This window comes from Juglans regia, chromosome 13 (assembly GCF_001411555.2).
Source record: "Juglans regia cultivar Chandler chromosome 13, Walnut 2.0, whole genome shotgun sequence".
NCBI classification, from domain to species: Eukaryota; Viridiplantae; Streptophyta; class Magnoliopsida; order Fagales; family Juglandaceae; genus Juglans; species Juglans regia.
In genome coordinates this window covers 34,421,223-34,485,952 of record NC_049913.1, presented here as the reverse complement: position 1 = coordinate 34,485,952, position 64,730 = coordinate 34,421,223, and the positions used below count along the sequence as shown (strand labels likewise).

At 37.6% G+C, this 64,730-nt stretch overlaps 5 protein-coding genes across 9 annotated transcripts; 2 read left to right on the top strand and 3 right to left on the bottom strand.

The window, feature by feature from the left end:
* Positions 1–12,122: 12,122 nt before the first annotated feature.
* On the bottom strand, positions 12,123–19,347 carry LOC108988357 (transcription factor-like protein DPB). 2 transcript variants are annotated; one of them, XM_018961600.2, is made up of 10 exons: positions 19,087–19,347; positions 18,642–18,902; positions 18,027–18,106; positions 17,029–17,072; positions 14,241–14,303; positions 13,980–14,126; positions 13,830–13,898; positions 13,308–13,406; positions 12,840–12,910; positions 12,123–12,744 (listed from the first exon to the last, which is right to left on the bottom strand). In XM_018961600.2, the coding sequence occupies exons 2-10, from the start codon at positions 18,866–18,868 to the stop codon at positions 12,507–12,509; spliced, it is 1,038 nt and encodes a 345-aa protein (XP_018817145.1). In that variant the 5' UTR covers positions 18,869–18,902; positions 19,087–19,347; the 3' UTR covers positions 12,123–12,506. The 2 variants fall into 2 exon arrangements, with proteins under 2 accessions (XP_018817145.1, XP_018817148.1); XM_018961603.2 differs by having other exon boundaries at positions 18,027–18,103.
* Positions 19,348–23,459: 4,112 nt separating this feature from the next.
* LOC108979810 (pentatricopeptide repeat-containing protein At5g27270) lies at positions 23,460–29,804 on the top strand. 3 transcript variants are annotated; one of them, XM_035684671.1, is made up of 8 exons: positions 23,460–24,118; positions 24,567–25,971; positions 26,108–26,419; positions 27,360–27,464; positions 27,546–27,633; positions 27,741–27,862; positions 28,154–28,218; positions 28,787–29,804. In XM_035684671.1, the coding sequence occupies exons 1-8, from the start codon at positions 23,588–23,590 to the stop codon at positions 29,342–29,344; spliced, it is 3,186 nt and encodes a 1,061-aa protein (XP_035540564.1). In that variant the 5' UTR covers positions 23,460–23,587; the 3' UTR covers positions 29,345–29,804. The 3 variants fall into 3 exon arrangements, with proteins under 3 accessions (XP_035540564.1, XP_035540565.1, XP_035540566.1); XM_035684672.1 differs by having other exon boundaries at positions 24,026–24,118; positions 24,551–25,971; XM_035684673.1 differs by having other exon boundaries at positions 24,074–24,118; positions 24,523–25,971.
* Positions 29,805–31,499: 1,695 nt separating this feature from the next.
* LOC108988351 (NADH dehydrogenase [ubiquinone] iron-sulfur protein 6, mitochondrial-like) lies at positions 31,500–38,798 on the top strand. Its single transcript, XM_035684398.1, has 3 exons — positions 31,500–31,613; positions 38,345–38,429; positions 38,581–38,798. Exons 1-3 carry the CDS (start codon positions 31,500–31,502, stop codon positions 38,796–38,798), a joined length of 417 nt encoding a protein of 138 aa, XP_035540291.1.
* A 1,769-nt stretch (positions 38,799–40,567) lies between these two features.
* Positions 40,568–44,132, bottom strand: LOC108988349. 2 transcript variants are annotated; one of them, XM_018961589.2, is made up of 5 exons: positions 43,841–44,132; positions 43,080–43,431; positions 42,858–42,886; positions 41,810–42,658; positions 40,595–41,662 (listed from the first exon to the last, which is right to left on the bottom strand). In XM_018961589.2, the coding sequence occupies exons 2-5, from the start codon at positions 43,171–43,173 to the stop codon at positions 40,730–40,732; spliced, it is 1,905 nt and encodes a 634-aa protein (XP_018817134.2). In that variant the 5' UTR covers positions 43,174–43,431; positions 43,841–44,132; the 3' UTR covers positions 40,595–40,729. The 2 variants fall into 2 exon arrangements, with proteins under 2 accessions (XP_035540563.1, XP_018817134.2); XM_035684670.1 differs by lacking the exon at positions 42,858–42,886 and having other exon boundaries at positions 40,568–41,662.
* A 13,011-nt stretch (positions 44,133–57,143) lies between these two features.
* Positions 57,144–60,435, bottom strand: LOC108988348. Its single transcript, XM_018961588.2, has 5 exons — positions 60,223–60,435; positions 59,586–59,934; positions 59,404–59,441; positions 58,331–59,179; positions 57,144–58,182 (listed from the first exon to the last, which is right to left on the bottom strand). The coding sequence occupies exons 1-5, from the start codon at positions 60,337–60,339 to the stop codon at positions 57,271–57,273; spliced, it is 2,265 nt and encodes a 754-aa protein (XP_018817133.1). The 5' UTR covers positions 60,340–60,435; the 3' UTR covers positions 57,144–57,270.
* Positions 60,436–64,730: the final 4,295 nt, after the last annotated feature.

Genomic DNA, 64,730 nt, shown 5'->3' with positions numbered 1-64,730 from the left:
GAAATACCACAATAACATAGATATAATTTGCTCAAAGAACAAACAATTTTACAAACCAATTGGTGCAATGTCTCAGATTCAGCCATGGCATATACATTAGAGCACAAGTCCAAAGATACACAAAGAGACTAATGATTCAAATCATGAAAGAATATTCAGAATTATATGAAAATCGGTTGAAGGAAAGAACAGTTCAAAATGAACTCAGTCGATGTTTTTTTGACAAGTTAATCAAAATCCTTTAAACTCAATCTGTTCCATTAACTTATTTATTTCCATTTTCTGAACAAGATGAGTAAACCAAAGTAATAACTGAAGCTAAACAAAACCAACACATTCAAAGCCAATTAAAGTGAGGTATAAGAAGAAGAAAAAAAACCAACTATCCAAATCCAAATTAGAGCTGCAAAATTTTTAATCCAAAGCTTCCATTTTGAGTGCCCAAATACATACAACCAATAAGTCCAAACTAGCAATTCTATAACATTCAACCATGGCAAATTTGGATTTCAGTGTGTCCTGTATTAAATTAATAACAAAATCGGGTGAAGGAAAGAACAGGAAAAAATGAACTCATTCCCAGTTTTTTTGACAAGTTAATCAAAATTCTTTAAACTCAAGAAGTTCCATTAACTTATATATCTCCATTTTCTGAACAAGATAACTAGTTGGATGATAACTGAAGCTAAAGAAAGCCAACCCAAACAAAGCCAATCAAAGTGAGGTGTAAGAAGAAGAACAAAAACCAATTATCCAAAACCAAACATAGATGCCCAAATTTACGTAGACAACAATAGTATTAAGTGCCCAAATACAATAAGTCCAAACTGAGCAAAAGTCTAACATTCAACCTTGGCATATTCAGATTTCAGTGTGACACGAATCATACAAAAAGCCAATAGGCAAAAAATACTCGAAATTGCTCAAATTTACTCAATGATCAAACAATTTCCTCAAACATATAAGAGCAATGTCTCAAATTCACCCATGGCAGATAAATGCATTGAGTGCACCTTGAATGATACACAGATCCATTATCCATTCAAACCCTAGAGCACAAATAAAATGCATGGTTCTTGAATTTCGGTGGCCAAGCAGATCGAGATACATACAACCAAGAAGTCGAAAAGGTAACACATATGAAAACCATGGCAGATACATGCATGAAAGTTGCCGTGAATATGTGTCACAGATCCATGAATATTCAAATCCTATAGCACTAATTTAAATCTAGGGTTCTCTAATTTCAGTGGCTAAAGTGACAAATATAATAATATTTAAACTCGAAAATATACTAGATTCAGCCATGGGAGAGAGGCTACGTGTGTTCGATTTGTGCAAGAGAGGATCCAGAGTCCAGTCATGGAGAGAAGAAGAGAGAATATGTGAGAGAGAAGAGATAACTTACATATATTCGTCGATGAAGAGAAGCCACCGGCAATGGTGGCAAACGGTGCGAGAGAGGGCCTCCACGAAAGAGGGCAATCGAGAGTGGAGAGAGAGGAACACATAGGACCAATAACATGAAATGAAGGGGATAGGCAATTGGGAATGTACAGTGGTTCCCCATATTAGCTCCCCTAAATGAAATCTCTAATTTAGAGAATGGGATGGGAGGGAGTTTTTCAGCTTCTCCCAAAATTTTTCTCCAAATTTTAGAGATAACAGAAATTTAGGGCACTGAATAGCTCTAATAGACAAATGTATATCTCTGAAATTTAACTATCCTTTTTTTTTACTAATATTTTTAATGGTCATATTTTATGGAAGGAAAATGTCGATGTAGCAGTACTACAAAAGTTACCGATTGATGTTTTATTTAGTTTTTATTTAATTGTTAAGGAAGTATTTTTAAATAAATTTATAAATATTTTAATTTTTTAAAAAAAGTTTAAGAGTATAAAAAAATGTATGAAAAATAAAAAGGCTATATTTTAGCCTTATCGGTGACCATCCTCGTGCCCTTGGTGGTTGTGGCATGACTGCTTTCAATTGCTCTATAAACGTTGAGACACTGGAATGAGTTTACTTTTTGTTAATATTGGACCTGTTAGAGGATTAGCTTTGGTTGAGACAATCTTTTACTAAAAATACCACTATTTGCATATTAGCTAATCTATTCAAAATAAACACCATTTCTTCTCTCAATGATAATAAAATATTATTTATTATTTATTTCTTTAATCTTCTTTTCTAATCAATATATTAAATCCATCGAATCAGCTTCATTTTTATTTATTTAAAAAAAAAACCTTTACCTTAAAATACATTAAAAAAAAAAAAAAAACACAAAGCATCAAAATACATCAAATTAAATAAAATTGATATCCTCCTCAAATTCCACGAAGAATATGGAAATCACCTGAAACAAAAGGACGAACAACGTGGGATAATAACGCATTTCAACAAGGATCTGTCTCATGATAGAGCAATTTAAGGGAAACTTAAATGCTAACAGCTTCACATCAAGGAAAGGCCAAACTGAAGGGGAATCACAAAGCGTGGACAGACCGAACTTTGACGACAAAGAGAAGAGAAAATGCACCACGACGTACGCAAGCAAGCATGCGAATAAGCCTGCGTCGGACCTACGTATAGTTGCATCCGGTGTGTGTTCCGGCTGCACGAATCTTGCGCAAAGCTGCCGCGAAAACACGAGGATTACTCTCTTCACCCACACCCTCTTACTCTACAGACAGATAAGCTATTTCGATGTAATGTTTGTGCAAATTACAAAACTGGCTTCCGCTTTCACTGCGACGAGTGCAATGTTAGCCTTGATGTTAATTGCGCTTTTATGAGGCCAGCCATTGAAGAAAGGGACGAGCAACTTGGTGCACATTTTCGCCACCACCATTCATTGGTATGCTTTGAAAATATTCCTAAAAATCACGTTACATGCTGCGTTTGTGGAAAATACTGCTCAGATCCAAGGTCCTATGGTTGCTTAAAATGTAAATGTTTTACCCATCCATCGTGTTTTGCACTGAAGTTGCAGCGAAAGATCCAACACTTCTTTCACCCATGTCCTCTCACTCTTTACACTAACCCAAATGACCCTTTTACATGCAGAGCTTGTAAAAAATTCTGGGTTAGTGGGCCCTTCTACTATGGCTGTAAGCGTTGCGATTTCCGAATGGATATCGATTGCGCTCTGTTGCCCACTACGGAATCTGATCAAAATGGTGAAGAACAGATTTGTAATGTCCACCACGGACATCCATTGTCACTCTTTAAGATCACGGAAGGTCGCCAAGTCTATTGCAATGTATGTGGGGAAGCCTGCACAGATCCTACCTATGCTTGTGACAGATCTTTCTGTAAGAAAGCTTTCATCCACAAATCCTGCCTTCAGGTTCCATTGGAGATGTACCATCCATTTCACCCATACCATCGTCTCACACTCAAACAGAGTCTCCGTTTTGAAGATTGTAATGCGTGTCGCAAGCATTTAAATCTTGACTATGGAAGCATATACGAGTGTGATGACTGCGCTTTTGTTTGCACGTAGAATGCAGTTTCGCAAGGAATGCCGTAATATACGACGGCCATAGTCATATCCTACAATTCAAGGACAATATCGATGATGATCAGTTCATGAAGTGCACTGCTTGCAAGTCTAGCTGTGAATCATACGGGTTCAGTTGCTTGTATTGCGAGTTTGACTTTGATCTCAGATGCGGTCCATTACCATATAAAATTAAACATGAATGCAATATAGATCCCCTCGTCCTTACGCATGGTCTTGCTGAATATGAAGATGTGAACGACGATGAATTTTATTGTGATGCTTGTGAAGAAATAAGAGATCAACCACTATCACTCAATTATCAATGCACAGAATGCCAATTTGTTGCAGATTTAGAATGCGTCAAGCCGGAGGTATGCCGATCGATAAAGAATATTCTTATTTTTTCAGTATCATTAACTGAGATGAAAATTTTATTTTTAAAAGAAATAAATGTTAGAATTATAAATTACTAGAGAATTATAAATTACTAGCTAGGATTCTTTTTTTTCAAGTTACATTAATTTTTTGACTAAGACCAAAAGTATTAACGAAAGTCAACATTAAGGGCAAAATGAATATTGTAGTACATTTCCAAGATGATTTTGTAGTAGGGATGGGCAGCGGAGCTCACCCCCGCTACCTCACTATCGTCGACCCCACCCCTACATGAGTGGGCTATCCCACACCGTCCATGCCCTCAAGGGCCCCCGCCTCGAAGGAGAATACCCAGCAAGGCCCCGGGGGAGTGGAGGTGACCCCAGCGGGGCCTCGTCCCGTCCTGTCCCGCCCCCTCTCCGCCTCCCCTATATATAAAAAATTAAATTTTAAATATTTATATAAATATTTATTAAATAAATATATTGTATATAGATGTATACAATTTATTGAAAACTTAAAATTGTATTCAAGTTACTAAATTGTATTGTCTACCTAGGCCAACTTTTATATAGGAGGTCAAAGTAGTACAATAGTCATATTTAAGCAATATTAAGTCTCACATTGTTTAAGTACGACTATTATATTGCCTTGACCTCCAATATAAAGGCTAGTCTAGGAGGCCAAGGCAATACAAAATACAATTCTAATGAATTTAAATTCTTTTTATATTTATATATAATGGATCGTGTGGCTTGGGTGCGGTGTGGTTTCAGTCCCACCCCCTGGCACCAAGGCGGGAGGCCTCGCCCCCACCACCCAGAAGCAGGGGGTGAGGTTGAAAACCCTTACCCAGTATGGTGCAGGGCGGGGAAGGGTCCATCCCGACCCACACCATGTGAGTATCATCCCTATTTGTAGTCTTGATATATAACATTTTTCATTCTGTAGTGAAGGAAGTTAATTCTCTAGTCCTTTTGGTATTCCAATCTCCAAATTAAAAAAAGGAGCACTGAAAGGACATAATTTAATAAGGGTGGTACTGCTATACTGTCCAACATGTACCATTGAGCTTAGTGCATTTGTACTTTTTTATTTTTTTTCCTTTTTCTTTCAAATGTTTTTAACCATCTTTAAATATTTTTTAAAAAATACATCAATTCACTACCAATCACTTTCTTAACCATTAAAAAAAATACATATATGATGAACGGTCAAAGTGAGGGAGGAGACTTAGGCGGCGGCATATATCGTATCATTTCCCATTTTATAATTGGTTCATAATCTTGACTTGATCTGATCTATTTGGTTTCTAGGTAATAGCATCACTAAATGGAGAGTATGGAGACGTAGAGTTGAGGGATCGTTTTGGAAGGTTTGGTAAGGTTATCAGGACCGTTGACACAGTAAAAGAGATGGCACAAAAGAAAAATGTACAAGCTATAACCTTGTGTGACATTTTAAAATCTTTTAGTGAAGAAGAGAGAAATGAGTTGTACAATGTTTTGAAGGTTGGAGCAATGGTAACACCTAGTGCTGATGATCAAAACATATTATGTTATGACTATGATGAAGTTTTAAATGATGAAGTTTTAGAGTCTTCTGATAAGGGTTATGCAAAATTCATAAGGTTTCTTGATCAATGTGGCAAAAGGCTTCTTGTAGATTATCCAGACAAAAGATTAAGGATAGTATTTCAGATGACAAGTTTCCCTATTTGTTGGCTTTTAAAGAAGAGGTTGTCAATGTTGGAGATTATATGGTTACTCGGAAGTTGGCCCCTATATTGAAGGATTTGCTGTCCAAACACAAGGATATTTGTGTCGACTCTACCTTAAGTCCAAGGGTGAAACTTTACTTGTTTAATATGTTATGTGAGAGCATACATAGCATGAGAAACCACCATGTAGTACAGATCACCGATTACTTGCTTCTCAACTGGTGGGGAAGCTTGGAAATCTTGAGATTTGCTGGATTCAGAGTTGAATTTGCCTTCAATCGCTTGCGGAGGGTCGCACATGCTCACTTTGGTAGTAAAGTTACAAAGAAAAGTGGTTGATGCAACTGTCAAACTCAATGGAGAAATCTTAGAGCTTTACAAAAAGATCAAGATGCTTGAAGAGAAACGTAATCGTATAGAATCTAGGAAATCTGGCAGTCTTGAGAAATGCATGAAAGAAGCTTTAGTACTTAAGCTAGACAAAGTTTCAAGTAATGGACTGTTATAGATGGCTTTCTCGGTTGCCATTGGCACAGGCACTAATAACTATGCTGAACCGATGGGTTTGTTACATGGTCTTCGAATTGTTAAAAATATGGGTGTTGCATCTTGATGTGGAGTTAGATTCTTTGTTGGTGGTCAAGTGGGTAAAGGAACAGAGATGTGAAAACTGGTATCTAAAGGACTATTGGGATGAAGTCATGGATATTATCAAGGGGGTCCCGATCCGAGTATTTCATATTTTAAGAGTGGGGAATGCTTCAGCAAATTTCCTGTCAAGGATGGGAGCGGAGGGAAGCAACAGCCTATGGTGGTCTTCTATGGATATTCCGTCTCGTCGTAGGGGCTCTTTGAGTATATAAAGACTAGGTCTTCCTATTATTCGATCCGCTTAGGTTTTATTTAGTTTGTTAAAGGGCCTGGCTTTGTTTGCCTTACATGTTTTAATGTTTATCTGGTTTTCTTGGTTGACTTATTCTAGTTTTTGGGTATATTGTATAGTGTTTGGTTTGTTTATGGTGTTTTTTTATACCTGGTTTTGAGTCTTTTTGAATATTTGTAACCCCAAGGTATTTGACTTGTTTTTGGTTTGGTGTCTAGGTATTTTTTAGGCCTGGGTTTTGGTCTTTCCTTAATATTTGTAAACTCCAGACTTCTGGTTGTAACCACGATTTTTCTCTGTCATAAGTGAGGGTTATCAATAAAATTGAAGTACAGTCCTCTTTGAAAAAAAAAAAAAACAACACACACACCCAGTAACCTGGCAGAGGACGAGCGGGCCGGTGAAAAGTTCTGGGTGGCGTCATGACATATATAGTTAGGTATAGTGCATCATTATCAGTCATGACTTTCAATCACAGTATTGCAATCCCTGTGTTGTAGTTCACTATAACATCCTTTTGGCAGTCCTCTATTCTTAATGAGATCTTAAAAAAAATATGTTCATTTTCCATTTAACACAACTCTAATATTTTCCCTTGGAACTACTCAGTTCTTAAGATTTTCTCTAAGTTAGTTACATTTAATTTGTTGAATATTAATGGAGGTTTAAACTATATAAACGGATTTGTTTGCAAAATATTGCCCTGAAAAAATATAATCAACAATGCTTATACATCATGTTAGTATTTTAACTCATTAATTTTTAGAGACATTTAATTTAATAGACATGATGACATTTCTTATTTTCTTAATTTTTTTCTCTTATGTTTGGGTAAGGGGAAATGGTTATACAAATTATAGTAATAGGTATATTAGAGAAGTACTGCACGATTCAATATTGATGAGAATTATATCAATTTTCTTTTTTCCTATATATCTATCTGCAAGATTGAAATTACCTGAATATCTATCTATATGGAGTACTTGAGATCAGAGGCAGCTTTTAGGAATATCTATCTATATATCATAAATGTCAAAATATATAGTGTGCTAATTAAATATCTATGGGCACGGATATGTATACATATTCAATTTCTTTTATATTAATTTTCATCATTTTGCATTTTCAGGAAGTTTGTTTGTGCACAGCTCTCGTGCGAGTACGTTCGTTATAGTCTATATTGAGGAATTTTTGGTCATAGTCTCTCATTTCAACTCGACTTGCATGGTACGTAGCTCGCTTGATAGCTAGCTGAGAAAAACCGGACATGCATCAAGGAAACTTTGTCCGAAAAGGTGAAAAAGTTCACATAAAATCAGAGCTTCTGATCATTGCATGATCCTGTAGTAGAAAGAAAAGATGTTTCTCTTGCATTTTACCCCGAGGGATAATTAAGATCAATTGTTCTCTATTTACAACTTAAGTTCCCAAATATACATTGTTTTTTGAGTTTTTCTTCATGTAGATTTTCTATACATGCATCAGCTCTAAACGAAATTTAAAATTGGAAAACCCAACTATTGAAAATCATTCTTTTGCCATTTTAATGACGTTTTAGGTTACAAGAACATGAAACCGACCGTGTCTTTTCCTTAAGATCTCTTTTCTCTCACACATTCTGTCAAACACCTTGTCAGCGATACATATCCTCTACGATCGCTATCATTTCATCAGCTACTGTAGAACCCATTTTATCCTAAAAAACATGGCCTCCAGAAGCTCTTCATTTTCTACCCTTCAAACGGAGAGCTTCAAGTCTACTTCTCTATCTATGATCAATGCATGTTCATCAGTTAAGCATGTTGCTTTTTCCTTTTCTTTTATCGATGTGGTGTTTTGGCAGCACTAAATGCTAAATGGGCCCTTTTTAAGCGTTCTTTTTCTTTCAATCTAATTCTTTTTTTTTTAAAAAAAAAAAAAAGATTACTTATAATCCATAACTCAATCATAGAAGGTTGTGAATACAATGAGGATATTCCTCTACAAGAATGCTCTCCTCAGAGAGATCAAATGCATTTGTTGCCAGGCAGTGAGCCACTACATTAGCCTCCTAGGAACATGAACAATAGACCAGCATTGAAATTGTGCTAATAGCTTTTTAGTGTCACAAATGAGCAAGCCAACTGAGCTCCAACTATCTTCACTGCTTCTGATAGCCTGAACTACCTGCATAGAGTCTCCCTATAGGATGATATTGGAGGACATTCCTAGCTCGAGACAGAAGGTAACAACTCTCAAGGCTGTTGCTGCTTCACCCAGCAATGGATCGGGAAACAAGGCACGGGTGGCCCTCAAAGTGGCCATGACACATCCCTGCCAATCTCTAATTACCACGCCGATACCTATCCTGTAGTGGACTTTGTCGATGGCTGCATCCCAATTAACTTTATAGCTGTTGGGGGGAGGTTTGCACCACTAAGGTGGGATGGAAGTAGCAGGGGTCTTCTTTTGCTGGGTCCCCTTGAACAAGTGAAGGTCTGCGATACTCGAGACAACTGAATTGGTGACTTGTTGGGGAGGAATGAATTGAGACTCAAACACCCACTTATTCCTCCTCCGCCATATATGTTTTAATTGCTGCATAAGCTACATCAGATAAGTCCTCCACTAACAGAGTTGAGAAAAGGTGATCGAGGATCACATTGAAATGGGCCTCAGCAATGGAACACTTGTGAAGCCTTCTTGAGCTGCAGCTCCACACAGCTTGGGCAGCCTTACAAGACTAGAGTGCATGAGAGACTATCTCAGGGTATAAAAGACAGATTGGACACTCAAAGGATTCGAGCACCTTTCTCTTGTATAAATTGACCTTAGTGGGGAGGATGTCTTTTACTGCTCACCACATGAACGTCTTGGCTGAATGAGGGAGCTTTAACTTCCAAATATTGTCCCACAGTACAGGAGAACTCTTTGGCATTGAGGCTTGCCCCAAATTGTCTGCATTAAAGGTCCCTAGGAGATGGTATGCAGACTTCACTGAGAATTTACCATTGGCAGTACATCTCCATGCCAGCTGGTTAGGACTTTTGTAAGGACTAATGGGGAGTTTGGTAATTTATGCAGCCTCAAAATCATTGAATATAGCATGGATCAGGTTGGCATTCCATTGGAGAGTATCTTGATCAATAAGAGAAGAGATTGTGGCATCAGGAGCAAGTATTTTAGGGAGGGATTGCACTCTGAATGAGAAAGGGGTGGGGATCCATTTGTCATACCAGATCCTCACCCTGTCTCCATTCCATACTTTGCAGAGAAGCCCCTCGAGCAAATAGGTCTAGCAACTGTTATACTTTGTCAAACAAATGAGTCACCACTTTTGACTTTTGCATTAGGGAAATCAGTGCAAGGGTAGTACTTGGCTTGGAAGACTCAAGCAGCCAAGGTAGAAGGGTTTTGAAGAAGTCTCCACCCTTGCTTTGCAAGTAAGGCTAAATCGAAGTCCTCAAAGTCCCTAAATCTGAGGGCCCCTTTCTGTTTGACCTGCCTAGGCCCTTCCAGCTCATCCAATGCAGTTTAGATTTCTGTTGTCTTTGCCCCCACCAAAAAGATTGCATGAGTTTGTTGATATTTCTGAGAATACCCTTAGGAATCTTGAATATCCCCATACTATAAGTGGGAAAAGCTTGTATGACAGACTTTAGAAGGATTTTTTTGCCTGCTTGTGAAAGCAAGTTAGTTTTCCAGCTCCCCATCTGAGATTTGATTCTGTCCAGGATAGGGTTAAAGACCCTTCATCTATGCCTACCAACAAAGGAGGGTAAACCAAGGTATTTATCAAAGAGATCTGAAGCTCAAATACCTGTTGTGGCCAAGATAGAGTGCTGAATTTCCTGCTTGGTATTCTTTCTAAAGAAGATGGAAGTCTTCTCTAGGTTGAGTCTCTGACTAGAGGCTAATTCGTAGGCACTTAGGATGCTATGTAGCCTGCTCCACTTAGTGGGTTGTGCCTTGCAAAAAACAAGACTATTATCTGCAAAGAATAGATGATTAACAGTCGAAGTGCCTCGAGCTATAAGAAAATTAGAAATGACCCCCTGTTACTCAGCTTGGTTTAAAGAGTGGCTTAGCATTTCTGAACAAAGGATAGAGAGACAAGGAGAGAGGGGATCTCCTTGTCTTATACCCCTTGAGAGTTTAAAGGTATCTTGAGTTGTGCCATTCAACAGTAGGGAATAAGAAACAGTGCCAATACATTGCATATTGAGGTCAATCCATTCACTGTCAAAGTCCATTTTTTGCATCACAACCTGTAGGAAACTCTATTTAACCCTATCATATGCCTTACTCATGTCGAGTTTAAGGGCCATGAAACCTTCCTTTTGTTTTCTCAGCCTATTTTGCATGGAAAGAAGTAATTCATAGACCACTATGATATTATCAGAAATCGTTCTTCCCAAGACAAATGCACTTTGAGTGGGTGAGATCAGTTGAGGTAGGATGGATTTAAGTTTGTTTGCTATGACCTTTGCAATGATTTTATAGAGTACATTGCAAAGGCTGATTGTTCTGTAATCAGCGACTAACAAATGGGTTCTTTTCTTGGGAATGAGGGGTATGAATGTCTTATTTATGGCATGGAATCTAATTCTTGAATTAAGTAGTTCAATAACAACAGCTACCACATTCCCCACAATTGACCAGTGATTTTGATAGAAGAATGCTGGAAACCATCAGGGCTAGGGGATCCAAGAGGATTAATTTCAATTCGTTGATAGTCATAGCTACATGTAGGAGTTTCTTAATTTTATCATGTTCATGCGCCATGCAATATTTAAGATAACTCTCATAGTAGTATTCCCTGAAAGAATGCAACTAGTGATCCCTATCATTTTTCCGATCCTTTATTTTTTTTAGTTTCTTTTTTTTTTTTTTTGACTTAGTAAATATTTTGATTTTTTTTTAATATTTAAAAGTGTTAAAAAAATGATGTGGAAAAAAAAAGTTTTAAATATTTTTTGTTTTTTTTTTTCTCATAATTTTTTTAGCACTTTTAAATATTTAAAAAAAATCACAATATTATTAAACAATATTTTCTTAATCATTAAGTAAAGAAAAAAAAAACTAAAATACAAAAACACAAAGGCAATCAGGAAAATGAACGGGATCCCCCAACGGGATGCCTAGCATTGCCCATGGGAAAAGGGCTGAGCTTGCATTTGCGAATCCATCACATTTGAAAGGATAAAATGCACATTTATAGCTAGCCCTTTTGTTTTTACAGCAAGATAATCTTCTTCACGATAGATATTTTAGATAGCTTCATTGCTATTGTTCCATTGAAACCCTAATATGCATAAGGTTCAAGAATAAGGTAAAGATCAGGCAACAAACCATTAATCAGTATGATTTGATTGCAATGGCCACGTAACGGCCGGATCTAAAATCTTATAGCCCCTCTAATTTCAACCTGGCCATGAACAAGAAGTTGCAACTTTCACCGTTGAGAGTCTCTTGGTTTCAAGAATCAACCATCCTGAACATGCATGTTTAATTTATGCAACTTATATATAAATATATATATATATATTATATATATATACATATATATATTTATGTGGTTATCTATGGAGGCTATAGCTGAAATGGTGGCTTTCTATAGATCATCGTCTCTCTTCAGCTTTCCCCGTTGACAATTGAAAATAAAGGTATTGCAATAGCATCATTGAAGATAAGACATAAATACAATACGAAATACAGGAACTCTAATTGTTGAACTGATATTATGACTTCTATGGAGCTGGATAATCCTCTACAGTCTAACACTCCCATTTCTACTACATTGGAGGCTAAAAAGCACCGAAAGAATAGGATAAACAATTACAATAACAGATTATATAAGCAAAGGATTTGACCAGAGGTTGACCCATCTGCTTGCAATAGATATTTCCAGAACATTGGCAATCTAATGAGATGAGCATATTCATTAGGGGCCTATGCACTTCTGGCGAACTTCTTTGCAAAATATAGACATGCAAAGTGCATTTTTCACGATAGGATGTTCAACTTGATCTTACCGACTAATGCTCATGCTTCACCCGTGCTTTTAGTATTCCAGGAAGAGGTGGCGAAGCGGGAGGCCTAACCGTAGTGTTTGACACTGAAGGAAGAGGAATCTGTGTTTGATGCACACCCGACATGCTAGAACCTTCGCCTCCATCTGCAGAGAAATTGTGCACCATATCATCAACCTGTGGTCTTTCACAAAATTTCATTGCCTTTAGAACGTAGTTGTCATCGTGGAGCTCAAATGGGGTGCTGTAAGACCAAACAAAATGAAATAGTTAGTAACCATTAATTGTCAGTGGGAGCTGAAATTGCAAGAAATATTGCATGCTCAGATGGCTCATTACCTGTTGAAGTCAAAATGCACCAGCTGCATATCCTCTGATATTTCAACCTCGACGGTTGCATGAGGTCGTGTCTACAGTTCTCAAATATCAGGAAAATAAATAAATAAGGCATGAGAAAGTAACTGGAATATCTAAGACAAGAAAGATAAATGTCAACAATTTTACAATACACTGCAACTCATGATACATGCAACGAATCTATTTGTTCAAGAATAACAACTAAATCCTTAAAAAGCATGGAGAAGGTGTCTGTGTGAAGGTAATTGGTTTGAGCAAGAAGTAATTGGCCCAACTACTCCTAAACCTTTAGTAGGATTTCTTATACAGATTTGGGGAAGGCATTCATAGCAAAATTTAAAAAAATAAATAAAAAATAAATAAATAAATAAATAAAACAGTAGCAACTTTCTAATCACTTCACAGAATGGAGATAATTATGTACAAGGTAAATGGTGAGAAGAAGTATACCTGAACAAGAATAAAAGGTAAAGCCACACCTCCACTTGGAGCATTCCCAGAACTGTACAATTGCTCATTTCGCTGTATCAGGTTCTGAAGACCTATGAACTTGATGGAAGGAGATAAGAACCAGCGAGCAGACATAATAAGTAGCTGTTATCATGTTCTTACCCTTTTTTTTGGTTACTTTACTGAACTAAACAAAGTTAACTAAAGAGGATAGAAGAAAAAAAACTTATTTTTTTTTATAGCCAATCAAGAAATTTTATTCATAGAAATAGGAAAAGCCCAGATACACAGGTAGTATACATGAGAAGCACTTAGCTAGAGGTTACAATCGAAACTAGAAGGTCATGGACACTTGGTCCGTACAAACTATGGCCCCCGCCCATAAGAACAATGACTTAAAGAAGAAAATTTTTAGCCCCCGCCCATAAGAAAAAAAACTTTTCACTGAAGCATGTGGTAAGAACAAATTCAAGCCCAAGTAATGATATGCATAACTGATAGAGAATAAACAGATAGTCATACTTGTTCCTCCAGTTCTTGCAAATATGCGGCTTTCTTTTCAATTCTGTTCCTGAGTCCCAGACGCTCTGTCTGCATCCATTAAATTTAAGGAGTTGTAAGCTCATATTGAATCTAGGATAGTGATTAGGAAAAAAAAAACTGCAGTCAGACCTTCAATTCTTCAATGTCGTTCAGGCTAGTACGAGGCAGACCTTTCCATTGTATCTCTTTTTTATCCTTAGAAATTATATCCATCGCCATGAGAACATTCAGGGCATCATACACCCTTCTTCGAATGTTTTTCTCATCATATTGTTGCTGTCAAATATAAGTTCAAATTACAAAAAAAAAAAGTTGCATCCTTAAGTTGTACTTTTACCCTTGTACAATTGGACAGATGGAAAACATATGCATGGATAAAAAATAGCAAACCTGATCTGGGGATGTGACACTATTGCCAGGATCAGCAAACTCTGCCACAAGTTCATCTGCTACCTGGGTATTACTTTACAATCTTAGAATGATTTATGGATTCTTATAAAAAAAAAAAAACTGATTTATGGATTCCATGATTAGTGGTCGATAAATGGTAAAGAGAATTACAACCATTGCATATATGTGAAGGTAATAATGAAAATTCACTAAATGTGGACTGGAGAACTGGCTTTCTAGATGGGGAGTATAAAAACTTCGAATGAATGCTCTTCATGGGTATTTCAAGAAAATTCCAATGATCTAAAAATTTGGATCATCCACAATTTTGCTTGGCAATGAAATACAGCTTTCTTTTTTTCGATCAGTAAATAAAAATTTTATTGATGATAATAGGCATAGTCCAAGTACATGGGACATATAGAAGAGTGACACCTTCTGGAGAGGTGAAAAGAAAGATGCCATGGTGCACATTAATATGCTCAACCCCAAGATAAAAACCTGGTAGTTAATAACTCATCCAAACAATTAATTTTCAAATTCACATATTCTCACTTATAAAAATGAAAAATTGAAGACTTTTAGAAAATCAATGATTACTCAACTTAGAATGTTTCTTAATAACAACCACAGACACCTGCCAATTAAAAGGCTAAACTGAAAAATAATTGTGACAGTTTGTGAAGGTGAGAAAAAGAAAGCAATCTGGCTTCATTAAGCATTGTTTCCCAAACTTGAATGCCATTAACTCAGGATCTATTGTAAGCATTATGCAGAAGGTTAAGTGACAATTGCATTACATTAATGTAAATGAAAGGAGTAAAAACAAAATCCTCATTATTGAATTGCCAAATGCATTTCCAATGTGTATGCTTCAAAGATCTAATTTCACAAACCAAAGGTCCAAAACAAAAGAGCGAGAAGATTTGAAGGCAGCGGAGTGTTCACCCCAGTTGCTGGGTGTACGCATACGATAGTCTATAGAGATAGATTGAGAGAGAGAGAGAGAGCAAGAGAATCTTATTTTAATTTCAGAAAGTTCACATAAATTAAATGCACGATTTTAAGGCTTGCAAGCACTCAAAATTCTTATACAGGTACAATCAGAATTTAGTAGTCATTGTGAGATTTCATTGATGCTATAGAAGTTAAATGCGCGAAAATGAAATGTGAAATACACTACTCCTCAAGAAGACGATGTCCATATGCATTATTAATATTGGGACAGTATAGTTATCAAAGTATATGGAATTACAAAGTCTATGCGCATTATCACGGGGAAAAAGAAAGTTGCAAGGATGTACTGAAGGCTTCAACATTCAACTAGCCCATCACGTCTTTGTGAATAAGGAAAATTTTTCACGCACTCAAACACCCAAACTCCCTCATCTATTCACCCTTGGAAGTGGAATTTGAATCATTTCCATGCACAGCCAAAAAAGAAAGTGACTTTCAGCCATAAATAACCTGGCTGGTGCAATTTTGGGTACAACAGCAACAACATTTCTAAACTTGTTATAGATGGCTTCCCTTCCTATATTGTGGGCTATTTACTGACAGTGAATAAAGTACCATGTAATAGTATGCAGTCATTATTTTTCAGAACAATGCTTCTTATGATTATCGGAGTTTAAATCAGAGAGCTTTAAAACACCCCTCAAAATGGTACTTTTACCACTACAACTGACAGGTTAAGGAATGAAGACTGCCTTAAAAAGTAAACATACAACATAGCAGGAAAGAACTAACAAGTGAGTCACCGACAAAAACCAGAGTTCCCAGCTCCACACAACAAATAGAACAGTAGGACCAAATACAACAGTAGAACAGTAGGACTATTTCAATTCATAATTCCAAGCTTAAATTAGCCTCCATCAGGAACCGGGACAATCAGAACTTGATGAAGTCTTCTGACACAGGATAGTTATTTCCTTATTTTTCCGATGTGACATAAAAGGATTGCCAATTACCAAAGAATTCCATCTTTAGCAGGTGTGCATCAACATGAACAGGCTCTGTAACGCTCCAATGGAACATCATAAAGTGCAAAAACTTCTCATTCCCAAGCAATGTGGTATCACAATCTCCTCACTTATATTCTCGACGTCCTCGTAGGGCCAACCTTTTGTAGGTGACACTGCTCAAGTCTCACATTTCTAGTTGGAATAGGCTCCAATACCATTTATAACACCCCAATTGAAGGCCCAAGTCATATGGTTTGTATTTCAAAATGACTAATCAATGATACAATTGGAGCCACAATGGAAACTTTATAAAGAGCAAGAACTTCTCATTTCCGAGCAAAGTTTTTTTAATCTCAGCATTGGGTGTCCGGGAATAGTGTTCCAACTAATCCCAAGAGTGCACAGGCCCTCGGCAAAAAATTTCCCGCAGGTGCAACTCGGATAATTCAAGGGTAAAATCCCCGAGTCTGATGGCCCCTAGAGATTGTATGCACCAAAGGGGGTTTGAAACTTAGACTTGGGAGGAGCATATCCCCAAGCCCAAGGCCTTTACCACTTGAGCCAACTCCTAGGGGTTAACCATTTCCAAGCAATGTGAGATCCCATACACTACCTACCCTTACCACTTATCTAAATACCTATCACTTATCAGAATGGGGTATCACCGGCTCAATCATTTAATTGCTTCCAAGCATAGTAGCATTCGGATAAAATACATAAATAGTTTGTTAATACAAATAAGCACTCATACAATGAAGATTATAACTTCCACCAAACACGATAAGAAAAAAAAATAATAGAACGACTAAAACAAATCACCTAACCTCATTGTAAGTAGTCCTTCCCTTGCTTTCCACTTTCTCACACACTGAATAATACCAATGAAAATTACACACAACATCAGTCAGATTTTGTCATCAATGACTCTTTCTTTAAATCAAGAGAACTAAAAAAATAATCTTGCCCCTAACTCATCTTAAACAAAGCCCATCCAAGGGATAGCAAGCAAATGAGAATACTTTCACACGATAAACTTAACAGCTTGTCGGATTGGCATATTTGGAGGGAACAAAGAGGATGCAGGAAAGGAACCCATCCTACTCATTCTCTGCATTTTCTAGAGTGGAAAACTCCACACCACCTAAGGCATTATTTTACCCATCTTGCTCTTCACTTAAAAGTGGGCGGATTTGGGCCAAAAGGACAAGTTCCAACTGTTATTTTTCCACAAACACCAAAATACCAACAGCAGAAGAAGGGGAAAAAGGTAAAAGAAAGAAAAGAACAGAATCGAATATATATATATATATATATGTATATATATCCTTTATTTACCATTGTCTACAATATAAGATAACTATTTAGATCACCTTTCCCTTCTAAACATCCAGACAACAGGAGAAGAAGTCCCCATCTTTTCCGCCTTGTTAGGTTACACACATGAGATGATATGAGAGTTAAAAGTTGGATAAAATATTGTTAGAATATAATTTTTTAATATTATTTGTGCTTTGAAATTTGAAAAAATAGAATTGTTTATTGTATTTTGTGTGAGAGTTTGGAAAAGTTGTAATTATTAGATGAGATGAGATGGTTTGTGTAACCAAACGAGGCCGATCTCCCTAAGAACAGATCCTATCCTCCGCTCTTTCTCCCTCCCAGAATACCAAGCATTAGTGTGCAATTTAGCCTCTTAAGATTAAGTATTTGACTGTGTTATGCAATTCTTACCTAACTACAATCCACAACTTGAGAAGATTATAACAATTTATCGAGGACAAAAAGATCAATGAAAATGGAAATATGAAGATGAATCTGATACCTTTCATGCTAAATTGGCGGAGTCCTCTTCCGCTCTTATCACCTCCAACAGCGCGTTGCCCTCTCTTTTTCTTCTTGCTACTGTTTAGAAACTGATACTCAGTAAGAAAGTTGAAAAAAGATGCTGCATTTTTTTCATTATTTAAAAAATTAAAAGTAAGCTTTTACTCATCAAAAGAAGTATTAAAAATTTAAACAAAATCTTTGAAGAAACATCAAGCAACTAATCATCGATTATAACTACAGATTGAAAAAATTCACATCCACATTTTTGGCTTTATCAAGCTCACTTTAATGGGGCTCTCATGTACACCTCCCAAGTACTTGGATTATGCTTTCTAAAAGATTATCAAGCTCGTTCAAGTCTAAATGATGTCAAATAGATGATCCATCTTAATAATGTACACAATTGTGGTTAAAGAAAAACATGATTTTTGTGGACGTTCTCAATAAGAATGCTAAACAAGTTAAGAATTTTAAAAATTACACATTTGGGATCCAAACATATCAAAAACATAAAACCTTAGACCCTCAAGCATAAAGAACCCCAACACACATTAAAATTCAGAAGAACTAAAAAGGTCATTAAATTTGAAGTCAAATAATTTAGACTCACGCAACAGCGCCTTGCGATCCTGCGTCATCGCCTTGGATGTCGAGATGGTTTAGTCTAAACAAAGTGCTGTCACTGGCAGGTGTAGCCATCGTCTGCTCGCTCCGGCTCGATGGCGACCCTATGCTCCGACTGGTGGACACCGATTGACCCGAAATTGAGACAGCGCCACGACCTGGTGGATCCTCCTCCTCATCCTCTCGACTCAAATGCTGGTTCCTCGTCCCCATGGCGGCTCTTTCCAGTAATTATAGTTCCTACTCCCTAAAATTAAACAAAAAAAACTAATTTAGCCAGAAAAAGCAGAAATAATTGGTTTGGAGGAAAACCCAGATGAGAAACTGGCCACATAACCCAACATTTAAGAAATATAGTGATTAAATGAGAAAAAAACAGCGAAATTGTGAAGTGTGGTTGGGTTCAGAGTGAAACCCAAAAAAGAGCCAACCTCGAGGGGAAGTGGGTCTGGAAGAAGTAAGAGGGATGGACACCAGGAAAAGACAGAAAGGGGGCTCTCTGCCCTTGTGTTTGTGTGGACAGAAAGTGAAGGTTTGTTGAGTGGGTTTGCGTCGAAGGATTCAGCAAAGGATGGAGGTAGTGGGTATTGGGAGCAGGTAAATGTGGCTATCAAAGAACAAAGGTCAAAGGTTGAAGGAGATGAAGCCAACTCGGAAGAAGAGGTAGAGAAAACACCAGGGTTCAACTTCAAGCGCACGGGAAAGAGGGAAAATAAATATAGCTTGAGGGTTTCGTTTTGATATATCATATAGTTACAAATTTTTCACAATAGTAAGGAGCCGTTTGGATTCGTAATTCATCTCAGTTCATCTCAACTCATCTCACTATTATTTATTATTATTCAATAACTTTAACTCATAAATCTCACTACTATTCACAACTCATCTCATTATTAATAACAATTCATCTCAATTCATTTCAAGTCATCTTCAAATCCAAACATCTCCTAAATTAAGACTTTGATCAAAAAATGGTTCAATAAAAAAACTTTGTGGCAACTAAATCCAAAAATATCACATAATTAATACAACAAAATCTATGATTTTCCGGTCTAGGATATTAATATAGATTACATATTCTAAATCGATATAAAGATTTCTCTCGCATAAATGAAAATCCACACATGAATATTTTGGTTTAGGGAAATGCTATATATAGTCATGTTATATGCAAATCTTTCAGTCATTTTGAAAAATAGTAAGATTTATTATTAAAAAAATATTATTTTTTCATATACGTCCTGTATTTATTTATTTTTAAGTAATTGTATAACGTTTGCATACTCACGATTGTAACTTTCAATTTTTTTTTTATATATATGCCCCTTTGATCTTTAATATTGTAATAAACGAGTATAACATTGAGAGAGAGTATACTTCAGGTAATGAAAATACTTCACGTATTCTCAAATATTGAGTATAAGGGTGAGTTTGGTTACCAAACTCATCTCAACTCATCATTATAATTTTTTCAAATTTCAATACAAAATATAATAAATAATTCAATTTTTTCAAATCTCAAAATAATAATAATATTAAAAAATAATATTCTAACAATATTTTATCATCTCAACTCAACTTAATTCAACTCACTTCAACATCTAAACACAACCTAAATGAACCCTTCTCACTTTTCCTTTGATGGGTCAAGTTTTTTTTTATTTTTTTGGCAGAATACTTTATGGGTCAAGTTATAAGATGCCTATATACTTGCCTTTATCTCTCTTTCTCTTTATCTTTTGGGAGAGATTCATAAAATAGTGACTATAAAGTAGAATAGTTAACAAATTGGGTTTTTAACGTTAATTTATTGAGACAAACCACGAAACAGTGTAGTTATTTCCTATGTTTTGTCCGAAAGTGTATGGTTACCAAAAGGATGCCAGGTTTTGCTATGCCAATGATGGAGACATGAGATGAGGCACATCTGTACTGGGTTCTTGATGTCTTTGACAACCCGGATTTACAAAAGCATGGAAGATAGAATTTAGATGAGGAAGCTTCCCCCAGCAACAAGAAACCTTAAAGGAAAAAGAGGGTTTATGGTACCAAAAGTTTGTACTTCAACCGAAGGACAACCCTCACCATAATGCAAAGTTTCACATGAGGGTTAGATTTCAATTATGTCCACAAGAAAAACTGCCCCAACCTTTTGGCACATTAATGTTAGAGGTGGGATTCATCTGACCATTATCAATTACAAATTATGGGTATAAACCAAACTTGCATTTTACCCATCCTAGGGAAATTGAAAACTTTAACCTCAATTGACTTTTTTATAGAGATTTTATTTTTGACGGAGTAAACACATACAATTTTATTCAAATTTTTTTTTAGACAACTATGTTTTAAATTGAAAGTATTTTTGTATAATGATATTAGTTTTATAAGTTATTTTATAAAAATACTCTTCATTTAAAATAAGGTTGTATAAAAAGTTGTAAAACTTATTGTGAAAATGGTTGTATGAGTATTATTTTCCTTCTTCCTATAATTTCTTTAATCAACATAATTTTATTTCAAATTAAAAGAGGAGTACGATAAGAGAGAATGGAGTACAGTAATTTTGTTCTTTTTGTACAATTCTACAATCTCAACACTTGTTGTTAATGTCGTGTTTCGTACGTTTCGATTCGTTTGATTCCACCTTTTTGAGTCTCTGCTTGTCTCGGATTTTGCCTTCTGCTGGGGCACAAACGAGCGGCGATGGTAAGGTACAATCATCCACCATAAGGCATACCGCGTTCACCCCACCACTTGGAGACACTCCTTCCAAGGTATGTTCTCGCCTCTCTTCCGCGACATCTCCTTCTCCATTTCTGGGAGCTTTGCTTCTTTGTTGGTGAGCTTCCATGTTCGTCAACACTATTGTTCTTTTAATACTCGAGTTGTCTAGATCGGGTTGTCTCAAGGGCTTACAAGGTACATCCAATATCTATAAAGATCCCACAGACGGTGTCACTACTAATGTCGTATTTTGTATGTCATTAAACCAAGTTCTAGCATCTCGGGTCTTCAAAGTTGAGCCTGTGAAAACAAAGAAGAAAGAAGCTGGGAGATGGCGGCCTTGAGGTTGGAGAGTCTCCGATGCTAAAGTCAATAGAGTATTTTAAAAGTTTGTAAATAATGAGAGAGTCTAGAGAGTTTTTCTCGTACCTAAAGATTACTATTTATACCGGGAGTTTTGGGAGAGGGGTAGATCGTGCCTGCCCTAGTGGGACCTACATCCTCACTACCGTTCTATTTGTCAGAGTCTTTTAATACGGCGTGGCTTCTTGATCGCTTTATTTTGCAAACCATGTTGGTCGTCTGTTGATGTTCCATTGTCAAAATATTAAAGGTTCTCCGTCTTTCTCATTCTGCCCTATATGAATCTCCATGAGCGAGATGCGGCCGAACAACGTTAGGCATGTCCATCCCATCAGCCAACATTGCTTACTTTTCCTTATAGGCAAGTTGTTTCGTAGTTTGGGCCCTAAGGCTAGGTATCAAGGCAAAACCTATTACTCTCGGCCAAGAGCCTAGTGAGCTCATGAGTGAGGGGGAAATCCCCTTAGATGTATGAGTAAAAGATAAAATATGAATGATCTTGCTCTTAAAAGAAAAATAAAGATATTTCAAGAATAAAATGCCCAAAAAGAATACTAATAATATTTTTTATTTTTATCTTTATTTTATTTTTTCAATCGAATCAATGCTACAGTGGTTTAAATTAAAAATTATTGAGAATATTAATAAATAAAATTCAAGATCAAAGTGATCAACTATAACGTTTGTAACAAATAAGAAAAAATTTATTCATTATCTATTTTTCATCATCTCATAATGTGATATTATATTATAGATTTACAAGTAAAATATAATAAATAATATCTAATTATATAAGGAAAACACTATAGACACAAACGGATCCCACACACTGACGTGGCACACTGTGAGTGTGCCATGTTTCTCTTTTTTTTTTTCCTTGTTTTTTTTTTCTCCTCCTGCGCAAACCCCCTCCCCCTTTCCCTCTCTGTCTCGGCCCATCTCCACCGTTTGAGTCGCCACCATGGTGGTCGGGGATCACCTCAGGGTCAGCGAACGTGAACGGTGGAGACGGGCCAAGACAGAGAGGGAAAGGGGGAGGAGGGGAGGGGCTCGCATGCTGCCGTGAGTGGGAGACGCTACTGCTTTGACCACCGGTGGCTTCTGCCGGCTTTGAGGTGATCCCCGACTACCATGGTGGCGACGTGAATGGTGGAGACGAGCTGAGACCGAGAGGGAAAGAGGGAGAAGGGGAGGGGCTCGCGCGCTGCCGTAGGTGGGAGACGTTGTCGCTTGGACCGCCGGAGGCTTCTGCCGGCCTAAGGTAGTCCCTGACCACCATGGCGACGACGCGAATGGTGGAGACGGGCCGAGACAGAGAGGGAAATGGGAGGAGGGGAGGGGCTCGCGTGCTACCGTGATGGGAGATGCTGCTGCTTGGACCGCCGACGGCTTCTGTCGGCCCTCCGACGGCTTCTGTCGGCCCTGAGGTGGTCCCCGACCACTATGACGGCGACGTGAATGGTGGAGATGGGCAAAGAGAGGAGGGGAGGGGAGAAGCGGAAGGGAGGAAAAAAAAAGTGGGGAGACGTGGCATACTGCGAGTGTGCCACATCAGTTTGTGAGATCATTTTGTGTCTATAGCAGCCATCATTATTTAATGTCACATTATAAAATAACGAGATAATTGATATGATGTGTAATATTATTAAAAAATTAATATGGCAATATATACATATTTATTATCCACTCCATCTGCAGGCCAATGGTAGTCGCCGATCGCTGAAAACTGAGCAGTGTAAATTCTTTGGTTCTTCACCATCTCCGCTAAACCCTTTCGAAGCAAGACAATTTTCTTTCCCGCGGAGCAAATATACGACCAGACTCGGCACCAACGAAGAAGAAATGGACTCTCTGAAGTCCTCCTTCCTCCTCTCTATCACCCCACTCCTTCCTTCTCCACAACCACCCTCAACAAAACCCAAAATCACTATCCACTCTTCTGTCACCCCGGACCCCTGGTCCCTCAGCGATGGAAACGACCCCAGCAAGCCCAAACCCAGGTCCAAGAATCCCAAGAATCCACTCTCAGACGACAACGCCCGCCGCATCATCAAGGCCAAGGCCAAGTACCTCAGCCAGTTGCGCAAGAATCAGGGCCCCCGCGTCCAGACGCCCAGATGGATCAAGCGGAGCCCGGAGCAGATGGTGCGGTACCTCCAGGACGACAGGAACGGCCGCCTCTACGGAAGTCACGTCGTGGCGGCGATAAGGCACGTGAGGACATTGGCGGAGAAGGGTGAGGGTGGGTACGATATGAGGCAGGTCATGGCCTCGTTCGTGGGGAAGCTGAGTTATAGGGAAATGTGTGCAGTGTTGAAGGAACAGAAGGGGTGGAGGCAGGCCAGAGACTTTTTTGCTTGGATGAAACTTCAGGTTGGTACTTGGTTGCTTGGCGTCTTTTCGGAAGTTTTAATTTTGGTGAATTTCATATAGGTTTTTGGAAATTGTAAATATCTGTTTTTTTTTTTAATTAATTTACGATTTTTTTCTTGGAGAAAGTCTAGATGGGTGGGTTTATTATGGGTTTCTTGTTAGTGGGTCTTTCGTATGTTGTACTGGAAAATTATTATTGATATACTTCGTTTTGGTCCTCATATTCTGTATTGGTGTTAATATCGTTTGCTGAACTTATATACGAGTTTTATTGGTGTTAATAATTTCATCAATCGAGTTTGTATTTGTTCCAAAGCAATGATGTTTATATTCTTAACGAGTGCTTTGCTATCATCATGAATATCTGATAGTCGAAGTTTCATTATTTTTTTTTCTTCCAAAAGCGTGGAGATTGATTTAGTGTAATGATAGATTTCCGCTCGAACAGTTAAGCTATCGCCCCAGCGTTATTGTCTACACAATTGTCCTGCGCATATATGGGCAAGTTGGAAAGATCAAGCTGGCTGAAGAGACCTTCTTGGAGATGCTTGAAGCAGGATGTGAACCGGATGAAGTTGCTTGTGGTACCATGCTCTGTACGTATGCCAGATGGGGACGTCATAAGGCTATGTTGTCATTTTTTTCTGCTGTACAAGAAAGGGGAATTACACTCTCCGTTTCTGTTTTCAATTTTATGATGTCCTCCTTGCAGAAGAAATCACTACATGGAAAGGTCGTAGAAATTTGGAGGCAAATGGTGGATAAAAGGGTTGCACCCAATAGTTTTACTTATACAGTAGTCATAAGCTCACTTGTTAAAGAAGGTCTTCATGAGGAGGCTTTTAGGACTTTTACTAAGATGAAGGATGTTGGGTTTGTACCGGAGGAGGTTACTTATAGCCTACTTATTAGCTTGAGTGCCAAAAGTGGTAGCCGAGATAAAGCACTGAGATTGTATGAGGATATGAGATTTCAGAGAATAGTTCCAAGTAACTATACTTGTGCTTCACTTCTTACTTTGTATTACAAAAATCAGGATTATTCTAAAGCACTTTCTCTCTTTCTGGAAATGGAAAGAAGAAAAATTGTAGCTGATGAAGTAATCTATGGTTTGCTCATAAGAATATATGGAAAACTTGGTCTTTATGAAGATGCCCAAAAGACGTTTGAAGAGACTGGGCGGCTGGGCTTACTAAGTGATGAGAAAACATATTTAACAATGGCACAAGTCCATCTCAATTCAGGACATGTTGAGAAAGCCCTGAAAGTTATTGAGCTAATGAAGTCAAAAAACATTTGGTTCTCAAGGTTTGCTTATATTGTCTTGTTGCAATGTTATGCTATGAAGGAAGATTTGAACTCTGCTGAAGTCACTTTTGAGGCTCTATCCAAAACTGGACTTCCTGATACTGGCTCTTGTAATGATATGCTCAAGTTGTACGTAAGACTAGGCATGATGGAAAAGGCCAAGCATTTTGTTGCTCAGATAAGGAAAGATAAAGTAGATTTTGATGAAGAACTTTACAAGACAGTTATGAGAGTATATTGCAAAGAGGGAATGCTAAGAGAGGCTGAACAGCTGTTAGAGAAGTTGGGCACTGAGAAATCGTTCAAGGATAATCAGTTTTTCCAAACATGTTTTAGGACTGTGTGTGACAACAGGGTAGATGAGCAACTTGATGAAAAAGATTTGGCCTTTGACCATCCTGACACCATGGCCCTTGTGCTGATACTGAATTTGTACATGGCAGATGTCAATTCCAAGAAAACAGAAGAAATACTGAAGTTGTTACTTGCAACTGCTGGTGGCTTGTCAATTGTGAACCAGCTTATTAACAACTTCATTAGAGAAGGCAAGTAAGGTTGATTAATGTTTCTTTTAATGATAAAATTGTAATTGTTTTGTGCAAGTCCGTAGGAGTGAGAGCTTGTTGACTTTTAATCTATATCTGCTGAAATGAATCAAGGTTGAGATTGATTTCTACACAGGTGATGCTCTTAAAGCAGAAACTCTTACAGGTCAATTGATCAAGCTAGGCTGTAGACTGGAGGCTGCCACAATTGCTTCTTTGATTAGTTTATATGCAAAGCAACACAAGTTGAAAAAAGCTCAGGAAGTCTTTGCAGCCGTTCTAGATTCCCCTACTTATGAGAAAATAATATACAAGTCAATGATCGGTGCATATGCCAAATGTGGCAAACCAGAGGAAGCGTACTCACTTTACAAACAAGTAGCTGAGAAAGGGCATGATCTGGATGCTGTTGCCATAAGCATTGTTGTGAACGCTTTGACGAGTAGTGGTATGAGCTGAAAACTTAGCAGACTAACAAAATTTTTCCATTTCTCAATTTACAGTGGTAATCAGATGGTAATAGCGTCAAGCAATGTGCAAAGCGCTTGTCTGTTTTATGAATGATGTGGTTCGAAACTACTGTGCATGTTATTTGAGTTCAAAGTCATAAAATAGGTTTTGAATTTTTTTTAATTCTAAAAAATGTATATTAATATAGAGAAATGATTTGTACATACCCCAAATAGACAAGCCCCATACAAGCCCTTGTAAAAAAGTAGACCCCACCTAAAAAAAGTGTAAAAAAAAAACTATTCTTTTTAAGTTTTTTACAAAGAGCTTGTATGGGGATTGTCTATTTGAGGCTTGTATCTAGCATTACTCATTAATAAATATGCTTTTACCTATCAGGTGCAAGTTGTAAATACCTGTTTTTGCAAAACCTGTGCTTGCAGATGTAGATATACAAGAAATATACTTCAAGCAGAACTTCGCATATATCAGGCTCTTAGAAATTGCACCTTGAGTTGAAGAGCCATTTTTCCAGTGAAAAAAAAAAAAAAAATCCTCAAAATTTTAGTTGTCTACAGAAATTTATAATGTTATGCATCAAAATCCTCAGAAATTAGCTTATATCACGTTATGCATCTGAATGCCCATCTGGATATGATTTCATGACATATATTTTTCTCAAACTGCCCATTTTTATTTGGAATTAAATCCCCACCATCATAACCTTTGTCATTTGGCAGTAAGTTACCTTAGTGTCCCCAAGGTCAAAGGTTCAAAGAATGGTAGATAAAGGATGAAAAATATTCCAACCATTATGGTCAAAGGCATACACTGAAAATAAACAATTAAGACCCATGAGGTAGTTGCATCACATGCTTGGCTCACTGCAATAATTCTTGTGCTAATTTCAATTGGTAATAACAGTAACTCATCCACAGGCAAACACCAAGAGGCAGAAAATATCATCCGTAAGAGTTTTGAAGGCAGCTTAGAGCTTGATACTGTGGCGTACAATACTTTTATCAAGGCCATGCTAGTAGCAGGTTGATATAAAGCATTTCAGCCATTTATTGAGGATAATATATGCTTAATGCATACAATAACCCATAAACTTCCTTTTGCAGGTAAATTACATTTTGCTTCCAGCATCTATGATCGCATGCTCTCCTTGGGAATTTCTCCATCAATTCAGACATATAACACCATGATCAGGTAAGGGTTTAATGTTATTCTGTTCGATTTGAAGTCAAGTTACTCAAAGAATCATGTTCACATCCTGGTGACGATGTGTTCTTCATGCTGGTTACTTGTGTTGATAGTGTGTATGGCCGGGGTCGGAAGTTGGATAAGGCTGTAGAGATGTTCAATGCCGCTCAGAGCATGGGTTTGACTCTGGATGAGAAGGCATACATGAATTTGATTAGCTATTATGGGAAGGCTGGTATGGTTTTACTTAACATCTCAGTCATTATTAGTGAAGGCATGAAAAGAAAACTTAATTTCTCTTGAATTGCAATAGTTATATTGGCTTCATTCTCGGTGAGGAAGAACATCAATAAGCAATGCGATTCCAGTTTATTTGGTAGGAAATTTAGAGGAGACAGATTTATTTCGAATCATATATGGCAGATTTATTTCCCCCTCTTCTTTTCTCCATATCCTCTTTTTGATCTATATGTGGTGGTATGAAGTTATAGTCTACCAAACCTCACAGCGTTATTCTATTTTGTAGGTAAGAGGCATGAAGCTTCCCAGTTATTCACCAAAATGCAGGAAGAAGGGATAAAACCTGGGATGGTATGCGCACATTTTTAAATATTGTCCAAACTTACAAGATTATGATGGAAGGAAATAATAGCACATTGATGGTAGATAGAGGGAAAAAAAGAGGCATATTAGTGGGAGATAGTTTTGGAGGGTGAGCGATGTCATAATGTCCCTTAATTCCATGAATTCAATTTACTTTTTTCAAAAAAGCTTCTTGATATTCTTATATAAAAAAAAAAACTTCTTGATATTGATTGCAAGCATGATTTTTGTTTTAAATTTAAAAGACGGCAACATCCAAGTTTATTTATCTATGACTGTACACCCTGTGCTGTCATTTATGATTTTTGGTTGGATACAATGCTGTTAGACAATAAAAATCTTTTTTTTTAATGAGTTGTTAGACAGTATAAAATGATGTCTGCATATGGTACCGTGCCCTTTTCCTGTTTTGCACTGCCCAATTTAATTGATTAATGGGGCACTACAGTTAATAATATGTTGTAGACGGTAAATCGTTGCCATCACATTATATTTGTGAGAAGATTAGACGTGCACAATAAAGTGTTTGATTCTTTTCTTTTACCGGAAAATGCAGGTAAGCTACAATATTATGAGCAATGTATATGCTGCCGCAGGACTTTATCGTGAAGTAGATGAACTTTTCCAAGCCATGCAGAGAGATGGTTGCTCACCCGACTCCTTTACCTACCTTTCCCTTGTTCGGGGTTACACTAAGGGTTTGAAATACACAGAAGCTGAGGAAACCATTGATTCTATGCAGAAAAGAGGCATTCCCCCTTCTTGTGCACATTTTAACCTCTTACTCTCTGCTCTTGCAAAAGCAGGCCTGATCGTGGAAGCTGAAAGGGTTTACAAAAAGCTTCTCACAGCTGGTTTATATCCTGACCTTGCATGCAATCGGACCATGCTCAGAGGTTACATGAACTATGGATATGTGGAAGAAGGCATCAAGTTTTTCGAACGCATATTTGGGTCTGTGGAGGCTGACAGGTTTATTATGAGTGCAGCTGTGCTCTTTTACAAGTCTGCAGGAAGAGATCTCAAAGCTGAAGGTGTATTAAATTCCATGAACAGTTTAGGAATCCCGATCCTTAATGACCTTGAAGTTGGAATAAAGCTGAAAACCTCCTAACACAACTAACTATTTGGTAATGGAATGCGGCTTATTAGAAAGAAATGCCGTGAATGGTGCCATTGGTTCAGGTAGTTTATTGCTAATAGTCCCTGCCATAATGGAATAGCAAAGAGGTCCTCGTCTATCAAGACTCATTTGAGAGGATGCCAACTTTGACCTAAGGGTCTGTGCAGCAAATGTAATGTGGTTGCATGCTTTGCGATTGTTGCTTGTCTGTTGTTCGGACCCTTAAAAAGTGGTGGCTTGAAGACACCCTTTGACAATGGAATGTGATGATCAATGACTGGGGAAACTTGGCAATCTTGCTGGGAGGCCATCGTCACACCGGGATTTCTTGTGTTGATAACATCAAATGAATTGGAGTTTCACATTAGATCTGCGTTACTGAAGTTTCCATATTGTGATATGGTATTTAAATGTGCCATGATTCCTAATGGCAGTTTTGCGATGGTGGATTGATATGACATACAGATTTCTCCCGTTGATTGCTGCCCCAAGCTTCGGTTTCTTCCCTTTTTTCTTCGTTTTTCCTCTTGTTTTGCAGGATTTTGGAAGTCAGATTTACTTACGCCCATCATCGAGTTCAGTTGCATGAGCAAGAGCTGATTGATACTGATACAGTAGTTGAATGGAAAGCTTGATTTATTGAGATATATCCTCATCTACACATCCTTCTTTTTTCCCACAAATCTTCCTTAATTCCAAAATGTATCAATTAATCCATTCTACAAGGGAATAGTCATCACGCTCTTTGATTGGAACTTTGATGTGATTTTTCAACAATTAAGGAGCTAAGTTATACTTAGAAAATCTGTGTGAGGAAGTGAACTAATAGGTTAGACGGAGTTCATAAACTGTGTGATGAAGAGTTGGAGCGGAAGAAGCAGATGAAATTTTAATCACTCCTTTTTATCTCAAAAAAAAAAAAAACAAAGTGCTATGTTTTAAACACTTACCAAAAGAAAATTTTAAAGTAATTTTTTTAAAAAATAATTGCTAAGCATTTTTATTATTAAAAAAATCATTTTTTTTAAAACTTTGTAAGGTTAATACGTCAGACAATTTCAGTAAGCTTTTTTAATTTATAAATATTTATTTTGGCCACAATTTTTAATTTATAAAACCTCGGGTTTCCTAGCGTCCTCCAAAGAGATTTATCAATATTTTTTTTTAAAAAAAATTAAATTAAATTCATTGGAGAAAAAAAAAAGACAAAAAAAAAAAAAAGCTTTTTAAACGTTCAATGAAAACAATTTGTTTGTCAAATGTGAAAATAGATTTCATCTCAAAATTCTCATCTTATCTATTTCATGTTATTTCATATTATCTTAATATTCAAAGAATAATTCTACTTGATCACTTGTTTGAAAATTGATTTTATCTCAAAATTTTCATCTTATATCATCCCATCAGTTTCCCAAACATAATTCAAATATAAAATTTTCAAACTACTCATTACAATTTTTTCAAATTCTTCAATAAAAATAATATTATAAAACTATATTCTAACAATATTTTAACTTTATAATATTTTTTATTTAACTTTATCTCTCTCATTTTCCAAAACCTAAAAAATACTCAACTAAAACTATCTCACTACTATTCACAAACTATCTTTATATTATTCACAAAATTCTCATCTCATCTCATCCCACTTCCCAAACGAGCGCGATTACACTCCACACATTTTTTTTTCCATAATAAGTGTTTGGTATATAGATGATAAGTAGAACAACTCAATTAGTTTAATAAGAATAAAATAAAATAATATAAAAAATAAAACATAAACTTTCAAACAAAACACAAACAATAATTAATTTTTTTCAAATTCTAAAATAAAGATTATATTAAAAATTATATTATAATAATATTTTAATTTTATAATATTTTTATTCAATTTTTATCTCCTTTCCCGAACTCTATAACATATCTCAACTCAAACTATTTTATTATTATTCAAAAATTATCTCACTATCATTCATAACTCATCTTATATTATCTCATTCCTATATCCAAACGAGTGATAATAGTCCATCTCTTGGACCTATGTTTTTATTGGGCTCTGTGGTGAGGCCAAGCCCACCTAGCTTTCAACTCCGCCATTTCCTCCTCCTACTCAGACTCGTAGTTCTCTCTCTCTCTCAAATTTGGAATGGCGTCGAGTCTGTTCAAAACCCTAATTAGATCGTCGAACTTTCAATCAACAGCCAAAAACCTTTGTCTCGTCAGAAGCGAAATCGGCAACCACACCGCCAAATGGATGCAGGTGCATTTTTATTTCCGTTTCCAGTCCCCTAAAATTTATGTACCCAAAGTTATATGTTGGTCGGTTGAGAATGTGCTAAAGCTAAAAATTATGGAGTGTTATAAGATAGACCACGTCAATCATTAAGGTACCGTAAACCAAATCCCAAATATTTGAGATAAGCCGGGACATGAAGAACGTGAGGGTTCGTGCATGTGGCATGCATGCGACGAGGAAGGCAGACAGGACCGGGTCAAGGCCTCTGGGAGTTTACGCAAGAATTGGTCTTCAATAGTTACGCATTTGGCGTCATTTTCTTTCCGTTAGTTTTATGCTCTGTTTCACACGCGTTGTAGTCAGTTAAGTAGTCAGCAAGTTTCCCTTTTATTTCGGATTGAAGTGTACGTGGATTTGCTATTTAAAGCAGCCAAGAATTATTAATGATTATTGTTGAGGATCCCTTAGAATCTTCCCCAGATTCTCAGCCATCCTCCCTAAGTGATTGTAGTTGACCCGTAATTGTTGCTTTGTAATATTCTAGAATTATTCTTTTACGTTATGATTTGTACAGCTGCAATATTTGAATTCTTTCCTTATCAAGTTGTACAGCATCTCTATATAAATGACATTCGGACTCCACCCAAAGTGTGGTGGTTTTTCACAAATATTTTCATGGTATCAGAGCCCTATAGGATTAGCTTCCGACACCATTTTTTTTCCTCTCATGGCTGAACCTCTCTCCTTCAATACCATGGTTCACATGGTCACCATTAAGCTCTCGGCAACCAACTATCTACTCTGGAAAAGCCAGCTTCTGCCCCTGCTTCAGTGCCAAGATTGCCTCTGTTTCGTTGATGGCACCACCACCAAACCATCCGAAACTTTGCCTAACGCCACCGACGGCACCTCCATGCCCAACCCCAGGTTTCTTGAATGGAAACTCAAAGACCAGAAAATTCTCAGCCTGCTGCTATCGTCCCTATCTGAAGAAGCCATGGCCGCTGCTGTTGGTCACTCCACTTCTCGGGATGTCTGGGTTGCACTCGAACGTGCATTCAGTCATGCATCCAAAACTCGTGAGCTACGTCTCAAAGACGAACTTCAGCTAATAAAAAAAGGAAACCGCACCGTTGCTGAATTTGCTCGTGTTTTCAAAGGTCTCTGTGACCAGTTAATGGCCATTGGACGCCCAGTTGATGAACTCGACAAATCTCACTGGTTTCTTCGTGCTCTCGGCACCGAATTTGCTGGTTTCTCTTCTGCACAAATGACCCTTACTCCGCTGCCTTCCTTTCATGACTTGATTCCTCTGGCCGAAAGTTATGATATTTTTCAAAAATCACTTGAAACTAATATTTCTCCTGCAGCTTTCACAGCAAATCGATCAACTGGTCGTGGTGGACAGTTTCGCTCCACAGGAAATCGTCGCTCCAAAGGCGGCTCAAATGGCAGCACGGGAGGCTCTTCCTCTAGTAATTCTGGTGGTCACTCCTCTGGAAATAATAATCGATCTCGTCGCCCATATAATCCCCGCTGCCAGATATGTAAAACAGAGGGACACACAACAGATAGATGCCGAAACCGATACACTCGTGCGGACCAGTCGGCTCAACTTGCTGAAGCATTTCAGCAGAATTCTCTCTCCGATGGACTTTCCAGTTCAGATTGGTACCTTGACACGGGCGCATCTGCTCACATGACACCGGACTCGACTGCTCTCGACACCTCCGAGCCATATGTCGGTAAGGATAAAGTTGTTGTGGGCAATGGGGCTTCCTTACCCATCACCCACACGGGTACTTCTCAACCTTCCCCCCATTTAAAATTGCTTGATGTTTTATTGGTTCCCCATCTCACCAAAAATCTTCTTTCTATTAGTAAATTGACTTCTGATTTCCCTCTTCAAGTCACATTTACTAAATCTTCTTTTTTTATTCAGAACAAGATCACAAGAAATGTGGTGGCAACCGGAAGACGTGATGGCGGTCTTTACGTACTAGAGCGTGGCAATAATGCTTTTATTTCTGTCCTTAATAAATCTGCTCTTACGGCGTCGTATGACCTTTGGCATGCGCGTCTTGGTCATGTTAATCATTCTATCATTTCTTTCTTAAATAAAAAAGGACAGTTATCTCTTACTTCTATCTTACCTAACCCTGTTGTTTGCGCTACTTGTCAATTTGCTAAAAGTCATAAGCTTCCATTCTCCATCACTAATACTCGGTCCACCTCAATTTTGGGTCTTGTTCATTGTGACATATGGGGACCGGCCCCTGTTAAATCAAAAATGGGTTTTACTTATTATGTCATATTCGTTGATGATCATTCGCGTTTTACATGGTTTTATCCTATGAAATTTAAATCTGATTTCATTGACATTTTTCTCCAATTTCAGTCATTTGTGGAAAATCAATATTCTTGCAAAATCAAAATTTTCCAAAGTGATGGTGGCGCTGAGTTTTGTAGCAATCGTTTTCAATCTCAACTCCGCTCCTCAGGCATACATCACCAAATGTCTTGTCCATATACTCCTTCCCAAAATGGACGCGCTGAACGCAAGCATCGCCACGTGACTGAAATGGGCCTTGCGCTCTTATTTCATTTACGCGTACCCACTTGCTATTGGGTCGATGCTTTTAGTACCGCGACTTATATCATTAACCGGTTGCCCACACCACTTCTTGGAGGTATTTCTCCTTTTGAAATTTTACACGGTAAACCTCCACTCTATACGAATTTTCATCCTTTTGGTTGTAGAGTTTATCCTTGTTTACGTGACTATGCCACTAACAAGTTTTCTCCTCGCAGCATTTCTTGCCTATTTTTAGGCTACAGTCCTTCCTATAAAGGCTTCCGCTGTCTGGACCCTCTCACCTCCAAAATCTACGTCACCCATCATGCAAAATTTGATGAACAAAATTTTCCTCTACTACCTGCCTCTATTGCCCAGCCTCTCGCCTCTTTAGATCTCTCTCGTTTCATGGAACCCCTGAAACAGCATGCTCTAAATTTACCCCCTACCCCATTGCCTCCCACAACTCTATCTGATCTGCATTCTCGGTCTCTGTCTAATGCATGTCGTCTCTGTTCTGACTCTTCTTCTGAGCATGTGCAGGTATCTACTGAGTCTCCTGCCCCCACAGCTACTGAGTCTCCACCGCAGTCTGATGCTCCAGCTGCTCCTGCTTAGTCTATATCTTCATCCTCTCATCCAATGGTCACTCGAGCTAAGGCAGGCATTTTTCGCCCACGGTATCCTGCTTACCTTAGTCATCATGTCTCAGGACTCTTACATGCGCTTCTTACAACATCTGAGCCCCGTGGTTTCAAAACTGCTGCTAAAAATCCTGCATGGCTCGCTGCTATGGATGAAGAGATCAAAGCTCTACATGACAACTGCACTTGGGATCTTGTTCCTCGGCCTCTCAAAACAAACATTGTGGGTTCTAAATGGGTCTTTCGCACAAAGTACCTATCTGATGGATCCATTGATCGTCTCAAGGCCCGTCTTGTTGCCAAGGGCTACACTCAGCTTCCTGGACTTGATTACACAGACACCTTTAGTCCAGTGGTCAAAGCCTCGACTGTTCGTGTTGTGCTTTCTCTGGCCGTCACTTCTGGTTGGCCTCTTCGTCAACTCGACGTTAAAAATGCTTTTCTTAATGGCATTTTGCAGGAACATGTTTATATGGAACAACCCCCTGGCTATGTTGATCCCCGCTTCCCTCATCATGTATGCAAACTCAAAAAGGCTCTTTATGGCCTTAAGCAGGCTCCGCGTGCTTGGTTCCAGCGTTTTAGCTCGTTTCTTCTGAAACTTGGATTCACTTGCAGTCGTGCTGATACCTCTTTGTTCATTCTCCATCGTCAGAAACATATCATTTATCTCTTACTATATGTTGATGACATTATTCTCACTGGTAATGACGAGACATTTCTCAGCAGCTTCATTCGGCAGCTTCACTCAGAATTTGCCACTAAGGATTTGGGTTCCCTCAGCTATTTCCTTGGTCTTGAAGTCACTCACACCTCAACTGGTCTTTTCCTCAGTCAGACCAAGTATGCTCGTGATATTCTTGCACGCGCTCAGCTTCTTGACTGCAAACCTGTAACCACTCCTATGGTTGTTGCTCAGCGCCTCTCTTTTGATGGTTCTCAGTTTGCGGATGTCACTCTTTACCGCTCTCTTGTTGGTGCACTGCAATATCTGACTATCACTCGCCCTGACCTTGCCTACTCGGTAAATTCTGTTAGTCAATATTTGCATGCTCCAACCGATGCACATTTTCAAGCAGTAAAGCGCATTCTTCGTTACGTCAAGGGCACGCTGCATTTTGGTTTATCATTCGCTGCCTCTTCTTCCACTACCATTACTGCCTACTCTGATGCTGATTGGGCCGGATGCCCTGACACTCGACGCTCCACTTCAGGCTACTCCATCTATCTTGGTGATAATCTTGTCTCTTGGAGTGCCAAAAAGCAACCAACAGTATCTCGTTCAAGCTGTGAATCCGAATACCGTGCTCTGGCTTCCACTGCTGCTGAAGTTCTATGGTTGGATCATCTTCTTCGTGATTTGCGTGTCCCCTCCACAGATCGTCCTCTCCTTCTTTGTGACAACAAGAGTGCCATCTTCTTAAGCTCAAATCCAGTCTCTCACAAGCGCTCCAAGCACATTGATCTGGACTATCACTTTCTTCGAGAACTTGTAGTTGCTGGTCGAATTCGCACTCAACATATTCCTACAACACTTCAGGTTGCTGATATCTTTACCAAGAGCGTCTCTCGGCCTCTCTTCACGTTCTTTCGATCCAAGCTACACGTGTGCTCTAATCCCACGCTTAGCTTGAGAGGGGGTGTTGAGGATCTCTTAGAATCTTCCCCAGATTCTTAGCCATCCTCCCTAAGTGATTGTAGTTGACCCGTAATTGTTGCTTTGTAATATTCTAGAATTATTCTTTTACGTTATGATTTGTACAGCTGCAATATTTGAATTCTTTCCTTATCAAGTTGTACAGCATCTCTATATAAATGACATTCGGACTCCACCCAAAGTGTGGTGGTTTTTCACAAATATTTTCAATTATTATGCAAGTTTATTCAACTCTGTGGTTCATTCTCACTCGAAGAGAGTATTTTTCTTTACTATCTGTATCTTCTAGAATTGGGACCTATCATTATAATTGTAAAAAACTGGATTCTTTGATCTGGACGTTTCAGAGGTTCTCTTGTTTGTTGTAATATATAATGAGTTTCTCGTCAAATGGTGTCGATTTTATTGTTTTATATTAATTGGAATGGCTTGTTATTTGAAAAAGGATTTTACCATGGCATGTGAAAATTGTGATCCCAGTCATTCATGTATCACCACTTTACAGTTAAATCTATTGCTAGCGTAATATTAGATTTCTCTATCTATGGTAAAATCTAGGATGATGGAAATAAAAAAAATCCTTGAAATTATTTTAACAATTGGACACTTCCAAACTTCTGCACGTCCGGCTGTCACCGATATATGTATTTTTTTTTCATAAGTCAATTTTTATTAAAAGCTCATGGCTCAATTCAAGTACAAAGGGTGTATATAAGGGAAAGCACCGGACTAGAAAAGAGAGGGAAAACTAGAAGACATAAAATCAATAAAAACTCAGTCCGTTACAAGATCACTTTCAAATTTAGTGCTGATCTAGATCTCTCTCTCATGATCAATTGTGGACCATGGTTTCAACAACTCACTATGAATCCCGGCTTGTACCATTGTCGAGCACCGGCTTACTTTCGGTCAGTGTCAATCATGTTATGGTCATTCTATCTCCTTACCTTGTGCCTCTCTGTCTCTCTTAGTTGATTTGATTATTTTTGTTGATTAAGCCTGTCGTGAGTTTGACTTTCTTGATCCATTCATTGAAGGGGTTTATTTTTATTTTTTTTGTAAGTAATAAGTGATTTTATTCATGCAAGTAGACAGACATAGTCCAAATACACAGGAATTATACAAGCGAAAACACCCAAATACAAGCTATGAACTAGGAACTAACAATGTCTAAAAAAGAAACATTTAAAACATCCCCATTCAGTACAAGAGTTTTTGCCGAAAAGCAAAGAGTTTGAAGGAAAAACTCTCTAAGTTCTCTCAACGAGTGTTCTTTGTCATCAAAACAACATTCATTCATTTCTAGCCATAAACACCATATTAAGCATAGAGGAACCATCTTCCAAATATCAGCAATGTGATGGCTGTCCATAAATCCTTTCCAACGAGCCAATAGATCCACCACTCTCTTGGGCATCACCCAAGCTATACCCGACCTGCTGAAAATCTCATCCCAAATAGTCTTTGCCCCATCACAATGTAGAAACAAATGATCAACCGACTCCCCATCTTTCTAGCAAAAATAACACTAGGTCGGGTATTGAGGGGTTGGGTTGCATCCATCTTATGTGGACCCACCTCTTATTTCTATCTCTCCAACCACTAGGCTCTAGAGTTTGGATAGGAAGTTTAGGTGATCAAAATAATCTCAAATTTTGCCCTCTGTTACAATGAAAACTCTAACTTGAAATATCATTTTTTATAAAATAAAGTAACATGTTTTATTCCAATTTTTTCCCTTCTACCCCACCTTTTTCTTTGCACCATGCCCATATGTATGAATATTCTTGCTTTGCCTTTGTTTCCTTTGTCTTCAAGTCCTTTTGAATTTTAGGAAATTTTGGTTATAGGAACATTTATACTTCACTTTTATTTTTAGGTTACAAGCAAGAAGTCCCCAATGGAGTTGATCAATGAAGTTCCACCTATCAAGGTTGAGGGTAGGATTGTTGCTTGCGAAGGAGGTTGGTTTGCAAATTGTAATTGTTTTAGTGGTTTCTTTTCCATAATTTCCACTGAAGACGCCATGTGTGCATTCTTGGTTCCATGAGTAGTAAGTCAATCCAACACAATGGATATATTAGATGCAAGTGGTTTACTTGTTTTTGGTTTCAGACAGCAATCCGGCACTTGGTCACCCAATTGAGTTCATATGCCTTGACCTTAATGAGCCAACAGTCTGCAAATATTATGGCCTAAGCTATATTCAAGAGCACCACGCAAGATCTGCGGTGACGAATTTTTGGAGGAGTTGTGACATTAGCAGAGTGCGTGTTTGTAGATGCACCTTCCATTTCAGTGGACGGATTGTGGTTCGGTTATACCAACTTTGATGTGTTCAATGTTTAGTAGAAGTAAGGATTTGACAGCCCTTTTCCCATCATGTTCTTTGACGGGGTCTATCATAAGAATGCATTTGCCAATTTGTCTGATTCCTACTTGATGAAATGTTGTGATGAGTTTCGCTATTAAAATTTTCTCTGATCTTATATAAGAATTATAAACCTTTTTTTGTTTATTTGAGGGTTGGTTGTGATAGACACATTACAAAAAGGTAAATTTCCAGAACATTGTTAAAGTGTTGTGAGCATTGGCAATCGTATATGAAAGTGAGTGTCCTATAAATCTTGATGTGTACAACCTCTTGTCTTAATGCTTTGATTTGACTACTACGAATTAACTTTACTTCGGAAAGACAGACATACAGAAGAAATAATGAGGCAAAGTGATACAGAGGAAATAAACATAAATACACAAATAAACTTTCAACACCCTGCCTTTATCACCAAACTGATTTAGTAATTGCTTTAGCATGCTCCAAGGCTGAAGTCTCCCTGAAACATTATGATAATGAAAAAATAATATGTTGGCATGTTCTTATGAGAAAATTTAGTTCAATTGAGTTATAAATATGTTTAATTTAGCTGAATTGAGTTATAAATATGTTGAGTAGAGTTTAGGTTGCAATTGGAACAAAAAGTGCAAAGATCCCAAATTTGCAAGATCTGATGAGATTGACCTAACTAGAATAAATTAGTCATAATGTTTGATATCCTTATCGGATAGAGATGATCTTGAGGGCGCCGGAAAGCTAACTCAATTATCAACAAATTCATGTTTCACAAGGATCTTCGAATTCCAAATTTTACAGGGTCAAAACAGCTAGACAGATGCTCGCTTGACAGTTACTCAACACTTCGCTCAAGTGAAAATTTCGAGATTCATTTTTTCGTTAGGGTTTGGACTCTCTAAGTAGTCTACTCAAGCCCTAAGTATATATAGAATAATATACACGACTACTAGATCATGGAGAGAGGCCAAAGTTGTCATATTCTTGAGAGGAAACCCTAAGGAGATTTATTGTGCATTGAAAATAGAGTCTCTCTTGATAAACAGACTTCTATCATATTGTGCTCATGTTCGAGTACTGTTGTGTCCATTGGTGTGGACGTATTTGTTATCCAAAAAGATTTTTAGAGCTACCGTTCATGCAGAGATCGAGTTGGTGCTCGTGGTGAAACTATAGAAAGATTGATGGTCTGGAGCAACCGGGATATAAAGATTGAGTGAGATACTCATAGTATTACAAGTTAGATATAGTTCTTTCAAGGTTCTTGTAAGTTTTCTAAATTGGTTGTAACGAACTAAATTTTATAGTAGATTTTAGGTATTGACTTACACTTAGAGTCATTTTAGATTTTGAAGAGGTTCTTTAAATGAGTTTCTATTTCGTGACCAAAATTTTTGTGTTGATTATATAATATGTTGTTTATTGAGTATTCGACTCATTTTTATATGATTTTATGTTTTAAGCACCCCATTTGATAATTTTTATAAGGATAGAACAGCATGTCGAGACTTGGCCCAAGGAGACGAGATAGAGGCCTAGATAATTTGACATATACGCTCAGTTTCATAATTTTAGTTCTATAACTAATTCTTGATAAGTCCATGCGACTTGATTAATTTTAATAAGCGCTCCAAGCTCAGTCTCTCTTTTAGATTTTAGGTATTTTAATAAATATTGGCTTTATTTATTTATGAAATCTTTTTTATTTGGTATTTCTTTAAGAAGACAAATTTTAAAGTTACAGCACACCAGTTTTCTGATATTTCTAAAAATGGCTTTATTGATAACCCAGGGAACGGGTGTTACACATATTCACGATGGATGCCGTGAAGTAAATATATATAATAAAAAAAAAAAACAAACAAACAAATACGCAAGAATGGTAATAGATTACAGAATAATTTTCACACCAGCCTATATCGACTCCCATAATCGTTCAGTAATAGCTTTACCTTGCTTCAACACCGATGCCACCTTCAAGCATTCCTCAACTGATTCTGGTTTTGTGGAAGATGCTATACAATCACGTTTCTCATTTTGTTCCTCAAGATCTTTGTAAAGCTTCGCAAGATCTCTCTCAACTTTGTCAGCTTGTTTTCCAGGATAAAGACCAAAGAAAGCATCTGCAACTCTCTTCAGATGATCAAAGACAGATTGAACTTTAAATCCTGCAACTTCGCAAGCTTTCAAGCTTGTCCACCAAATGAGAAGCAAATCTGTAGTGATATCCACAACCTTGGTGTTTCTCATGCTGTATATGCAACCACATAACATGTTAAGAAAAAATAGTTTTACATTTGGACTTAGTGTGGATGCAGCGCTAATATCACCGTGTTTGGAAATCAATTGCCTCAGGATATGAGCAAACGTCCGAGCAGCCTTGTAGTGATCTCCAACATTAACAAACTCCTCTTCAAGAGCAAAGTAGTCATAGGGAGGCTTTTGATCCAAACTCCTAAAAAGTATCTCTGATCCTCCGTCCCTTAATTGATCTATAGAAATCTCTATACCCCGATCAAGAAACTTTCTAAATTTTTTGTATTCCTTGTCAGAAAGCCTTAGAACATTATCTTTCTCAGGGTCATTAAAGAATCTCTTTTCAGCACTAAATGTTTCTCTAATCTTTCTAGCCTCAAATAAAACCCTTCTCAATTCCTCACTCTCATCCTCATTCAGAGATTTTAAAATCTTAGACAAACTTAAATTCGGCTCACTTTGTTCTTCTTTGTTTTGCATCATCTGATCTTCTATTGGGTTTTTGGGCGGCATAATCAACTTTCCAAGCTGCCCAAAAGGATCCCTTAACTCTACTTGATCTCCATGATCTCCCCTTAGCAGTGATATTACCTAATAGCCAATAAACGTAAAGCAATATCAATATATATATAATTTATCCCTAATTGGGTTCTTGAATGAAATGAAATGTTCTTAATTAGAAGATCAAACTAGCTTTCACTCAAATTTTGAAAAAATTGGAATTTATATCTAACTTACCTCAGATATGACGCACCCAATTTCAGCAACAAAATTGCAATGATCTGTACATTGATAAGTGGGCAATAGTGGGTCTCTCTGATTCTCACAGACATCACAATAAAATTCATCGTCCATCTCATCTTCATGTTCAGCAAGAGCATTCGTAATAATGAGAGAATCTTCGAGAGAATCTTCTTCACATTTATAGGTAATGCTATTTGGTAAGGGACCACAAGTGTAATGGAGATTCCAATCACAGTAGAGACAGCTGAAGATAGATGATTTACAGGTTTTATCGCAAGCATTGCACTTGAGTAGTTGATCATCCGTTCTCTCCCTAAAATGTAGAAGGTGACTATGGGCCTCGTACTTTATGGCAGGCAGTCTCACACAAATAATGTCCAAGAAGAAACTACAATTGTCATGCTTACAAATGTAGGCGATGGCAGGAGTATCCTTGCAACAGGCATTGCATTTTGCACGAGGACCTCTCTGCTCGAGAAGGAAGAGAGGGTGATGCAAATGAAAGGGATGGTAAATCTTTTGTGGCAATTTTAGCTCAGCACAAGATGGATGTAAAAAGAAGGCACATGGTAAGCAACCGTAGGCACTATTGGAGCAGTATTTTCCACATACACAGCATTCAACTCGATCTGTAGGTATGTTAAGATTGTAGAGTACTCTCAACGGATGCTCGTGGCAATAATATTCTGTAGAATCCGAAACCACTTTAATATTGCTAGGCGTAGCCGGGCTAATATTAATGCATTCAGAATGAATGTTGAAATTACACTTGCTACAGTGAAAGATGACACTGCCCCTCTCACCACGCCGGCCACAATCATTACATGAGGAAACCAATGTTTTCTGGAAAAATATAGAGACTTCAGGTATGCATGTATTGCAATGATCATCATGTGTTTATGTTCAATCAAGATACAAATTTCTATCATAAAAATATATAATTAAGATCAAAAGAAAAGAAGAAAGGATTCATGGGAGAACTATATAGATAAATATAGCAAACATGCCGTGGAGAAGGTCTGAGGAATTAACAGGGACAAACCTTCTTTTTCCGCCTTGGAACCATATATCCTGTAGGTTAAATCATTTGTGCGACATTAGCTAAGTACTTTAATCCGGTACAAATTAATTAAATGTCATAACCATGAATATATATATATATATTATTTATATTCATTGTAAAAAGCTCCAAAGAATTTATTATCACTTGTAATATCAACGTACAATATTCAGTACCCCATGGTTATGTAACGATAGAACGTACCGATGAGATCACAGGGATGACACCAGTCATGTTGGACTGCTCCCCCTGTCTGGACTGGACGACAGCCTGGATGTATAAAGTAACAACATCGCATGCAACCATAGACCTTATCATTGCAAGATTCTCCACATTCCCTTCATGGAATTAATCTGTTCTGAGGAATATTCTTTAAGAATTGCATTCGATGTTCGTGGATTAGCTTGTCCCCACCCTCAGTAGCTATTGCAGAAGTATCCGGAATTATTTCTGCGCACTCAGGATGGACCGAAAAGTCGCAGTTGTGACATTCAAAGTAGTCTTGGCCGAGAACAGGCGTGATATTTTTGCAGACGCTACATCTCGATAGACCAACCTGTATCACGGGCATTGAGGCTTCAGGCGAAATTTAAATAAGTAATTCGTAATTATAATATAACATAATATAAATTATTATATAGAATATTTTTAAAAATTTTAATAAAATTATATTTTGTTTAAAATCTTTAAATACAATTTTTATAAATTTATATTTATAACAATAACTTAAAATGAGGTGGTTTTAATGTAAATTTTATACCTCAATTTAACAAGATCTTAAAAAAATTATTTAAAATATAAATAATTCATTATATTACTAACAAAAAAAGTCATTATATTAAATATTAAATTTAGTATTATAGAACCTTGAGGCTTGCACACATTAAAAATTATAAAAATTATTTAAAATTTTATTTAATAAAATAATTTTAATTTTAATTTTTTAAAATAATTAAAAAAAATACCTCATTTTTAGATCCGAAGTAGGGGAGCCGGAACCGGAACGGGATCCGGCGACATGAAAGAGGGTGTTCATGAATAGGAAACACATGATCAGTATCATCGCTACCTACTCGACTCGACATCTCTTCAGACGTACTGGCCGGACTCGATCAACATCTCCCTTATAGGTAATCTCACCATCTCTCTTCTCGCTCATATGCCCGTGATTTGAAGCATGCAATCTGATCTGTCTCTATCTCTCTCTCTCTCTCTTTGATGATCTCTCTCAAGAGCTGGTTGGCCTTGATCAGGTGATCTCCTGGCCACATCCACACATCATTTATATAAATATATAAATATATATATATATATATATATATATGCGCTTTTAGTGCTTAATTCATCTGTTTTGCTCTTCTTTTAAGGAAGGGATAGAATCATAAGAACTCTTTTTTTTTTTTTATGATACGAATTAACCAAAGTGGCACACCGACGGATTCTTTCCCAAAATCCATACGTCCTCGAAGACTTTATATATTAGACTGATCATTAAGTAAAAATAAATAAATAAAATTAATTAATTATTTTTATCAGTCAAAACTATCGGTTTTTCTATGACAATTTGCTTTGTCTATTTAATCTGTCAGTAAATATACCTTTAATTTAGTGCTTTATCTCTTCCTCTTCTTTGAAGCAAATTAAAGAGAATATTCTTGAAAACTCTTTTTTTTCTTTTTTAAATTGAACATCTGCCGAATAATTTTTAGTGTCCTTTTTTTTTTTTTTTTTACACTTTGCTTTGTCTTCTCTTTGTTCCCTCCTTGAAGCGACCGACCGAGAGATGGCATCATTCAATTCTAGCTGAGAACTCTGGGGTAAGGAGAATTCTCTTAAGAATCTATTCTCCATGAAATCTACATTCTAAAAATAATTTTAATATTTACAAATTTGGATTTTTGAGATTGTAAGTCATGTACCTACAATATTTGATATTGATTAGGAATCTAAAATATTTTAAGAAATATGAGATTCTCCTGTTTCTTATAATTTATATTATAGACATTTCGTAAGAATTATTTATATTTTCAAAACATCCATACAGTACTATATATATAATAATAAGGTACTATATAAACCTTTTTTCTTTCAATTTCTAAAATATAAACTACGTGCACTTTTTATTATTTTTTCTTTTAATTCTCATTTTTTAATTCACTACACGATTAATGTCATTTTGCGAGGGCAGCAAATTTGGTCGCAAAGGTCATTTTTTCATTTCCGTTATTTTATTTCATTTGAGTAAGAATTCTACACAAAACCAAACTTTTTGCGGCGACAATGATATCACCACAATTAATTTGCAAGAAAAAAAATTAGTTCTAACGACTTTTATGGCGATAGTTGTTTGACGCAAAATATATTGGATGATATTTACCTGTTTTGTGACAATTAATTAACTATTTGCGGCAACAATAAATTGCAGCAAAAAGATCACACTCAAAACCATACAAGTGGAAAAAACCCTAATCCCTAAAGTTTAAGGTCTTGTTTGGATACAAGAAGGCTCTCAACTCATTTATTCTCATCTCATCTAATTATTACAACTTTTTCAAACTTTCAAACAAAATACAATAAACAATTCAACATTTTCAAATAAAAAAATAATAATAACATTGTAACAATATTTTATTCAACTTTCATCTCATCTCAACTCACTATCTAAACCATCGTGACGCTAAATCATTTTTCGGGTCTTCTTCACACGCTCTGAACCCCCCCCCCCACCCCTTGAATTCTATCTCTTGCCAGCTTTCCTGTTCATTCTCTCTCTCTCTCTCTCTCTCTCTCTCTCCCTCCCTCCCTCCTTGTACCCCTGCAGTCTCTTGTCATCTCCGGTCGCAACTTTGTTATGCCAGTAAGGCTCCATCCATCCCTCTCGTTTGTCTCTCATTTCTCTCTCTTCATATGCATCTTTCACTTTCTTGGCTTACCAAGCCGTCATCTATCATCCCTCTCTCTTGCTACGCCGATGCGTTACAATGGCCACCTCCGCCAGGCCCTTGGGAAATAAAGTTCCAAGCCCCCTTGCCTCGAGCACCACCTCCTATCCATGTCTTTGTTTCTTTCTGTAACGCCACGTACTCAAACAAGTTGGAGAATTACTACTTGCCACCTAAACTTATTCTCCAACAATACAAATATAACTTCTAAAGAATCCATAAATATAAATTCATCTATTTAAACCAAACATATATACTATCACCTACAAGGTTATCAAAGAAATAATCCAGGAAAACAAATTAAAAACTTCACAAATTCTCCATAATAATATCAATCTCACAATAAATCAGATCAACATAAGGAAAATATCTTCTAATAAATACAGTACCCTTAGGTACCCAATAAACAATCATCGGTAAACAGTACCCACGGTTCCAAATCTTGATTACAAACTAAATCATCAAAATCATCTGAAAAATATTGTGGAGATAAGTGAAGAGTTATCAACTCAGTAAGTAGAGAACATATACTAATATACTAACATGAGTCATTTCACAGAGTTCAAAATACAGAACAAAACATTTTAGTTTCAAAATGAAGAACAAAAGCATGTTCTCAAAATATCAGAGCGACAATTCAAAATATTCATATTTCATTGTCCTTTGGCATAGCATAATTGAACATCATCGTCGTATCATATCATATTATATCAGAGCAACATATCATAACAAAGGCCATGTTTTAGCCTCGTGATAGGGTTGTGCTATTCTCGGTAGCCAAACTTAGCAAAAAAAATAGTGAATCTTTTCCTTATCATTCTCGTAGCCCCAAGTATGCACACAGTAATGATCACACAGAAAACCACATTGTTTCCAAAGTGAGTGCACTCAGAGACGAAGAAGTTGGTACCAACCATATAGCAGAGGCAACAGTTTTATACCCGTGGTAAGGTCAGAGCAGAAACAGAACCAGATACAAAATAATAATATAATGCTAAAGGTTTTCAGATGTCACATCATATCAAAACAGAGTATTAAACATAATCATATCATCTTAACATAATCAAATTAGATTTAGGGCATCTTCACATAATATGCACAAATTCTCAAATTTTATATTCGCTCTTTTTTGCATAGTTTAGACACAAAATGACAAAAATACAAAATGACAAAAATTTCCTTATGTCTATACCAATCATCAATAAAATATTTCTCTTTTATACATATTTGATAATACAACTAAATCAATGGTGAGAAAGCACTGTCCAGAACTGTTTTTAATACCCTATGACACAAATCAGCAGTAATAAACCCACCTAAATCACTGAGGTAATACATGACAGAAACAACAATAACCAAACAACAATTTGAAAAGGGAAAACTGTGAGAGGGGGAGACAGAACAGAGAATATGAGAGGGTGTCGAAGGAATCTTACTAGTGTGATGAGAGGCCACCTACGAGAGTGCCTTGACATTGGCGACGCTCAACGGGGAGAAGGGACGGAGTGATCTGTGTGAGAGGAAATTAGTGAGTGGTAAAATTCAAAGTGGGCGTGAATGAGTGAGTGTATGTGTGTGTGAGTAGAGAGAGAGCGAGAGCGAGAGAGAGCCTTGACAGTGGAAGCGCACGGCGTGGTGAAGGGAAGGAATGTTTTGTGCGAGAGAGAGGGAAAATCTTGTGAGGAGATACGGTGAGGTAGAGGAAAAAAGTTACACGACGACAGGATGGGGCAAGTGGTGACCAGCGTAGCAATGGAGAAGCAGAGTATTACCTAAGTGGCTTTTAATCTATATCTGCTGAAATGAACCAAGGTTGAGATTGATTTCTACATAGGTGATGCTCTTAAAGCAGAAACTCTTACAGTTCAATTGATCAAGCTAGGCTGTAGACTAGAGGCTGCCACAATTGCTTCTTTGATTAGTTTATATGCAAAGTAACACAAGTTGAAAAAAGCTCAGGAAGTCTTTGCAGCTGTTCTAGGTTCCCCTACTTATGAGAAAATAACATATAAGTCAATGATCGATGTATATGCCAAATGTGGCAAACCAGAGGAGGCGTACTCGCTTTACAAACAAGTAGCTGAGAAAGGGCATGATCTGGATGTTGTTGCCATAAGTATTCTACTGAACGCTTTGACGAGTAGTGGTATGAGCTGAAAACTTAGCAGACTAACAAAAGTTTTCCATTTCTCAATTTACAGTGGCAATTAGATGGTAATAGCATCAAGCAATGTGCAAAGCGCTTGTCTGTTTTATGAATGATGTGGTTCGAAACTACTGTGCATGTTATTTGAGTTCAAAGTCATAAAATAGGTTTAGAATTTTTTTTAATTCTAAAAAATGTATATTAATAAAGAGAAAGGATTTGTACATGCCCCAAATAGACAAGCCCCATACAAGCCCTTTGTAAAAAACTTAAAAAGAATAGGTTTTTTTACACTTTTTGTTTTACAAAGGGCTTTTATGGGAATTATCTATTTGAGACTTGTATCTAGCATTACTCTTTAATAAATATGCTTTTACCTATCAGGTGCAAGTTGTAAATACCTGTTTCTGCAAAACATGTGCTTGCAAATGTAGATATACAAGAAATATACTTCAAGCAGAACTTCACATATATCAGGCTCTTAGAAATTGCACCTTGAGTTGAAGAGCCATTTTTCCAGTGAAAAAAAAAATTCCACAAAATTTTAGTTGTCTACAGAAATTTATAATGTTATGCATCAAAATCCTTAGAAATTAGGTTATATCACGTCATGCATCTGAATGCCCATCTAGATATGATTTCGTGATATATTATCCATAATATAATTTTCGAAGGATCACAAAGGTGCTAGAAGTGGCAGCACAGCAATGCAACAATGCAAAATGGACAAAGGCCACAGGTCTTAAAAACTCAACTTTTGAACGGGGACAAACGAAGACTTTGGATGGCTAGGAAATGGCTTAGGGGTATTGGTGAGGCTAGTAGTGGTGGTCATTGGCCCTGGATGGCGGTGTGGGCGGCAGTCGAAGGTGAAAAACGAGCTAGAGGAGCTTCAATGGAATTCAAGTACACAGGGTGTATATAAGGGAAAGCACCGGACTATAAATGAGAGGGAAAACTAGAAGAATCAATAAAAACTCAGTTCGTTACAAGATCACTTTCAAACTCAGTGCTGATCTAGATATCTCTCTCATGATCAATTGTGGACCATGGTTTCAACAACTCACTATCAATCCCGACTTGTACCATTGTCGATCACCAGTTCACTTTCAGTTAGTGTCAATCACGTTATGGTCATTCCATCTCCTTACCTTGTGCCTCTTTGTCTCTCATAGTTGATTTGATTACTTTTGTTGATTGAGCCTATCATGAGTTTGACTTTCTTGATCCATTCAGTGAAGGGGTTTAATTTTTTTTATTTTTATTTTTATAAGTAATAAGAGATTTTATTCATGCAAGTAGATACGCATAGCCAAAATACACGGGAACTATACAAGCGGAAACACCTAAATACAAGCTATGAACTAGGAACTAACAATGTCTAAAAAAGAAACATTTAAAATATCCCCATTCAGTACAAGAGTTTTCATCCAAATGCAAAGAGTTTGAAGGAAAAACTCTCTAAATTCTCCCAACGAGCGTTCTATGTCATCAAAACAGAGTCCATTCCTTTCTAGACATAAACATCACATTAAGCTTAGAGGAACCATCTTCCAAATATCAGCAATGGGAGGGCTGCCCATAAATCCTTTTCAACGAGCCAATAGATCCACCACTCTCTCGCGCATCACCCAAGCTATACTCGACCTGCTGAAAATCTCATCCCAAATAGTCTTTGCCACGTCACAATGTAGAAACCAATATTCAATCGACTCCCCATCTTTCTTGCACAAATAACACCAAGTCGGGTATTGAGGGGTTGGGTTGCATCAATCTTATGTGGACCACATATAGGTATTGTAACGCCCGTCCTTGTGGTGAGACTTTTTATAAAATATTTTAAAAAAGATGACGGGAATTATAGTTCGATTTAAAACCTTTTTACTTGCATACCCAGGGTGCAAGACTCTACGATTATACAATAAAAAGTGTTTTGACAATAAAAGAGGTTTAAAGCAGAAAACATCAATTTTAATAATAAAAAGGTCTCTCGTACAATTAAAACTCATGCCTAGACTTCCGTGCTCCTTTGGGCCGTGTCTATCCTGACGCGTACTTCATTCTGTCCCTATGGGGCGAGGGGCATGCATAAAAATTAAAATGAGTCGAAGACTCGTAAATATTACTTCATACAGTTAAAATATAGCAACATAGGTTTTCTTTCATGCATTCATCATACATATACTATATGTGCATGTTTACGTGCTTACGTGCATTCCTTTGGAAAATGTTACTGGACGAGATTTTTCTTTATTAGGCTTTCTTTTCGTAAAACGTTTCACCCGTCAATGCCTTCATTTCTTCAAGAGTCTGTGCATTCGTGCATTCATGCATATATACATTCTTTCTTATCACTTTCATTGGCCGGTACACACTATTACGCCCTGTGTGTTAGGGTTAGCAGCCCTATGGCCAATGGATTCGCCAGTGGCCGCGGGTTGGAATCTCGTTCCGTTAGGGTGCAGCACTGGATGCACTACTAGCACTATGGCCTGGCATTGCAATCTGCCCATTCATTTATTGGGTACCCATTTTCATTCATTCATGTGGTCGTTATGTATTTTCATACATTTCATGCTTTCATTTCATTCTTTTGTTCATGCCAGCTCGAAAGAGCTGGGGCTTTAATTCATTTCTTATCTTTCATTTACATGTCCTTTCATGAGAAAACATTCATTTTCGTGAGAAAACATCATTCTTTTAAAAGCATGTACATAACATCGTCTTTTCGTGGTATTCGTAAAACATTCGTTCGTGGCATTGTAAAACATTTAAAATTTTAGCTTTCATGGCATCCATAAGTATCACCTTAAACGTCGTCTCTCATGGTGTCCATGAGCATCACCTCATGGCATTCATAAAAGCATCGGTTCATAGAATCCATAAAAGCATCCGTTTTCATGTCTTCCATGCATTTTCATCAGTTCATTGATTTTCTTAGAAAATATATACAATAGATACACCGTATAGTCATTCATTCACATGCATACAATTAATACTTTGGGTGCGTAAAAAGGGGCTGCCAAGTAGGGATTGTACGTACGTATACTTTTGAACACTTACCGTTTTCTTCCTTAAAACGTCTTTCGTTTCTTTTCTTTTCGTTTTCATTTTCGTCTATTTTAGAAAAACTCTAGAAGAGTATGAACGTAACACTTACCTTGACTCCATGCTACTTGCATATCATGCAGTCCATTCATGTGCGTGTCAGATGGCAACCTACATGCATACACATAACCTTAGCGTCATTCTCTATCTAGTTAAACTTAGGAGACATAAACTACACTTCCCTTGAAACACTCTCCTTCTATCCCGTGTTCTTATGTATTCCTTACTATGTTAAAACCTTCGGGGACCACTTACGGTCACCACATTTTCCAACTCAAGGTTTGGCCTTCAGTGCTCATCCACTAAAGTGAACCCATGATTCACCTTAGGAGTAAGACACTAAGACCTCTATCTCATTCTTCTCATTAATCACATTCCGACGCATGACTCAAACTGACTAAGTCATGCATCCCATCCTTAGACAGTACACCCGTCACTATCTTCATGCACTATAGCCCATACTAATTCTCATTCCCATCCATACAAACCACACGGTTCTAAGCCAACTCTGAGGCTTAAGCATTGTGCAACTATGCTTAGAACAGATTACCCATTACATATGGTGAATCCGTCTGGCACATGTGTCTCACCAGTTTACACATGTACTTCACCCCTTATCACCTAAGATTAATATATAACACGTTGATCACCTGCTTGTAGGGACAAGGGCCATACTCTGATACAACCTTCTCTTAACCCGGCTAGCATAACTCTTCATGCTATCCATCCCTTTTGACAGTTCATCCCAACACTTAACACGACAAGACTTCATTCATAATCACGTATTATGTCACGTCATACACCTCAAGACTATTCCTAAGCTACACCGTGACCTTGTCGCGTTACCCAAAATTCTGCTACGTCAATTCCTAACCCATCGTGAGTATGGTTCCCCACGTACTCCTATCACATCGTGACATCTCGTCACATTCCCATTTATGCCATTCACACTCTAACACTTCACCCATCATAAGCATGACTGTCAGTAACCACGTCACTTCGTGACATTACCCAGTCATGCTTCTGCTGCGCACTCTTATACTTGTTCTGCTACTTCACTCGTACTTCCAGCCATAAGTCAACTTCATGGTGACACCCGTCACCTTAGACTATAGGCCACATCACAGCTACTTTGGGACACTATTCCACAGTTCCCAACACTACTCATCACGTTCCACGCCCATCAATCATACAACCATCCTTATCTTTGCAACACGTCACACGGTGTATCGCTACACCTCATAGAGTACACTCCATGCATACTCCATTCTCACATGCTACGCCACATTACCACTATGGCGTACACACCATATGGTGCATTAATCCATCACATGGAGTACATTCCGCATGTACTCCCCTCATACACATCACGCCACATCACCATTATGGCATACATGCCATATGGTGCATCAATCCATCACATGGAGTACACTCAGCATGTACTCTTCCCATTCCACACACACCACGTCACCATTACAGCACATACCCCACAACCATACTACACAGCACAGTCCACAACACTTTACAGTACACTTCCCAACTACACCCAACACTTCACAGCACACTACACGGCACAACACATCTCCACACGACACAGATATACCCAACACTTCACATACGCAACACATCACAACATCACAACACCACAACTCCACAAATACCAACAGCACAGTCCACGTACGGTGACTATTTGGGCATTTGGATAGCTAGGTGTGGTCTTGGAAGGACTCGTGGTGGTCTTGTGATGGTGGCAAGGAGCGTAACACGACGGATCTAGCCGTGTATAGTGGCGGTCAGCCACGCGCAATGGCTGTCCATCACATGCAGTGGCTACCCACCACATTAAGTGGTGGTCCGGCTTAGGGTTGGACTAAGGGGGCTGCTTGTGTAGTCGTGGAGGCTCGGTGGTGCTGGTACAGCGGTCCACGGTGGTGGAGGGAAGGAATGGCCATATAAGAGGGGGGAGAAGCTCGTGAGAGAGTGAGGGAGAGTGTGCATGCATGGGTGGCAGATCGGGGCCAAGGGTGGTCGGGATGGCTCAATGGTGGCCTGAGGAGGCTGAAGATGGAGGTTACACGCCGTGGGTGGAGGGTGTGAAATCCGTGCTTGTGAGGGGGGAGGAAGTCGTGCGGTGGAGGGAGGCTATGGGTCTCAGGTCACGTGGAGGAGGAAGGGGGAGACCAGGAGGTGCCCGTGGTGGTGTCCAGTGGCTTAGGTGGTCGCGTACGACGGCGCTAGGAGCGTGCACAGTGAACCCATGCATGGAGGAGGTTGTGTACGTGTATGGAAGGAAGGTGGCCGCGAGGTGGAGGCCGAGCTCGCTGGAGGGTGATGGCAGGCGGGAGGGGAAGCTGTCGTGGAAGTGGTGGTGCCGGAGGACGGCGCACGGTGGTGCAGTAAGCACCAAGCCCATTCGAGTTGTGCACTGCCGAGGGAGAGAAGAAGGGAGCGTGGGGGAGAGATGCCGCTATGGGTGAGCTCGCCGGAGGGAGGTGGAGCTAGTAGTGGTGGAGGTGAGGGCTGCCAAAACACGACGGCGCCGAGCTGAGGCGTGGAGCAGTTCGACGAGAGAGGGGCTGCGTACTACGTACTCTGGGGAGAGGGATGAGAGAGAGAGAGCTGGGAAAAGTGAGGAAGAAAGAGAAGGGGTCTGGGTATTTAACTCAGTCCCTTCGTCTGGGGATACTCAAAACGATCTAACGATGGAGAATTAAAACACTGATTTAAAATGTATAAACATTAACTTAATTAAAATTATTAAAAGTAATAAGAATAAAATATTATTTAAACTAACTTTAGTTTATAAAATAATATTCCTTCATAATTAATAAAATGATGAAGTCTTATTTAATATCTTTAAAAGGATAAAACCATTTAATTAATAAAAGCTTTCAACATAATTTAAATCTCATAATATCTAAAATAGTTGAAATCATTTTAATAATGATATTAAAATGATTTCCGACCATTATAATATTTTTGGAGCTTTTTAAGAATATTATGATTGTCGTATTTAAAATCAATCCTAATTCAATAACACTGGGAATACTCCTTATATTCAATAACACTGGGAATACTCCTTATAAATATTTCCAGCATATTTAAAACACTGGGCGTGCCCTAGAAGTCACACGATATCTTTTGAAACACGCCATCGAGATTCGGCATGCATGACGAGTCTTGCAGTCGCTAGATAGAAAGGGCAAACAAATCACATAATCTCTGCCCTTAGAATTTGCTTACGTCAGAAAGAATGAACGTACGTCAAAAAGAGAGAAGAGTACGAAAGAAGGAATGAGCAGGGTGTTACAGGTATTGAGGGGTTGAGAAATTTGTTCAGGCAGCTATAAATGATGTAGGACCCACCTCTTATTTCTATCTCTCCAACCACTAGCTCTAGAGTTTGGATAGGTTATCAAAATAATCTCAAATTTTGCCAACTGTTACAATGAAAACTCTCACTCGAAATATTGTCTTCTAAAAAATAAAGTAACATGTTATATTCCAATATTTTCCCTTCTACCCCACCTTTTCTGTGCACCATGCCCATATGTATGAATATGTTTGCTTTGCCTTTGTTTCCATTGTCTTCAAGTTCTTTTGAATTTTTCGAAATTTTGGTTATAGGAACGTTTATACTTCTCTTTTATTTTTAGGATACAAGTAAGAAGTCCCCAATGGAGTGATCAATGAAGTTCCACCTATCAAGGTTGAGGGCAGGATTGTTGCTTGTGAAGGAGGTTAGTTTGTAGATTCTAATAGTTTTTGTGGTTTCTTTTTCATAATTTCCACTGAAGACGCCATTTGTGGATTCTTGGTTCCATGAATAGTAACTCAATCCAACACAAAGGATATATTTACAAGGGGTTTACTTGTTTCTGGCTTCAGACAACAATCTGGCACTTGGTCACCCAATTGAGTTCATATGCCTTGACCTTAATGAGCCAGCAGTCTGCAAATATTGTGGCCTACGCTATATTCAAGAGCACCACCACTAGGAGCCTGAAGTTAATTATTCTGCGAGATCTACAGTGACAAATTCCATGAGGAGTTGTGACATTAGCAAGGTGCATGTTTGTAGATGCATCTTCCATTTTCGTGCATGGATTGGTGGTTCGGTTATACGAACTTTGATGCGTTCAATGTTTAGTAGAAGTAAGGATTTGACAGCCTTTTGCCCATCATGTTGTTTGATGGGATCTATTATATATAAGAGAGCAATGCTAGGTATAAATTTCAAATAGACATGCCTCATGCAGGTCTTTTGTAAAAATGTGGGTTCCACTAAAAAAAATTACACTTTTTCATGGTGGGGTCCACCTTTTTACAAAGGGCCTATGCAGGGCTTGTACAAATAATTTCTCTTTATAAGAATGCATTTATCAATTTGTCTTATTCCTACTTGATGAAATGTTGTGATGAGTTTCGCAGTTAAAATTACCTCTGATCTTATACAAGAATTATAAACTTTTATTTATTTATTTGAGGGTTGGTTGTGATAGACACATTACAAAAAGGTACATTTCCAGGACATTATTAAAGTGTTGTTAACATTGGCAATCTTATATGAAAATGATTGTCCTGTAAATCTTGATGTACAACCTTTTTTCATAATGCTTTGATTTGAAAACTACGAGTTAATATTACTTTGGAAAGACATACATATAGAGGAAATAATGAGGCAAAGTGATACAGAGGAAATAAACATAAATATGCGCAAATAAACTTTCAACACCCTGCCTCTACCACTAAACTGGTTTAGTAATTGTTTTACCACTCTAAGGCTAAAGCCTCCCTGAAACATTATGATAATGTAAAAATAATATGTTGGCATGTTGTTATGAGAAAATTTAGTTCAATTGAGTTATAAATATGTTGAGTAGAATCGAGGTTGCAATTGGAACAAAAAGTGCAATGATCCCAAATTTGCAAGATCTGATGAGATTGACCTAGCTGGAGTAAATCAGCCATAACGTTTGATTCCCTTATCAGATAGAGGTAATCTTGGTGGCGCCTAAAAGCTAACTCAATTATAAACAAATTCATGTTTCATAAGGATCTTTGGGTTCCAAATTTTACAGGGTCAAAACAGTTAGACAGAATGCTCGTTTGACAGTCACTCGACACTTTGCTCAAGTGAAAATTTCGAGATTCATTTTTTCATTAAGGTTTGGACTCTCTAAGTAATCTACTCAAGTCCTGAGAATATATAGAATAATATGCATGACTACTAGGTCATGGAGAGAGGCTAGAGTTGCCATTTCATTGTATACTTGAGAGAAAATCCTTAAGAGATTCGTTGCGCATTGAAAATCGAGTTTCTCTTGATAAACAAACTTCCACATTTGTGCTCATGTTCGAGTACTGCTGAGTTCATTGGTGTGGACGTATTTGTTGGCCAGAAGGATTTTCTGAGCTACCCTTGATGCAGAGATCAAATTGGTGCTCGTGGTGAAACTATAGAAACCGATGGTCTGGAGTGACCTGGGTGTAAAGATCGAGTGAGATATTTGTAGTGTTACAAGTTAGATTTACTTCAAGGTTCTTGTAAGTTTTCTAAATTGGTTGTAGCGAACTAAATTTTATAGTAGATTTTAGGTGGTGACTTATACTTGGAGTCATTTTAGATTTTGAAAAAGTTCTTCAAATAAGTTTCCATTCTGTAACTAAAATCTTTGTGTTGATTATATAATGTGTTGCTTATCGAGTATTCGACTCATTTTTGCATGATTTTTTGTTTTAAGCACCCCATGTGATGATTTTTATGATGATAGAACTGCAGGACAAGACTTGGGCCAAGGAGACGAGACAGAGGCCTAGATAGCTTATGACATATATGCTTAGTTTCATAATTTTAGTTTAATAACTTATTCTTCCATGCAACTTGATTGATTTTAATAAGCAATAATAAGCAATCCCAGTGCACTCTCTTTTAGATTTTAAGTATTTTAATAAAGAGTATTAACTTTATTTATTTAGGAAATTTTTTTTATCTGGTGTTTCTTTAAGAAAAAAAATAAGTCAGAGTCAATAGCACACCGGTTTCCTGATATTTCTAAAAATGCATGGCTTTATTCATAACCCTAGGGAACGGGTGTTTCACATATTCACAATGGATGCAGTGAAGTAAATATTAAAACAAACAAACAAACAAATACGCAAGACTGGTAATAGATTACAGAATAATTTTCACACCAGCCTATATCAACTCCCATAATCGTTCAGTAATAGCTTTACCTTGCTTCAACACCGATGCCTCCCTCAAGCATTCGTCAACTAAGTCACGTTTTGTAGAAAATGCTATACAATCATGTTTCCGTTTTAGTTCCGCAAGATCTCTCTCAACTTTGTCTGCTTGTTTTCCAACATAAAGACCAAAGAAAGCATCTGCAACTCTCTTCAGATGATCGAAGACAGATTGAACTTCAAATCCTGCAACTTGGCAAGTTCGCAAGATTGTCCACCAAATGAGAAGCAAATCTGTGGTGATATCCACAACCTTGGTGTTTCTCATGCTGTAAATGCAACCACATAACATGTTAAGAAAAAATAGTTTTACATTTGGACTTAGTGTGGATGCAGCGCTAATATCACCGTGTTTGGAAATCAATTGCCTCAGGATATGAGCAAACGTCCGAGCAGCCTTGTAGTGATCTCCAACATTAACAACCTCCTCTTCAAGAGCAAAGTAGACATAGGGAGGCTTTTGATCCAAACTCCTAAAAAGTACCTCTGATCCTGATCCGTCCCTTAATTGATCTATAGAAATCTCTATGCCGCGATCAAGAAACTTTATAAATTGTGTGTAATCCTTGTCAGAAAACCTTAGAACATTATCTTTCTCAGGGTCATTAAAGAATCTCTCTTCAGCACTAAATGTTTCTCTAATTTTTCTAGCCTCTAAAACCCTTGTCAATTCCTTACTCTCATCTTCATTCAAGGATTTTAAAATTTTAGACAACCTTAAAGTCGGCTCACTTTGGTCTTCTTTGTTTTGCTTCATCTGATCTTCTATTGTGTTTTTGGGCGGCATAATCAACTTTCCATGCTGCCCAAAAGGATCCCTTAACTCTACATGATCTCCACGATCTCCCCTTAGCAGTGATATTACCTAATAGCCAATAAACGTAAAGCAATATCAATATATATATAATTTATCCCTAACTGGATTCTTGAATGAAATGAAAGGTTCTTAATTAGAAGATCAAACTAGCTTTCACTTTCAAATTTTGAAAAATTGGAATTTATATCTAACTTACCTCAGATATGACGCACCCAACTTCAGCAACAAAATTGCAATGATCTGTACATTGATAAGTGGGCAATAGTGGGTCTCTCTGTTTCTCACAGACATCACAATAAAATTCATCATCCATCTCATCTTCATGTTCAGCAAGAGCATTCGTAACAACGAGAGAATCTTCGAGAGAATCTTCGTCATATTTATAGGTAATGCTAATTGGTAATGGACCACAAGTGTAATGGAGATTCCAATCACAGTAGAGACAGCTGAAGATAGATGATTCACAGGTTTTATCGCAAGCATTGCACTTGAGTTTATCATGATCCGTTCTCTCCCTAAAATGTAGAAGGTGACTGTGGGCCTCGTACTCTATGGCAGGCAGTCTCACTTCGCCACAAATAATGTCCAAGGAGAAACTACAATTGTCATGCTTACAAATGTAGGCGATGGCACGAGTATCCTTGCGACAGGCATTGCATTTTGCAGGAGAACCTCTATGCTCAAGAAGGAAGAGTGGGTGATACAAATGAAAGGGATGGTAGATCTTTTGAGGCAATTTTAGCTCAGCACATGATGGATGTAAAAAGAAGGCACATGGTAAGCAACCGTAGGCACTATTGGAGCAGTATTTTCCACATACACTACATTCAACTCGATCTGTAGGTATGTTAAGATTGTAGAGTGTCAACGGATGCTCGTGGCAATAATATTCTGTAGAATCCGAAACCACTTTAATATTGCTAGGCGTAGCCGGGCTAATATTAATGCATTCAGAATGAATGTTGAAATTACACTTGCTACAGTGAAAGATGACACTGCCCCTCTCACCACGCCGGCCACAAACATTACAGGAAACCAATGTGCTCTGGAAGAATATAGAGACAGCTTCAGGTATGCATGTATTGCAATGATCATCATGTGTTCATGTTCAATCAAGATACAAATTTCTATCATAAAAATATATAATTAAGATCAAAAGAAAAGAAGAAAGGATGCATGCATGGGAGAACCGGTGACGGGAGATCTATATAGATATGTATAGGAAACATGCCGTGGAGAAGGTCTGAGGAATTAACTGGCCGGACATACCTGATCATTATTCTTGTTCCGCTTGTGAACCATATATCCTGTAGGTTAATTAATCATTTGTGCGACATTAGCTAAGTACTTCAATCCGGTACAAATTAATTAAATGTCATAACCATGAATATATATATATATATATATATATATTCAGTAGCACCCCATGGTCATGTAACGATAGAACGTACCGATGAGATCACAGGGATGACACCAGTCATGTTGGACTACTCCCCCCGTCTGGACAGGACGACAGCCTGGATGTATAAAGTAACAACATCGAATGCAACCATAGACGTCCCTATATATGCAAGATCCTCCACATTCGCTGCATGGAAATGATCTGCCCCGAGGAATATACTGTAAGAATTGCATTGGATGTTCGTGGATTAGCTTGTCCCCACCCTCAGTAGCTATTTCAAAAGTATTCGGACCTATTCCTCCGCAGTCACTATGGATCCAAAAGTCGCAGTTGTGACACTTACTGTAGGGAGTACCGTTGCTAACTTCTTTGCAGACGCCACAGGTTTTCCATGTACCCTGGTACCGCGGTTGCCAAATTTGAGTAAGAGATTCGTAATTATAATATAATACAATATAAATTATTATATAGAATATTTTCAAAATTTTCAATAAAATGGGAATCTTTAAATAAAATTTTTGTGAATTTATATTTACAACAATAACTTAAAATGAGGTTTCAATACAAATTTTGTACCTCAATTTAATGAGTTTTTGAAAAAATTATTTAAAATATAAATAATTCATTATATTATTTATAAAAAAAAATCATTTTGGAGGGGGTGGGACATTGGGCAATTGCCTTACCTTTGGAGGCGGTAATGGGGGTGTTATCCGGCCCGGAAAATACTCATGACGGTATCCGAAAAGAGGGTGTTCATGAAAAGTATACAAACGAGGAAATTGACTTATGATCAACGTCATCTCTCTTCTCGCTCATACGGCGCCCGTGATTTCAAGCATGCAATCTCCGTCTCCTATCTCTTTCTGATCACTCTGATGATCTCTCTCAAGAGCTCGTTGGCCTTGATCAGGTGATCTCCCAACATCCACGCATCATTTATATATATATATGATCTCTTGCATGCATGAGTACTCTCCTTGATTCCTTGCTTGCTATTCTTCTCTTTTCTGATTGTTGGGGCCAAGATAATGATTTGTAAAAAAATAAAAAAATAAGAGAAAATATATTAATAATGATGCTATAGATTGAGTGCATTGCACGTCATCACGAACTTATGACAATTTCCTTTGTCTATTTAATCTAGTGTTTTATGATCTCTTTCTCTTCTTTGAAGCAAATTAAAGAGAATATTCTTGAAATCTTTTTGTTTCTATTTTAAATTGATTATCATCGCTGCCGAATAATTTTTGGTGTCCTTTTTTTTTGTTTTCACTTTGCTTTGTCTCCCCTTTGTTCCCTCCTTAAGCGATCAAGAGATGGCATCAATCAATTCTTGAGAACTCGGGGTAAGGAGAATTCTCTTAAGAATCTATTCTCCATGAAATCTACATTCTAAAAATAATTTTAATATTCACAAATTTGGATTTTTGAGATTGTAAGTGTACCCACATTTACCTATTTTGCGACGATTATTTAACTATTTGCGACAACGAAAAATCGCACCAAAAAAATCACACTTAAAACCATACAAGTGGAAAAAACCCTAATCCCTAAAGTTTCAGGTCTTGTTTGGATACAAGAAGCATCTAAACTCATTTCTTCTCATCTCATTTAATCATTACAACTTTTTCAAACTTCCAAATAAAATACAATAAACAATTCAACTTTCAACTTTTAACGTCCATCTCATCTCAACTCACTATCCAAACCGGCATGACGCTAAATCATTTTTATGTTCTTCTTCACACGCTCTGAACCCCCACCCCCTGAATTCTTTCTCTTGCCAACTCTTCTGTTCGTTCTATCTCTCCTTGCACCACTGCGGTCCTTTGCCATCACCGATAGCAGCTTTGTCATGCCAATAAGTCTTCATACATCCCTCTCGTTTGTCTCTCATTTCTCTATCTTCATATGCATCTCTCACTTTCTCCGCTTACCAAGCCGTCGTCTATCGTCCCTCTCTCTTGCTGCGCTATTGCATTACAACGGCCACCTCCGCCAAGCCCTTGGACCATAAAGGTCCAAGCCCCCTTGCGTCAAGCACTACCCCCTGTCCATGTCTCTGTTTCTTTCTATAACGCCCTGTACTCAGATGGGTCGGAGAATTACTACTTGTCACCTAAAATTATTTTCCAACAATACAAATACAATTTCTAAAAAATCCATAAACATAAATTCATCTATTTAAACCAAACATATATATCATCCCCTACAAGGTTATCAACAAAATAATCCAATAAAACAAATTAATAACTCCACAAATTCTCCATAATAATATCGATCTCACAATAAATCAGATCAACATAAAGAAAATATCTTCTAATAATTATAGTACCCTTAGGTACTCAATAAACAAGCATTAGCTAAACCCTACCTACGCTTCCTAAGCTTGATTTAAAGCTAAATCATCAAAATCGTTTGAAAAATATTGTGAAGATAAGTAGTGAGTTATCATAAACTCAGTAAGCAAAAAACATATACAAGTATATAAACACGAGCCTTTTCACGAAGTTCAGAATACAGAACAAAACATTTTAGTTTCAGAATACAAAGCAAAAATATGTTCTCAAAATATCAGAGCGACAATTCAAAATATTCATATTTCAAAATCCTATGGAAAAGCATAACTGAACATCATCGTCGTATCATATCATATTATATCAGAGCATCATATCATAACAAAGATCATGTTTGAGCCCTATGGTAGGATTATGCTATCCCCAGTGGCTAAATCGGGAAAAAACAGAAGTGAATCTTCCCATTAACATTCTCGGAGCCCCAAGTGTGTACACAGTAAATACCACACAAAATATCACTTTATTTTCAAAGTGGGTGCACTCAAAGACGAAGAAATTGATACCAATCATATAACAGAGGCAACAGTTTTACACCCATGGTAAGGTTAGAGTAGAGCATAGCAGAAACAGAACCAAATACAAAATAATAATATTATGCCAAAAGTTTTCAGATGCTACACATATGAAAACAAAGTACTAAACATAATCATATCATCTTACCATAATCAAAACAGATTCAAGGCATCTTCACATAACTTGCACAAATTTTCAGATTTCATATTCCACAGTTTAGACACAGAATACCAAAAATTTCCTCATGTCTACACCAGTCATGAATAAAATATTTTTATCTTTTATACAGATTTCATGAGTAATGCAAAAACAACTAACCGAGGTTGTTTCAAATTTATTTTCATAACAAAACATAGATATTTCTTAAATCCCACATTCCTAAGAATAGAAAAGAAAAAGCTTGTAACCAGTTAAGTACATAAAACAACTCACAAACGGACAAATCTAACAACCAACCAAGACACATTTACTCTCAATATGCGAATCACTCAACCATTTCAGAGACTACGCTATCACGCAATCATCATCATCCCACAATACTATAATAGCCACTCTTCACATGTTATATACAACCCAAACAACAATATCACGACCCAACCAACCCATACATCAACCCCTAGCATCCACACAACTTACAACACGTCCAACACAACCAACCTAACATACTTCATCACACAACCAACTCTAAAACAACCCCGACAGCCAAGATCAACTCAAATAGTAAACCAAACAACCACAATTTTCGTAGGTCCATCACAAACAACCAACCATCCCGACCAGTCTAACACAAATAACCCTAAAATTAGATCTCCAATACAAACATCAATAGAACCACTACAAACCAACACCATACTTCACATAGATACATATTTGCCATATAAAAACAAAGGGATAAATTTTCTATAACATCAATTGCTCAAGTCACAATAGTGCAGTGCAAAATGCAAGACTAATACTCAGGAATAATACCTAGTTCTGTGTGGTTGATACGACTAAATCAATGGTGAGAAAGGCACTGTCCAGAACAATTTTTAATACCCTGTGACACAAATCAACAGTAATAAACCCACCTAAATCACTGAGTTAATACACGACGGAAACACCAATGACCAAACAACAAGTTGAAAAGGGAAAACTGAGAGGGAGAGACAACAAAGAATATGAGAGGGTGTCGAAGGAATCTTATCGGTTTGATGAGAGGCCACCTACGAGAGTGCCTTGACATTGGCGATGCTCAACGGGGAAAAGGGTGGGAGTGATCTGTGTGAGAGGAAATTAGTGAGAATTCAAAGTGGGCGTGAGTGAGTGTGTGTGTGTGTGTGTTTGTGTGAATAGAGAGAGAGAGAGAGAGAGAGAGAGAGAGCCTTACCAGCGTAAGGAGGATCAACCGGCAATGACCCTTGACAGTCGAAGGGAGGGAATGTTTGTGCGAGAGAGAGGGAAAATCTTATGAGGAGATATGGTGAGGCAAAGGAAAAATGTTACACAACGGCAGGATGGGGCAAGTGGTGATTGGCATGGCAGTGGAGAGGTAGAGTATGGCTGTGAGTGAGAAGTGGGATTTAGGAAAGTGAAGGACGATGGATGCCAGGAAGAATTAGAAGCTGAATGGGCTGAGAGGGGCCGTAAGGAAATAAGAAGGATGTGGGCTCATGGGCTGAAGTCAATAGACTGCAATAGCTATTTTTCCCTTATGTAATAGTTAGGGCCCATAGGCCTTTAGTTAGGAAGGACTATCTAGTAATTTGTCTTTTATGTGTATATCATATCTGCATCTGGGAAGTTAGTTATGATTTGAGAATATTCTAGACTTAATTCTGAATTGGAGGAGCCTCCCTCGAAGTAGGCATACTATTTTACAGTAACAATATACATTTTCCATGCAATTCATCTTCTACCTCTACTTTCATTCTTTACAATTCATTCTAGTTGTTACAAGGTGATACCAGAGCCCCCGATCCTCTTCTTCCATGGCTAAAGGAACACGTTTGACCCAATTACAGGAAGGACTGCAGTCCTTCAAGAAAACAATAGAATCTCAGCTCACCACCATAGGTGTTGAAATGCAAGATGTGAGGCGCCATATGGAAGCCATGATGCACTAGCTTTTATCAATGGCATCAAATCTGAAAAATGCAAACACACAAAAATTACAGGGAAGCAATCATAATGGAAATCCAAACAATAATGACAAGATGGTTTTACACACTGGTGAGGTCCACCCAAGAGCTATACGTTCGGATTTCCTTACACTTAATGGTGAAGATCCTCATGGTTGGTTGTATAAGGTGATCCAATTTTTCTCCTTCCATAATATATTA

Coding starts and splice junctions, on each gene's coding strand:
- LOC108988357 (XM_018961600.2), bottom strand. CDS start 18,868: ATGGGGACGAGGAACCAGCATTTGAGTCGAGAGGATGAGGAGGAGGAT. Junction 14,127..14,240: donor GTGTCACATCCCCAGATCAG/GTTTGCTATTTT, acceptor TATATTTGACAG/CAACAATATGATGAGAAAAA. Junction 12,745..12,839: donor GTGCATTTTGACTTCAACAG/GTAATGAGCCAT, acceptor TTGGTCTTACAG/CACCCCATTTGAGCTCCACG.
- LOC108979810 (XM_035684671.1), top strand. CDS start 23,588: ATGGACTCTCTGAAGTCCTCCTTCCTCCTCTCTATCACCCCACTCCTT. Junction 26,420..27,359: donor GAACGCTTTGACGAGTAGTG/GTATGAGCTGAA, acceptor ACTCATCCACAG/GCAAACACCAAGAGGCAGAA. Junction 28,219..28,786: donor AAGGGATAAAACCTGGGATG/GTATGCGCACAT, acceptor CGGAAAATGCAG/GTAAGCTACAATATTATGAG.
- LOC108988351 (XM_035684398.1), top strand. CDS start 31,500: ATGGCGTCGAGTCTGTTCAAAACCCTAATTAGATCGTCGAACTTTCAA. Junction 31,614..38,344: donor ACACCGCCAAATGGATGCAG/GTGCATTTTTAT, acceptor TTTTATTTTTAG/GTTACAAGCAAGAAGTCCCC. Junction 38,430..38,580: donor GATTGTTGCTTGCGAAGGAG/GTTGGTTTGCAA, acceptor TTTTGGTTTCAG/ACAGCAATCCGGCACTTGGT.
- LOC108988349 (XM_018961589.2), bottom strand. CDS start 43,173: ATGCGATGTTGTTACTTTATACATCCAGGCTGTCGTCCAGTCCAGACA. Junction 42,887..43,079: donor TCATCCCTGTGATCTCATCG/GTACGTTCTATC, acceptor TTTAACCTACAG/GATATATGGTTCCAAGGCGG. Junction 42,659..42,857: donor TTCCAAGGCGGAAAAAGAAG/GTTTGTCCCTGT, acceptor ATATTTTTCCAG/AAAACATTGGTTTCCTCATG.
- LOC108988348 (XM_018961588.2), bottom strand. CDS start 60,339: ATGACGTTGATCATAAGTCAATTTCCTCGTTTGTATACTTTTCATGAA. Junction 59,935..60,222: donor CCCCATTACCGCCTCCAAAG/GTAAGGCAATTG, acceptor CCGCGGTACCAG/GGTACATGGAAAACCTGTGG. Junction 58,183..58,330: donor TTGGGTGCGTCATATCTGAG/GTAAGTTAGATA, acceptor ATTGGCTATTAG/GTAATATCACTGCTAAGGGG.